Below are 72,089 nucleotides of genomic sequence, written 5' to 3' on the forward strand. Positions count from 1 at the left end.
GTGAGCAGGTGCGACTACAACCATTACTTTGCGCACCTGTACCCTCACCTGGGAAAACTCGAACGCCTGAGCAAGGACATGAAGACGAAATACGGAGGACACAGGCACTTCGAGAGCATAGCCAACATGGTCTTCGACATCCTCGCGAAGCGCCGTTCCTCGCACGCCGACGCGCTGTACGCGGGGCTCCGGGACCTGATGGGAGAAGGGATGCTCAACTCGCGCCTGTCTCTCGGCCGCGCTCTCCCCGACATACACGAGGAGCTGTGCCTGGAGTTCCCGGCTGAGGACTACTACGACGACTACGCCGAGGACCCGCGCTCGCTGAACCCGGTGAAGGTCTACGACCACGCGCTGGTGCGCTACATGTTCTCTGACAGCCTCCAGGTGGGCAGGCTATTTCAGGCCTCCACCACCTTCAACTACGTGGTGACCAACACCGCGCCCAGGTACACGATCGAACGGATCATGCTGTTCAACGTCACCGGGCCCGGGGAGGGCAAGAGCTACGCCAACAACGTGCTGAACTGCCAGTTCAGGCAGGTGAAGGGCTGCATAGAGACGCTCACGTCCTTCACCCCGCAAGCTTTCAAGTACAAGCAACAGAGGAAAGCTTGCGTGGTGATGATAGACGACGCTCACATCACCCACGAGAAAAACCTAAAGGCCCTGGACAAGGAGTCCAGCGTGATACCCAACACGTTCAAGAACCTGCTGGACACCAGCGTCTTGGAGAGCGACGTGGTGGGCAAGGACGCGTGCAGCGGAAAGGTGGACACCGTGAGGTATCACGCGGTGCACAACTGCGGGTTCGTGTGGAACACCAACACCCTGGGGTTCGTGAGCGACGCCTGGGCCGACCGCTGCGTGATCATGGAATCCGAGTTCTCGGCGCACGTGACTCGGACGCGCAGCTCGAAACAGCTGCAGGACACAGTGGAGAAGCGATCCATGGACAAGGTGGCTGCCGTCTGCCTGTACAGGCAGAACCTGGTGCAGTCGGCCACCATGATCGCCGAGTCCGAGATCATGCAGTTCGACAGGAGGTTCGACGCGGCCAGAGACGCCTGCGTCGAGGCCATGTACGCCAGTCACGTCGTGTGCGCGGGAGCCTTGAGCAGACGGGTGTCCTTCTGCATAAACCAGCTGGTCTTCGCCGAGGCCATGAAACTGGCCTGCCACTTTGTGTTCGACGTGTGGGTCCCTCCGTGGACGGAGGTGCCAGACGAGGGGAGCTTCCCGGACCTCCGCGGCTTCTGGACGCAGCTGAACAGGAACAGACTGAGGGCCCTGGACAGGCTGTCTTTCGGACAGATCTGCCTGGAGACCAACGCGGCGTTCAAGCTCTGCGCGGCCGCCTGCCTGCCGGACATTTGCCCCCGCGTGCTGGACGCGCAGGGACGCTTCGCGTGCAAGGCGCTGGGCCGCCTTCTTTGTCAGGTGCGGGAAAAGGGCCTGAAGACCGCCGTCAAGGACGGTCAGATGTGCATTTCGGGCGTCGATTCTTTGAGTTTTTCGGGCCCCGAATTTAGAGGCGGCAACGACGCCGCTCACGAAATGCTCCAGCTTTGCTCGAACTGCACGTTTCCCGAACGTGGCGGGACGGGTCCCAGGAGCCGCAGGCTCTGCTCGTACAAATGCGCCCCCTCTCAGAACACGCAGCAGGGCAGGCGTGGACACGCTCGGCCCAAAAAGGTGAGCTCCGTCACCCTTTCTCTCGAAGCGGTCTACGACATGCTGGCTCTGTACGCGCCCGAGGCGCACCGGGGCTTCTGGGACCAGCTGGGCGAAGCGATGATGGACGCCTATGACAACGAAACGGTCGAAAAGACCAACGCGTTCGGGACCGCACAGGCCGACGGGGACGAGGAGATGGATCGGAGCGCTAGACTGGTGTTTTCCCTGGACTTCGGCGACGACCCGGTTCGCTCCCTGATACTCGAGGCGACGGCGGGAGTGGATCCTCTGAACGAGCTCTCGTTCAACAAATGCGCCATCGGGGGACAGCTCTTTCGCTGCACTGCGCCCTTGTACTACGGAGGGCTGGTGGCGAGAGCCTTCAGGCTCAGGGGAGACGACCCGCCGCGGGGATCTCTGGACCCTCTGCACGAGAGGGAGTCCGAGAGAGGCCCGGCGGACACTTTTCACGGGCCTCGCTTGAGCGTCTACTCGCCGGAGTACTCGGGCCTGCCGGTGAAAAACCTGAGCTCCTTCTGCGCCACGCGAACCGTGTACCACCAGGAGCGAATTCTGCTGAGGGAGGAAGACGGCACCCGCCGGCCCGTCGTCGAGCTGGAACCGGATTGGGAGTGGCTGGAAGCCTGCGAGGTGTTCAACAGACTGCACGGTCATGATGCGTTCACCGTCGAAAGCCTGAAACGGGACTACGCCGTGGCCATGACTGTGGTCAAGGGGGAGGACGCGTCCAGGGCGCCTATGAGATCGCGAAGGTTGGCCCGCGCGGTGAGCGTCTTGCGCAAGGCCGACGGTCGCGCCGCTCTGGAGATGAGAACGTGGCCTTCGACCCAGTCTCGCGCAGGTGAAACTCGGCACGAAGTGAGGACTTCTGGACTGAGAGGGATGGGCCGTTCGCGCAAACGGCTGACCTCCAGGTCAGTCTGCTCTGAGAGCCTTGACAAGCGACGGAGACGTTGACTAGGAACATCTGAGCGATTCGCTGGACAAATCTTTTGTATTTTTCCATTTTATTGTCTATGAGAGCGTCTCCAAGTCATGCTGTAATAAAAAAAAATCACCACGCAAAACCAATTCTGGGTGTCTTTGTGGCTTTTTTATTCGTTTTGTTATTGTTTTATTCCACAGCCAGTGAAAACCACACACAATGTTTGCAATAGCTTCTGAACCTATTGCTCGAACGCCAACCCTCTCCTCTCGTGACGGAGTTCTGGGCCCTTTTGGTTTCCAGCCTGGGTCAGCCCTAAATGTAAATCCCGAGGCTCTTCCCCTGACTGTTCGAGCGTGGGATTTACTCGTGGGGCAGCGTGCCGTAGTGAGGGGCGGCGGTATTTCCCTCTCAAATGCGTGGCTGGGGACAGCGAGGACTCCGATGGGCAGACTCTGAAACAGAATGAAGAGTGCAGTATCTAACAGCAGCACCGAAAGTGTTTCGCACGACTACCAGTCGCCTTTCTAAGCACCGTTTTTTTTTTAAAAAAAAAAAGCACAGCTTCTTTTGCTTTTCATTTCTTTTTATCACTCTCCAAAGCTCGGCGGGGTCTCTGAGCCTGCTCTGAAGCATCTCTGTTCCCCGTTGTATGCCCACAAGAACAAAACAAAAATCTGGGTTCTTCTCAGAAGAGTCACACTCCACTGAGCTCTGCGGGCTGCAATTGCTTCAGGTGTGGGGCTGGAAAGCCAACTCTTTCTCCATTTCGCTGAGCTATCCCTGGGTTGAAATAAAAAAGTCATACCAAAACAAACAATTTCTGTGTTCGTTTGGATTTTCTGTCCCGTTTGATTTTTTTTTCTTTTATTTCACACCCATCGCAAACCTCACAGAACATTCAGAATAGCTTTAAATTTGTTGCTTGAAGGCCAACTCTTTCTCTTCGTTCTGCTGAGCTCTGGACCGTTTCGGTTCACTCCCCGATCTGGCCCCGCATGTAATTCTGGCCGCTCGAGAGAGAAAAAACCTTTCCAAAAACGACCCATACGCCAGGCAGCCCTGCGTCTGTCAGGAGAGGCAGACTCAGGGGCAGGCTGCAACCTTTGGTCGAGACGAGTCACACGCCACGGAGCTGTGCGTCCTGTCGAGGGGAGCCCGCTCAGAGGCGGGCTGGAGCCTTTAGCAACCAGAGCCGCACAGCCTCGGAGCTCTTCTTCTGTCAGGAGAAGCCCGCTCAGGAGGCAGACGGGAGACTTCCTCTCAGACGAGTCACACGCCACAGAGCTCTGTGTCAGGGAGGGGCGACTCAGAGGCAGGAGGCAGGCTGGAGAAGTCATACAAAAACAAACAATTTCTGTTTTCATTTGGATTTTCTGTCCTGTTTGTTTTTTTTTTTTTTTTTTTTATTTCACACTCATTGAAAACCTCAAAGAACATTCCCAATAGCTTCAGGCGGAGAGCTCTAAGACCGACATTCTATTCAGTCTGCTGAGCTCTGGGCCATTTCTGTTCCCTCTCCGGGCTGCCTCGGGATGTAATTCTGACAGCCGGATTGAGAAAACCCTTTCCGAACACAAGCGTTCTGACTTTGAAGCAACTTCACGGGAGCTGCAGCGCAGCCCGCAGGCTGACCCTGTCCCCTCCGTCAGCACATGAAGCTTGACGGAAAGGCTCGGTTTGTGTGAAGCAAAAATCACGAGCGGCTCTGTGTGGAGTAAAGACACGGAGGCTCGTGTCCAGGGGGGGCCAACGCAGAGGAAGGCTGGAGCCTTTTGCGTCTGAGGCACACGAGCCTGCAGGGGAGGGAATGAGAGGCAGGCTGGATCGTGCAGGGGAGCGACTGAAGGCAGGCTGGATCGTGCTTTGTCTGAGAGCGGCCCGCAGGCAGGCTCTGTGTGGAGTAAAGACACGGGGGGGCCAACGCAGAGGAAGGCTGGAGCCTTTTGCGTCTGAGGCACACGAGCCTGCAGGGGAGGGAATGAGAGGCAGGCTGGATCGTGCAGGGGAGCGACTGAAGGCAGGCTGGATCGTGCTTTGACTGAGAGCGGCCCGCAGGCAGGCTCTGTGTGGAGTAAAGACACGGGGGGGCCAACGCAGAGGAAGGCTGGAGCCTTTTGCGTCTGAGGCACACGAGCCTGCAGGGGAGGGAATGAGAGGCAGGCTGGATCGTGCAGGGGAGCGACTGAAGGCAGGCTGGATCGTGCTTTGTCTGAGAGCGGCCCGCAGGCAGGCTCTGTGTGGAGTAGAGACACGGAGGCTCGTGTCAAGGGGGGGCCAACGCAGAGGAAGGCTGGAGCCTTTTGCGTCTGAGGCACACGAGCCTGCAGGGGAGGGAATGAGAGGCAGGCTGGATCGTGCAGGGGAGCGACTGAAGGCAGGCTGGATCGTGCTTTGTCTGAGAGCGGCCCGCAGGCAGGCCGTTGAGCTGTGGCCCGTTTCTGTTCCCTCTTCGGGCTGGCTCCGCTTGTATCTCTGACAGCTCGAGTGAGAAAAACTCTTTCTGAATGCAACTCTTTCTGGCCAACGCGATGAGCCTTTTGCATCAGGAGGCATCCCCGAGTCACAACAAAGAAAATCATCATGCAAAAAATAAAAAATAAAACAATTACAATAATTTTTGGGTTCTTTTGGATTTTTTGCTCTGTTTTTTTTATTTTACATCTAGTGAAAACCTCACACGACATTCACAGTAGCATGAGGTGGAGAGCTCATTTGCAAAAACAATAAGAGATTTAGTGCTAGAAGGCCAACTCTTTCTCCATTCCGCTGAGCTTTTGGCTGTCTCGGTTCCCTCCCCAAGCTGGCTCCAGGGGAGGGAATGAGAGGCAGGCTGGATCGTGCAGGGGAGCGACTGAAGGCAGGCTGGAACGTGCTTTGTCTGAGAGCGGCCCGCAGGCAGGCTCTGTGTGGAGTAAAGACACGGAGGCTCGTGTCAAGGGGGGGCCAACGCAGAGGAAGGCTGGAGCCTTTTGCGTCTGAGGCACACGAGCCTGCAGGGGAGGGAATGAGAGGCAGGCTGGATCGTGCAGGGGAGCGACTGAAGGCAGGCTGGAACGTGCTTTGTCTGAGAGCGGCCCGCAGGCAGGCTCTGTGTGGAGTAGAGACACGGAGGCTCGTGTCAAGGGGGGGCCCAACGCAGAGGAAGGCTGGAGCCTTTTGCGTCTGAGGCACACACGCCTGCAGGGGAGGGAATGAGAGACAGGCTGGATTTGTGCAGGGGAGCGACTGAAGGCAGGCTGGATCGTGCTTTGTCTGAGAGCCGCCCGCAGGCAGACCGTTGAGCTGTGGCCCGTTTCTGTTCCCTCTTCAGGCTGGCTCCGCTTGTATCTCTGACAGCTCGAGTGAGAAAAACTCTTTCTGAATTCAACTCTTTCTGGCCAACGCGATGAGCCTTTTGCATCAGAAGGCATCCCCGAGTCTCAACAAAGAAAATCATCATGCAAAAAATAAAAAATAAAACAATTACAATAATTTTTGGGTTCTTTTGGATTTTTTGCTCTGTTTTTTATTTTACATCTAGTGAAAACCTCACACGACATTCACAGTAGCATGAGTTGGAGAGCTCATTTGCAAAAACAATGAGAGATTTAGTGCTAGAAGGCCAACTCTTTCTCCATTCCGCTGAGCTTTTGGCTGTCTCGGTTCCCTCCCCAAGCTGGCTCCAGGGGAGGGAATGAGAGGCAGGCTGGATCGTGCAGGGGAGCGACTGAAGGCAGGCTGGAACGTGCTTTGTCTGAGAGCGGCCCGCAGGCAGGCTCTGTGTGGAGTAAAGACACGGAGGCTCGTGTCAAGGGGGGGCCAACGCAGAGGAAGGCTGGAGCCTTTTGCGTCTGAGGCACACGAGCCTGCAGGGGAGGGAATGAGAGGCAGGCTGGATCGTGCAGGGGAGCGACTGAAGGCAGGCTGGAACGTGCTTTGTCTGAGAGCGGCCCGCAGGCAGGCTCTGTGTGGAGTAGAGACACGGAGGCTCGTGTCAAGGGGGGGCCCAACGCAGAGGAAGGCTGGAGCCTTTTGCGTCTGAGGCACACACGCCTGCAGGGGAGGGAATGAGAGACAGGCTGGATTTGTGCAGGGGAGCGACTGAAGGCAGGCTGGATCGTGCTTTGTCTGAGAGCCGCCCGCAGGCAGACCGTTGAGCTGTGGCCCGTTTCTGTTCCCTCTTCAGGCTGGCTCCGCTTGTATCTCTGACAGCTCGAGTGAGAAAAACTCTTTCTGAATTCAACTCTTTCTGGCCAACGCGATGAGCCTTTTGCATCAGAAGGCATCCCCGAGTCTCAACAAAGAAAATCATCATGCAAAAAATAAAAAATAAAACAATTACAATAATTTTTGGGTTCTTTTGGATTTTTTGCTCTGTTTTTTATTTTACATCTAGTGAAAACCTCACACGACATTCACAGTAGCATGAGTTGGAGAGCTCATTTGCAAAAACAATGAGAGATTTAGTGCTAGAAGGCCAACTCTTTCTCCATTCCGCTGAGCTTTTGGCTGTCTCGGTTCCCTCCCCAAGCTGGCTCCAGGGGAGGGAATGAGAGGCAGGCTGGATCGTGCAGGGGAGCGACTGAAGGCAGGCTGGAACGTGCTTTGTCTGAGAGCGGCCCGCAGGCAGGCTCTGTGTGGAGTAAAGACACGGAGGCTCGTGTCAAGGGGGGGCCAACGCAGAGGAAGGCTGGAGCCTTTTGCGTCTGAGGCACACGAGCCTGCAGGGGAGGGAATGAGAGGCAGGCTGGATCGTGCAGGGGAGCGACTGAAGGCAGGCTGGAACGTGCTTTGTCTGAGAGCGGCCCGCAGGCAGGCTCTGTGTGGAGTAGAGACACGGAGGCTCGTGTCAAGGGGGGGCCCAACGCAGAGGAAGGCTGGAGCCTTTTGCGTCTGAGGCACACACGCCTGCAGGGGAGGGAATGAGAGACAGGCTGGATTTGTGCAGGGGAGCGACTGAAGGCAGGCTGGATCGTGCTTTGTCTGAGAGCCGCCCGCAGGCAGACCGTTGAGCTGTGGCCCGTTTCTGTTCCCTCTTCAGGCTGGCTCCGCTTGTATCTCTGACAGCTCGAGTGAGAAAAACTCTTTCTGAATTCAACTCTTTCTGGCCAACGCGATGAGCCTTTTGCATCAGAAGGCATCCCCGAGTCTCAACAAAGAAAATCATCATGCAAAAAATAAAAAATAAAACAATTACAATAATTTTTGGGTTCTTTTGGATTTTTTGCTCTGTTTTTTATTTTACATCTAGTGAAAACCTCACACGACATTCACAGTAGCATGAGTTGGAGAGCTCATTTGCAAAAACAATGAGAGATTTAGTGCTAGAAGGCCAACTCTTTCTCCATTCCGCGAGGCTCGTGTCAAGGGGGGGCCCAACGCAGAGGAAGGCTGGAGCCTTTTGCGTCTGAGGCACACACGCCTGCAGGGGAGGGAATGAGAGGCAGGCTGGATTTGTGCAGGGGAGCGACTGAAGGCAGGCTGGATCGTGCTTTGTCTGAGAGCCGCCCGCAGGCAGGCTCCGTGTGGAGTAAAGACACTGAAGCTCGTGTCAAGGGGGGGCCCAACGCAGAGGAAGGCTGGAGCCTTTTGCGTCTGAGGCACACACGCCTGCAGGGGAGGGAATGAGAGGCAGGCTGGATTTGTGCAGGGGAGCGACTGAAGGCAGGCTGGATCGTGCTTTGTCTGAGAGCCGCCCGCAGGCAGGCTCCGTGTGGAGTAAAGACACTGAAGCTCGTGTCAAGGGGGGGCCCAACGCAGAGGAAGGCTGGAGCCTTTTGCGTCTGAGGCACACACGCCTGCAGGGGAGGGAATGAGAGACAGGCTGGATTTGTGCAGGGGAGCGACTGAAGGCAGGCTGGATCGTGCTTTGTCTGAGAGCCGCCCGCAGGCAGACCGTTGAGCTGTGGCCCGTTTCTGTTCCCTCTTCAGGCTGGCTCCGCTTGTATCTCTGACAGCTCGAGTGAGAAAAACTCTTTCTGAATTCAACTCTTTCTGGCCAACGCGATGAGCCTTTTGCATCAGAAGGCATCCCCGAGTCTCAACAAAGAAAATCATCATGCAAAAAATAAAAAATAAAACAATTACAATAATTTTTGGGTTCTTTTGGATTTTTTGCTCTGTTTTTTATTTTACATCTAGTGAAAACCTCACACGACATTCACAGTAGCATGAGTTGGAGAGCTCATTTGCAAAAACAATGAGAGATTTAGTGCTAGAAGGCCAACTCTTTCTCCATTCCGCTGAGCTTTTGGCTGTCGCGGTTCCCTCCCCAAGCTGGCTCCACATGTAATTCTGAAAGCTCGAGAGGGAAAAAAAAAAAAAACCTTTCCTCAGGCCGCACCCTCAGAGGCAGGCCGGAGCCTTTCGCGTCTGAGAAACACAGGCAGCCCCCGCCCGCGAGTGAGCCGAGCGAGAGACAGGCTGGATGCCACGAGTCACACGGCAGAGCTGTGTGTCAGGCAGGGTTGGCTGAGCTGCGGACCGTTTCTGTTCCACCCCTGGGTTCGATACCCAGCTCGTGTTGTAATAAAAAAAGTCATCACACAAAATAAATTTTCTGTGTTCTTTTGGGTTTTCTGTCCCGTTTTTACTTCGTTTTCATTTTTATTTCACAGCCAGCAAAAACCTCACAGAACACTCTAGACAGCAACGGGCAAAGAGCTCGGTGGCAAACTTTCTCTTCACTCTGCTGAGCTCCGGGCCCGTTCGGTTCACTCCCAGAGCTGGCCCTGCACTTAATTCTGACCGCTCGAGTGAGAAAACAAATCTTTCCCAACACCAGCCACGCTCCGCAGAAATCCGTGTCAAGCAAGCTGCAGAAGCAGAAGCAGGCTGCGGTCTTTCGAAACAGATGTCACAAGGCACAGGGCTCCGCTTCTGTCGGGAAGTCCCCACTCGCAGGCAGGCTCTCTACGGAGGCTCTCTGCAGAGGCTCAGGGTGCACTCTCAGAGGCAGGCCGGAGCCTTTCGCGTCTGAGAAACACACGCAGCCCCTCCCGGGGGGAAATTCGTTTGGATTTTCTGTTCTGTTTTTTTCTAATTTTTATTTTACAGCCAGTGAAAACCTCACGGAACATTTGCGATAGATTCAGGCGTAGAGCTCTAAGAAGGACATTCTCTTCAGTCTGTTCAGCTCTGGGCCATTTCTGTTCCCTCTCCAGGGTGGCTCAGGATGTAATTCTGACAGCCGGAGTGAGAAAACCCTTTCCGAACACAAGCGTTCTAACTTTGAAGCAACCTCAAGGAAGCCGAGCTGCAGCGCAGCCCGCAGTCAGAGCCTGTCCCCTCTGACAGCACATGAAGCTCGACGGAAAGGCTTGGGGTGTGTGTAGGGAAAAATCCTGAGCGGCTCTGCGTGAAGTAAAGCCACTGAGCGCTGTTTCAAGGGGGGCCGAGGCAGAGGAAGGCTGGAGCCTTTCCTGTCTGAGGCACACACGCAGCCCGCGCCTGCAGGGGAGGAGAATGAGAGGAAGGCTGGACCGCGCAGGGGCAGGCTAGATCGTGCATTGGCTGAGAGCAGCCCGCATGCAGACCCTCTCCCCTCTGACAGCACATGAAGCTCCGTGGAGAGGCTCAGGTTTGGGTGAAGGGAACCGCACGAGCGGCTCTGCGTGGCTCAGGATGTAATTCTGACCGCTCGAGTGAGAAAACCCTTTCAGAACACAATCCACACACCACAGAGCTCTGTGTCGGGGGGCAGGGGGGCATCCTCAGAGACAGGCTGGGGCCTTTCGCGTCTGAAAAACACACGCAGCCTGCGCCTGAGAGTGAGCTGACTGAGAGACAGGCTGGATGCCACGAGTCACACCGCAGCGCTCTGTGTCAGGGAGGGCCGACTTTCTCCATTCCGCTGAGCTCTGACCGTTTCGGTTCCACCCTGGGTTGGATACCCAGGTCATGTTGTAATAAAAAAGTCTTACAAAATAAAAACAATTTCTGTGTTCGTTTGGATTTTCTGTCCTGTTTTTTATTTTTATTTTACAGACAGTGAAAACCTCACGGAATATTCGCGATAGCTTCAGGCGGAGTGCTCAAAGACCAACATTCTCTCCTTTCCGTTGAGCTGTGGTCCGTTTCTGTTCCCTCTCCGGGCTGGCTCCGCTTGTATCTCCAAATGTTCCAAATGTGAAGCAACCCCAAGGGGAGCCCAGCCCCAGAGCAGGCCGATCGCCTCCACTCTGACAGCACATGAAGCTCTATGGGAAGGGTTTGATGTGTGGCTCTGCGAGTCACATCACAGCGCGCTGTGTCAGGGAAGCCGAATCAGAGGCAAACTGAAGCGTGTCGTTGATGAGAGGAGCTCGCAGGCCAATCCTATCCCAGAACGAGCAGCCGTGTGGCAGCTCGGCTACCCTCGCAAACCCACACTGCTCGTTTCCAGGGCGCAGACCAGATCGCGAAGGCTGGCCAGCGCTACGAGCCTTTTGCATCAGAAGACATCCCCGAATCACACAAAAAAAAAAACTATAATGTTTGGGTTCTTTTCGATTATTTGTTCTGTTTTTATTTTATTTTACACCCAGTGAAAATCTCACACAACATTCACAGTAGGTTTAGGTGGAGAGCTCATAGGATTCATAAGAGATTTGGTGCTACAAGGCCAACTCATTTTTTTCCCCTTCCGCTGAGCTCTCGGCTGTTGCGGTTCCCTCCCCAAACTGGCTCCACATGTAATTCTGACAGCTCGAGTGGGAAGAAAAAAAAAATCTTTCCGGACTCAAGCATTCTGAATGTGAAGATACCTCCAGAACGCCAAGCCTCAGAGCTTGCAGGCCAATTCTCTCCCCATAAAGCTTAGAATCCCTGCTGACTCTGTTTATCCACTCGAACGAGGACAGAGTTGGCCTGTGGGCGCTGAGAGGCTTTGCGAGCTCAAACCAGCCCTGTTTGTAGGCCTTTCTTTGTGAATCGAACACGTTGGATCGAAATATCCGTACCTTCGCGTAGACCCCTCAAACCCTTTCAACAGTTTTGCTTCTCGAATGTTCACACAGACACACGCGCACACAGACACCTTTGTACGACAGCAGTTCTCAGTTTTATTTTCAGAGGACATACAGGGCGGCACAGAGGACAGACTCGCTGATATCAAAACAGAACAGATTTTCAGTTACTCGAGTGGGAAACGAGGCATCAGGTCGCGCTACCAGACAGCTCGATCCCTTTCACTGGGACGCGTCTGTGTCGCCGTCCCTTCCCTGGCGCTCGGAGCAAAGGGGGCAAAAGGGGACAGTGCAGCCTCTGCAGATGCTCTTTCCGCAGCTCTTGCAGGAGATCAGCGTCTTTGTGTCCTTGGAGCGCGGGCATATCTGACATCGTTTTCTTTTGCCCTCGCTGCGCGCGCTCGTCCCGCCGGCTTCTTGCATGCTGACCATTAGATCGTAGGCCGGCCTTGCGCGAGGAACACGCTTCCTGCGAAGTACGAGCGGTCTGACGAGATCTTTGCCCAGCTGCTCGAGGAAGATTCTCCTTCGGTTGCGGTTCCACGGCATCCAGTCCGGGTGCATTTCCCTCCATATCACGTAAGCGTTGTACGCCGACATGTCGATCATGTTGTGGAACATGGCCAAGGGCCAGCGCTTGGTCATTCTCCTGCAGCTGTACGTGGCCAGCAGTTTGTCCAGGTTGTCCACGCCGCCCTTGGTTTTATTGTAATCCAAGATCATCTCTGGTTTTTTGTCCCTGCGTTCGTGGCATATTTTGACCCTCGAATGCTTCGTGCTAAGGAGCAGGACGTTTTTGTTCTTTTTGGGCACGTAGGAAACGGCCGCGGCACAGTCCGTAAAGGCGAACCTGGAGGAGAGTGCTTCTCGTCCGCGGGCCGATGCGAGCTCCGGAGGCAGTTCGGGTTTGTTGCTTTTGATCGTACCGAGCAGGGTGATGTTCCGTTTCAGGAGCTCGGTGGCGAGCGCGTACGAAGTGAAGAAATTGTCGCACGTGACGTTACGGTGCTCCAGTCCCCGGGTGAGATCCGAAACCACTCGGGACGCAAGGTTTGTCTCTCGAGCACCCGAAGCCAGCTTGCCCATGTACGGTTGGACCCTCCAAGCGTAGCTCGTCCTTGCGTCGCAAGCGACCCATAGTTTGAGGCCGTACTTGGTAGGCTTGCTGGGAATGTACTGTCTGAAAGAACAACGTCCTGCGTAGAGAAAGAAAAACAAAAGGAAGAGTTAAGACAGACGCAAATACGTCAAGGATACCCTGAGAACAGTAAAAAGGGAGGCTGAAACCGCACCTTTGAAAGGAACCATTCGTTCGTCCACAGTCACCTCGGGTCCGATGTCGTAAAGCCTGGGCAGCCGATAGCACCACTCTTCCCACACCTCTCTGACTGCGGCCAATCTGTCCGAAGCGCTCCTAGAGGCTCTCGTGCTTCGATCGTCGAACCTGAGCGTCGCAGAGCGCTGGTAAAAGCTTCTAAGGGACATGGTTGCCCCGAAGATCGGTCGTCCGCACTCGGGCTCCCACAGGCTCACCAACGCTTCGCCTCGAGACCTGTACACCCCGGCCAAGATCAGCAGTCCCACGTAGGCCCTCAGTTCAATCTCGTCCATGGGTTTCGGAGTCTTTAATTCGTGGGCCTTATCGGCGCTATGGCGGTTGGTAGCTATCAAAATCAGTCTTTCTACATTTGGAGTGAAAAACAAAAGAAAAGAAGACAGGATGTCTCGAGCCCCCTCCCTCGCCTCAGTGGTAGGCCCTGAGGCCTGGTGAGGAGGGGACGCCCGGACGCTCGACCGATCACGCTCGTTCGCTGACCACTTTATTTCACCGTTCTTGGAGGAAAATGTATCCGGGTACACGCTCGCGCTCTCTGCGGCTGGTTCTTCCTCTATGTCTTCCTCGGCGTCTTCCTCAACGGCTTCCTCGACGTCTTCCTCGCCCGATGACCTGGGGCCCCGGTGCTGTTCTTCCGTTTCACTTTGAGAACCATCGAGCTCGTCCACGTCCGTTTCACACTCGTACAAATCCCAATCGGAGGGTTCGTCGCCTCTGCCCTGCCCTTCCAATTCATGCTGAGGACCCCCGGGCTCGACCGCTCCATCGTCAGGCATGTGGGCCTCGTCCCGCGGCGGATCGGATCGCCTGTCCTCGAGAGTTTCACGGCCGACCTGACCGCGGCCCCATCTGTCTCCGTCTCCCCCGCCCTGCCCTTCCGAGTCGTGCCGAGGACCCTCGGGCTCGACCGCTGCCGCATCAGGCTCGAGGGCTTCGTCCCGCGGCGGATCGGATCGCCTGTCCTCGAGAGTTTCACGGCCGACCTGACCGCGGCCCCCTCTGTCTCCGTCTCCCCCGCCCTGCCCTTCAGAGTCGTGCCGAGGACCCTCGGGCTCGACCGCTGCCGCATCAGGCTCGAGGGCTTCGTCCCGCGGCGGACCGTGGCCCCCTCCGTCTCCCCCGTCTGAGTCCGAATCCCAGTCGTAGGGTTCGTAGCGGCCCGGCTTCGGGGCCCCGCGCTGCCCTTCCGAGTCGTGCCGAGGACCCACGGGCTCCAACGCTGCCGCATCAGGCTCACGGGCTTTGTCCCCCGGCGGATGGGATCGCCGGCCCGCGCGAGTTTTGCGGCTGACTCGACCGTGACCCCCTCCGTCTCCGTGTCCCCCGTCTGAGTCCGAATCCCAGTCGTAGGGTTCGTAGCGGCCCGGCTTCGGCCCCCCGCGCTGCCCTTGCGAGTCGGGCCGAGGATCCTCTGGCTCGACCGCTCTTGTTCCCCGCTTGTGGGCCAGGGGCCTCGACCTGCTTCTTAGTGTTCTTTTGCGGCCTTTGTTCATCCTTAGCGCCGCCTATGACCTTAATGTACATGGATGAGCAAGCTCGAGTACGCCAATCATCCTTTCGGTTGACACACGACGAACTCCAGCGGTAATTTAGAGATGGCTTCGAGAGTTGAAATCGACATTGTGTGGTGTAAATACAGACGTGCCCGAATGAAATAAAACTCTGAAAACTGCACTGGTGTGTTTGAATTTACTTTTATTGTTTCCATCGTGTTTGTTCGCTTATTTTTTTTTTCTTCTTCATTTTTTACACAGAAATTGGAATTGAAATGAAATACATCTCGCCCCTGTATCAACTTTCAAGACACAGACTCTGGGTCATCCTCTTATTGTGTTTGTTCGCTCGTTTTTTTTCTTCTTCATTTTTTACACAGAAAATGAAATGAAATACATCTCGCCCCTGTATCAACTCTCAAGACACAGACTCTGGGTCTTCCTCTTCTATGAAACGCACGACTCCGTCGTGCACATGAAACCCATAATGGGGACCGATCCGGGGACCCTTCAGGGTCCACAGGTCGCACACGTATTTGAGCGTCCTGCACATGATTTCAAACTTTTTTCCAGTCCAATGCTTTGAGCTCGTAGACTTGGGGACTCCTGTGAGGCTGGCCAACTGTTCGCCCATGGCGCGAAACTCAAGGGACCTTTCGCTCCCTCCGCCATCCTCTCCGTCCCGGGACCACAGCGCGGTCACGAGCTTGGCGCACCAAGAGCTGAACTTCTCTCGGTTGCGTATCGCGCCACTCAGCAACCTTTTGATTCCCAGCCCCACTGGAGTGAAGCTGTAGTCTGTTCCGCAGAGGGCCATGAACAGCAAGTGTTTGGATCGGACGCTCTGGTCCTCCTGCGCTCTGGCTTTGGCTCTCAGGAACAGGTGCCTTCCGGAGCGAGCCAGTCTGAGGTAACGGGCGTGAGTGGACTCCGGAATTGCTCCGTCCGCGTAGGCTTTGGCCGTGCGCTTGAGCCCAGCCGTGATCTTTACCTTGGTCTTCTGGGGGTCGGATCCGATCTCTTGTTCTGCTTCGCCCTCACGGTCGACCTCTGGCTCGCGGGGGCGCTTAGATCCCCGCTCGACCGAGCGTGCTGCGTTACCGAAAAGTTGCGACGAGGGCGCGTTCCCCGCGCCTAAGACTTTCGGGTCATCCGCGCCGCACAGGACCGTGAAGGCGAAGCGTAACGTGTTTGCGCTGCGTGTGCCGGGGGGGTACGTTTTCTGGCTCTCCAGTGCCAGTTCACTCAGTTTGCTCCTCGCGTCAGACTCGAAGAACGCGCTCAGGAAAGCGACGTAAACCGAGCCTCGAACACCGCCCCGGTACAAGAACTCGTACACTGAGAGTTTGAACGCCTCGCCCCCGTGGCTCTCCAGAAGGCGACCCAGATCGGCATGTCTTTCCGCCGCGCCGTTGGGCAACAGGTGGTGCTCTGCGGAGCCCAGGTCGCACAGTGCGCTCAGCCAGTCGTCTGTGGCACCCGGCGCTCTGTTGGCGGTCCGTCGGACCGCTGGCTCGACAAGGAGCTCGCCGAAGGGCGATTCGTGCATGGCTCTGTCCTCAGTGTAGCTTTTGTTGTCCAACCTCAGTGTCAGGCCGGGCCGTCCGCTCGCAGCGAGCACGGCTATCAGATCTGTGTCCCCTGTGCACACTGTCACTGAGCCCGTCAGGGCGTTGGCCAACTCCACCATCAGCGTGTCGGCCTCCGTTTCTCGACACTCGACGCAAGCCTTTAGCAAGCCCTGGAGCCGCTCGTCTTCCGGGCTCCCGAAAGCTGTCAAGAAAACTCCAGGCGTCCCCTCAGGCCTGTAGGTCTTGCCGTCGCAGTAGCTCAGATCCACGACGGGAAAATGGAGGGTCTCGATTTTGAAGTGGTCTGGCTCCGTGAGTGGACTGGCCCCCTCTCCCCCGCGCTCCTCGCGCTCGTTGTGGAACGAGACCAGGTTGCTGGCGCGCTCGCCGGCGGTCTCGGCCCAGCGCGACTCGCCTACCGCCCCCGTGACTAAGAAAAAGCTGTCTCTCATGCCCACGTCGGCCAACAGTTTCATCGTGCCGTACTCTATCTCGGCCAGGTGAGCCTTACAGAACTTCAAGTGACCAGGGACCGTCCTGTTGGCCCTTTCTTCCCTCACGCTAGGCTTCTGCGCCCCCGGACCGTCTTTTACGAGCACGACGCATCGGCCGTGGGCCCTCTCTCTGACGTACCGGGATGCGAAATAGCTCGCCATCCTCGCGACCGACATCTCCGGTTCGCTCTCCGTGTAATCGCTTTCTCTGACTGTGTGTATGACCATGAGATGGTCTATCAGGATCCAGTCCTGCTGTTCGCTGGGTTTCTCGATGACTTTGAAAGGGGACACGTCTGGGTTGGCCAGCATGCCGTGGAGCGCTTGGTGCCTCAGACCCATGTCAGTTCTAGTTGTCCGTCAGTTTCCATCCAGCGCTCGAACATGCGAGGCTTTTCATTGAGTGTCATGCCTGCGCGGGAGCCGTTTTTGGCTCCGACATGATGCGGACCCAGGACCCCTGGGGGCCCCGCTCGTCTCGGAGGAGGAGGGTATTGGGTGCGGTGGACGGCCTTGCGATCCCTCATCGGGGTAACGTCTCTGACGCACTCTGGCCTTTTCTCGGTTGAACATGACGTTCCTGTAACAGAGGTCCTTTGGGTCGATGCTCGCCCTGCCGCCAGAGCCTGGCTTCGGATAGGCCTGCACTCTCACGTTGACACAGGTCGGCGTGAGGCAGTTGAGCACCTGCGGACAAAGGCAGTTTATCCAGGGGAACTTGGTGCGCAGCGTCTTGGTCACGGAGGGCCTCAGACAGCTCCTTATGGTGACTGTGTTCGTGCCTGGCCTCACGATCACCAGGTAAGCGTTTGAGCGCTCCGCCACGCTCGGGTACGTGAGCGAGAACATCGTCCAGGTCAGCCACAGCTGGGCGTTGTACCGCCACAGGGTAGGGGCATCCAAGACGTCGCTGTTTCGGGTCTTGAGCTCTAGGAGGGCCACGGTGTCGGTCGTTGCATCGTGAGCCAGCAGGTCGACTTCCGTGTAGAAGGTGTTCCGTCCAGGCAGTGGCCCGCAGCCCCGGGTGCAGCCGTTGTGGTACGTGCTGCCGCCTCGGTCGGGCGTGGGCACGCCGGCCACTTTGAGGCCCGCGCAGATCGGCTTGAGGCGCAGGGCCTCGAGCTGGGCGAGCAGGAGGCGAGACACGGGCCCGGTCTCTGAAGCAGCCTTCTTTCCGTTGAACACGTCCTTGCACTGAGCGTCTACTGCGTTTCCTATGCCCCTGGACATGCGGCTCCTGTCCCAGGCGCGCCTGCACGACTCAAAGTTGAGAGAGCCGTATGCCAGCAGGCGTCTCAACTCGCCCTCAAACTTACGGGCTGGGTCATCAGGCGCGTTCAGGATGGCCAAGTGATGAGACAACCAGCCGAGCGGGTTTCGTCGGTCACGGACGAGGTGGCTAAAAAACCTAGCGTATAGGTCCACACATATCATGTTGTGAGATCGGACGCCTCTCCTGCGGCGCGCGATCGAATCCAAGGTCCTTGTGATGCCGCGGACCCTGTACCACCGGTCCTGCGTCACGGCCTTCGCCTGGAGGTCTCTTCTCGACCCTCTGAACTCGATCACGGGCCTCCCGAGCTTCATCGTATTAAATGTCTCGGGGTGGACCAAGACGCTGTGCGGCAGTAACCGTTAAAGGGGGGTAGGTAACCTATGCTGGCTCGGCCCTCTCGTGCGCAGGACGCGACCCCGTCTGCCCACCTCTGCTGGGCGGGATGCAGCGGACCAGGTCCGGCCTCGTCGGAGGCTTCGATTCTTTGATTTCGTCCGGAAAAGAGATGTTGATGGGGAGGAAGTCCAACCCCGTACTGAGCGTTGCCAGGTTCAGGGGAAAGTTGGGGGCCGCCATCGCGGTCATCACCTCTCTCATTGTCGGGTTCCTCGCCTTGCCCAACAACATCCTCTACCTGATAGATAGCAGTCACGCCGTGAGGGGGAGCGCTCGGGACGTCTCCTTCGGCTCCTCTACGGCTCAGGAGAGGAGTAGCTACGATCACGCTTACATACACGGCGGCATAGCTGTGATAACCATGGGCTGTCTGGCGATGGTCGTGAGCGTGGTGCTGAGCTTTTTCGCGGCCAAGAGCAAGCGCAAGATGGACGACGCCGAGGAAGGAACCAGAAGGCTCAACAAAAGCACCCGGACGGTGCTGGCCTGTCTGATCATGATGAATCTGGAGCTGTTCATGGCAGTCGTCTCTGGTTGCATGGAGCTCTTGTACAGGCCGCTGATTCGTGACGAACACAGGATGCACAACGTGGAGTGCGCCATAGCAGTGTTCAACATTCTCATATACGCCATGTACGTGATCACCATGGTGCTCACCTCCACAGTGCTCAAAGAGAGGCAAGGCGACGGGAGAAATACAGACGCCTTCATGTCACACAACGCTCATCGAGACGGTCTTAATGCTGCCAAAACATACGGGGATGGCGACTACTATTCACAGTCCAGCCTGTTCCTGTGAAATGCGCTAGCAGTGAAAGGACTCTGTGCTGGCAGACGCTTTGAGTGTGTGAAATATAGTTTTTTTTTTAGTTTTAAAAATGCTTTTGCTTTTTTTTTTACTGTTGCTTGTGCTACAGTAAACTTGCCTGTGAAACTCAATAAAAACAATGACGGGGTTGATGTGTTTTGTTTGTTGTTTTTGTTTCTTTCTTTCAACTATGTTTTCACTCCAGCAAGGCATGAGTCAAGTAAACTTTATTTATAAAGCGCTTTTGTGACAGCAGAGGCTGACCAAAGTGCTTAATGATGAAAGATAAAACAAGACAACGATCCAAAATGAACAACATAATACAAAAGTAATAAAAATCAGTACAATCACCAACTCAAACTAAGTTAAAAGCCAGTGAGAAAAACTGAGTTTTCAACTTGGATTTAAAATCATTCGAAGAATTGGCCTGCCTAACCTGCATGAGCAGTGCATCCCACAAGCTGAGGCCAGCAAAGGAAAATGCCCCATACACTCTGAGTTTCCCCTGTGTCCTTGGCACATCCAGCAGCAGCTGGTCAGCTGATCTAAGAGGAATGCAGCTGTAGCAGCTCAGAGAGACAGGGCAGAGCCAGACTGTTTAAAGATTTAGAAACAAATAAAAGAATTTTAAAATGAACAGTCAGCCAGTGTAGAGAAGTCAGAACTTGAGTAATATGCTCTCTGTTCCACATGCCAGTTAACAAACATACAGCAGCGATCTTTGCCAGTTTGAGACAGGATAAGGACGAGTGAGAGATGGAAAGAGAGTTACACTGATCCAGTCGAATAGAAATAAAGGCGCGGATTACTGTGTCAAAGTGCTTTATTGATAAAAACAATTTGACTTTAACCCTTCCGCTCCCTTAGGTTGGCATGTGCTTTGGGGTCTGCATGACCCCCCTCCAAAAAAATATAACTCCCTCCGCTGTTTTACAGGGCATAAGTGACCCCACGAGGCATTTCTCGGTGGCCAGCACGAAACCCATTCCCTCCGCTGTTTTACAGGGCATAAGTGACCCCACGAGACAATACATTATTTATTTTTTTTTTCCCCTCCATCCTCTCCGCTGTTTTACAGGGCATAAGTGACCCCACGAAGCATTTCTCGGATGCCAGCACGAAACCCATTACTCAAACACCGGCAAAGCTACCGAGATTTAGCGGCCTGACTCCTCTTGAGCCTTTCCTTGCCCAAGTGGATTTAGCTGCCTTGCATGATGGATGGAGCAGCAGGGAGACGGCTATCCACCTGGCCCTTGCTCTGGAGGGTCCAGCACTTCAGGTTTTAGTAGACTTGTCTGCAGACGAACATAGTGACCTACAAGCCATTACTGGGGCCCTAAACAGAAGGTTTGGCCAAAGAGTGTCCAGTGAGCAGAGCAGAGAGCAGCTGATCAGACGACAACGACGTAGTGGAGAGAGTCTGGGAGCCTATGCCGCTGACATTCAACTACACATACGACATGGCTACCCTAACTTTCCAAGTTCTGCCAGGGAAGAGCTAAGCCTTCATGCATTTCTGCGGGGTCTGACACCTGAACCTCTGCGCCAACACGTGTGTCTCTCCTTTCCCACCAGCCTGGGGGAGGCGCTGAAAGGAGCTGAACAGGCGGAGGACGTTTTGTGTGCTGGGTCAACTGAGAGATCCCCACTGGTGAGGGCTGCTGACCATGAGTTGGAGGACTCTGCGCAGGACGAGCTCAGTCAAGCTCAAGCTGTTCGAACCCAACGGCGCCGGATGCCGCCCAATTGCTGCCACCGCTGTGGAGAACCAGGACATTTTGCCAGAGACTGTCCAGCACCCAGTCCCAGAGCCAGACCTCAGGCCCTTCAGGGGAAACACCAGCGGGGTGAGGCAGTAAGGGGATCCTCACCCCAAACCACAACCCCCCTTGGAACCATCACTCCAATGGTAGATCACTGTGGCCCAACACATGGATTATATTTGGACTGTTCCATTGGTGGCCAGCCCTGCAGTGCATTGGTGGACACAGGGTCCACCAATGCCAATGCAGGGTCCAGTGACATCAGGCTCTCTCCCAGAGAGTTGGATTCATACTGAGACTGCACTGCTCACAGTGACAGGTGAGCGAACCATCATGCCAGGGAAGAAATTGTTATCGGTGGCAGTTGGGGCTATTAAGTCTAAACATGAGTTTTGGCTGGCTGACATCCAAGATGACTGCATTAGAGGGCTTGACCTCCTTTGTCGCTGGCGGGCATGCGTTAATGTCCCACAATCCTCACAGCAAACCTGCACAAAAACCGCGTCAGAGAATGGTGGAAGCAGACTCAGGGCTGGGCCTGGTCATGGTGACACACCAAAGAGAATACCAGTGCGTGTTCGCCACCAGCCTGTTAACTTACAAGATTTTGAAATTGATGACATTTAAGGGTTGTGAGGACACTTAACCCTCTAAGAGGGGGGGCTGTGTAGTGATCCTGTCGATGTGGCTATCCTGCCCATGGCAGGAATGCAGTATGGGAGTTTTCTGTTTGCTTTGTTGAAACCATGAGTGAGTTGGGTATCTCCAGTAAAGACATTTTCAATGTTGGTCTGTTCTGTTTAGTTCTGAAAAGGCCTAATAAATGGTTAATCTGAGGACATTGGACTCTGTCATTTCATTTGTGCCTCCTAAAACAACAGCTGCCTGGGGTCATGCGGCACGGGTCAGCTCACTTTTCAGCCTGCTAAAACAGTTTAGGTGACAGGCATTAGCACCTTGCTATTTAGCATAGCTGCATTCTGCTCCATCCTGACCTACGTGAGAGAGCAGCCGCCACAGTATGTTTCTTTTTAAAAAATGACAGACACATGCCTAGTATCTTGGCGGTTTATTTCTGAACAAACACATTAAATCTAGACAAATTTGTATCTACTTTTATGCATTATAAATCAGACATGTTTGTCATTATCAGAGCACAGCAGATTCGTAAATAGTCTTCGTAAAATGTTCATATTTATTCATTTATTTTTTATTTTGGAAAATCAGCGTTAAGATAGTAGTTTGCCTCCACACCAGGCGGTGGCGGTAATGCACCATTCTGTTTTCTTCTCGAGCTGCAGGAACCGACAGCGGAAGCTGTGAGGACTGTGTCCGAATTACCGCCCTAACCCCTAACTACTAAAACCCTATATAGTGCGGCACTATATAGTTCTCTATATAGTTCTTTGAATTTTCAAAGCAATTCGGACACCCGTGCTCACTAGTTTTCTCTTTCGGGTGTTTTCAAATGGCGCTTGGCACGGAAACAAAGTGGCGCATTACCGCCACCACCTGGTCTGGAGGGGAACTACTTCTATTTAACGCGGAGAATGACACCCATTTGTCAAATTAAAAATATAATAAATATGAACATTTTATGAAGACTATTGATGCATCTGCTGTGTTCTGATCATGGAAAACGTGGCTGATTTATAAATAATAAAATTACAAACACATTGGTGGTGATTTTATGTATTTGTTGATAAATAAACCCCTATGTTATTACTCCATGGCAATATTTATTTTTGTGCCGCTGAACGATTTACAGGCTCTTGCGAGGAGGCATTTTTTTCTGTAGTTTTCTCTTCTACCTTACTGAAAATAGCTTTATATATGAATCTGTCCGTGTTCCTGGCAATAATTCAACCGTTTTTCATGGGATCAAACCAAAAACGAGCAGATATGCAGCATCACAGGACGGCAAGGAGAAGCAGACGTCTCAGAAGATTTCATCTGGATGCCCCTGACCAGACATAAACCATCTGTAAGTTAAACTTAAAGTTTTTTTATTAGTTCAATTTAAGCATTTGTCACTAATTGTGCTCAAGATTACACAGTCTGCTGGGTAAGAGTTTAAAATTATTTTTCAACACTGGACTATGAACTGTATAGTCTAACTACATGAAACACTTGTGAGTTCAAAGTTTAGTATTTTTTATTCAGAGTCAAACCATATCACTTGTTTTAAACAAAAATACTTTAATTTTTAAATATTTATATAAAAATCCAAAAACCCAGCCAAAAAAAAAAAACACGAGATTTTCCAGCATTAATAAATACGTCATAAACTAAAATGTAAGACATCAGAATAAAATGAAACATTCAAAAAAATCAGATTTAATTTTCTCAATGAAATAATTATTTTTCTATTTTACAAGTTCTTCCACGTCTCTACTGCTTTGCAATGAAACATTCAAAAAAATCAGATTTAATTTTCTCAATGAAATAATTATTTTTCTATTTTACAAGTTCTTCCACGTCTCTACTGCTTTGCAAACATAAAGGTGTCTGTCGTGGCCCTTCACGCTGACGCTCAGTCCGACACAAAACCAGACCGGCAGACCTGCAGGTCGGTTGACCCGCAGGACCATTGAGCATCTGGTGGAGCAGCTTCCGGTTCCTCACACTCTGGGGGGGGGGCACAGGAGACTGAGGTCCTGGTGTTTCTTTTCTGGCTGGCATGTGGCACATCATACAGTGTGGTAGCCAGGGCCTTTGACATGCCACGGTCCACTGTAAGTGACATTGTCCACAGGACGGCAGACCGCATCCTCCAGCTGATAAGCAGGGTCATCCAGCATCCAGTGGGAATGAACTGCCATTAGTCACCTCTGGTTTTTTAGCAGCTTGCTTGGTCTTCCACCTTCCAAAAGGTCGTGGGGAGCATTGATGGCTGCCACTGAAGAATAAAGGCCCTAAAAGAAAATGCAGCTTGTTATTTTAACAGGAAGCTTTTTTATTCCATTCAACTGCAGGCTGTATGTGACTCCAAGCCAAATATAGAGATATTTTTGTTGGGAATCAAGGATCAGTCCACAGTTCACAGGTTCTACGTAAAAGCCCAATTTATGTAAATCAAACAAACCCACCTGAAGGATCCTTTTGGGTGATGGTGGGTATCCCTGCATTGCTCATCCCATCACGCTGCTGACACCCTACAGGGAACCCATGAGGAATGCGGTTCAGGCCCGTTACAACCAGCACCACACCAAGGCACGCTCTGTGGTGGAGAGAGAGCATTTGGCAAATGAGCAGGAGAGCAATATTTCTGGGGGCACTGGAAGTAAAACCAACCTTTGCGATGAAAATCATTGCCTGCAGTTCAGTTCTGCACGATCTGTGCATCAGCGAAGGGGACTGCTGGGAGCCACAGATGTTGAGCCACAGCAGGAACCAGTAGGACGGGTAAAGTGGCGTCCGTCTGCGAGGACAGATCTCTGCTTTCCTTTTAGCTCCAACTGTGACACACATGACTCTAGAAGACCAGGATTATTGTTAAGATGTATAAAATAAATGTTAACATATAAAACGAAAATGTAAATATGTACATTTGATATTTATATGAAAATCCTTTTGAGATTGTTAAAAATGGATCAGATTTAAATAATACATGTAAATAATTCATTTTTGTTCATGCATTTATTAAACAAATTGCAAAAACAACGACGATGTTACATTTTGTCAACAATATTTTAAACTCAGGTAAGCTTAACAGACTCTCCTGTCACTCTTTGTCCCTTCTTGCTCTCTCCTCCTCTCCTCTCCCCTTTTAACAACAACCTTTACCCCAACATGACAACGATTACAGTTTAATGATAAATAAATACAAATCTGATCAAGTGTCTCTCACTCCCATCCGGCACGAGCTTGCCTGATAACAAACAGGCTATCTTTCTCCATCCACAGATGGATCAGATTTTCCTCATCCTCGTCTGTCCCTACATATATAAACACATTTTAAAAATGTGTTAATAACTTATGACTATGGTTAGAACTCACTGCTTTTTGATGTACTATTTTCTTTAAACTTTATTAACAAATATTGCACATACAAAATACCAAAAACAAAACTCCACACTGTGCAAAATACAATATTCACGTTTGCCAGGAGAATGAACAAAAAACAAAAACCATAATAATAACTATGTAAAACTGGTTATGCAAAAATAAAACAAAAATAATAAAGGCATAGGAATTTGTTAAAGTTTCAGGAGAGACCAAGCTTCAACTGTTCTGACAGCTTTTTTGTTAGTGGAGGATTTTATACTGTTCACATACAACACCATTTCTTTCTGAAAAACATAAAACACTGGTTTCTTGTTGGAATATTTACACTTATGTATAAAGTGTTTAGCCATAATTATGAGTAAATTAACTACATATAATTTATCTGCATTAAGTTTTTCTTGTGTAAAATATCCAAAAATAATATGCTCATAAAATAATCTATAATCTACACATAGATGAGTTCTTATAAAATGTATCAAATCTTTCCAAAATAGTTGAGTAAAGGAGCAATACCAAAAAAGATGAGGCACAGTTTCTGGTGAGGAATGACAGAATGAACAGTTTATGTCCAGATCTTTTTTGAATTTGGTAAAGAAGTGTTTCACTGGATAAAATTTATGAAGAATTTTGAAAGAAATTTCTCTGATTTTGTTGGTGATGAAATACTTTTGGGGCAGGGTCCAAACCTTTTCCCACTGAATTCTAAATCCAAAGCTGTTCCAGTATGAGATAACATACGGTTTTGTGGCAATCTCATTTTGAAACAGAAAACGGATAATTCGATTATTCCTGCTAGTTGAAAAACAAATCTTTCCACACCACAAATCTGTTAATTTGGGAGGAGAACATGGAGTATTTGAAGGAGTACTGCTACACAGAAGTCTAACACCACCTGGGATGGCCCCAGTAACCAATGCAAACTCTGCAGGTGAAACATGCAGACCATAGGTGGACAGAAACTCATCGTATGACATCAGGTTACCATGTGGATTAATCAGCTGTGTTACAAGAGAAATGTTCTTTTCAAACCAATTTTCAAGTAAAATACTCTTGTTTTTGTGTAGAATATCTGCGTTATTCCAAATATAGTAGCGACGAGGAGAAAAATTATGTTTGTAGATCAAAGTCCATGTTAATAAAACCTGCTTATGAAAATTAGACTGTTTTAAGGGAATTTTCTCTATTTTTTGATGTACTATCAACAGCGTTTGTTTTTAGCCTTCAATGCTAATTCGCGCTAGCGTTAGCTTTAGCATTACCGAAATTGATGAGCTTCAAAACAATGTAGATAAATATTAACATATTAAACAAGTCACCTTACGTATTTACAAATATATTTTACAACATATACAAGATACTTTTAAATATACTTACATTTTTAAGTCCTCTTTCTAGCGCAACCGTCTGCCATCTTCGAATAATTCAAACAGTACGGTTTTAATAGACCTTTTTCACACTTCCGCATTTTTCGACCGGAAATACGTCAATGACAACTTCCTGTTAGCACAGCAGCACATATGAAGAATGGCAGAGTCGAAGAGTTGAAGTTTCTGTTGTGTTCCAGGCTGTTCGTCTTCCAACCAAAAACAGCCCGGCCTTTCATTTCATTATTTTCCTGTGGATCCAAACCTGAAACCCGAATGGATACAGGCGATCCGAAGAGAGGAAGGGCATAGTTTTAATGTAAACACAGTTAGCATCGTCTGATGCCGGCACTTCGCTCCGGATTGTGATGCGGCTGCGTCGTTCGTCGCCTGAAGAGTGGACCGCGGTCAAGTGAGCCGACATCTGTGGAAGTGCGGTCTCGCTAGCCGTCACCGACTTTTTGCATGCGCGTTTACATCATAGTTTACGGTACACACGGCCAGCGAGCTGAAAAGACGTATAAAACGCTACTATAACCCATCATATCACAGTTACCTATGATCAAATAACATGTACTGTGCTCTGACATCTATGAGAGCTATTGCAAGCCCTATATTGTTATTTGATGTACAGATTTATTCATTTAGATTGCATGTCTGACCATTCTATAATAAACTACCATAAATAAAGTGTTTTGTTTGAAATATAATCAATCAGACAGATTCTAAAAGTGTGTTTGAACACTAACAAGAGTGTTTTGTGTGTTGTTGAGCATGGCATGGAATGGAACGAAACAGAAATAAAGATTCTCCACGTAAAAGGGCACATCTGGTCCTGTCATGTCAATTCATTCTAAAGTGGCTTCTGTCTAAGATTACACAAAAATTTCAATGGATTATTGTTGTCAACGATGTTCATGATCATCTCAGCAAGTTTTACTGGAGAAAATTAGAGAAAATTAGAGAAATTAAAGTTTTAGTTCTCCTAAGCATACTGCCTTTATAGGTAACATAGAACATTTGATCCACCCAAAATGCAACTTTATTAAAAGATTACACAAAAATTTCAATGGATTATTGTTGGTAATGATCTTCCCTAATATCTCAGTAAGTTTGAAGAAGATTTACTGTAGAAAATTAGAGAAATTGCCATTATAGTCTCATTCAGGCAGGGTTATCCATGGTCAGCATATAACATGGAAACCATCCAAAATGCCACTTTATTAAAAGATTACACAAAAATTTCAATGGATTATTGTTGGTAATGATCTTCCCTAATATCTCAGTAAGTTTGAAGAAGATTTACTGTAGAAAATTAGAGAAATTGCCATTATAGTCTCATGCAGGCAGTCTCATTCATAGTCAGCATATAACATAGAAACCATTCAAAATGCCACTTTATTAAAAGATTACACTAAAATTTCAATGGATTATTGTTAGTAATGATGTTCATGATCATCACAGCAAGTTTGAAGAAGATTTACTGTAGAAAAATAGAGAAATTAAAGTTTTAGTTCTCCTAAGCATACTGCCTTTATAGGTAACATAGGACATTTGATCCACCCAAAATGCAACTTGACTAAAAGATTACACAAAAATTTCAATGGATTATTGTTGGTGATGATGTTCATGATCATCTCAGCAAGTTTGAAGAAGATTTACTGGAGAAAATTAGAGAAATTACCATTATAGTTCTCCTAAGCATACTGCTTTATAGTTAAAGTATATGCTGACCATGGATAACCCTGCCTGAATGAGACTATAATGGTAATTTCTCTAATTTTCTCCAGTATATCTTTTTCAAACTTGCTGAGATATTAGGGAAGATCCTTACCAACAATAATCCATTGAAATTTTTGTGTAATCTTTTAATAAAGTGGCATTTTGGGTGGATCAAATGTCCTATGTTACCTATAAAGGCAGTATGCTTAGGAGAACTAAAACTTTAATTTCTCTAATTTTCTCCAGTAAATCTTATTCAAACTTGCTTAGATATTAGTGAAGATCATTACCAACAATAATCCATTGAAATTTTTGCGTAATCTTTTAATAGTTGCATTTTGGGTGGACCAAATGTTTTACTTTAACTATAAAGGCAGTATGCTTAGGAGAACTATAATGGTAATTTCTGTAATTTTCTCCAGTAAATCTTCTTCAAACTTGCTTAGATATTAGTGAAGATCATTACCAACAATAATCCATTGAAATTTTTGCGTAATCTTTTAATAGTTGCATTTTGGGTGGATCAAATGTTTTACTTTAACTATAAAGGCAGTATGCTTAGGAGAACTATAATGGTAATTTCTCTAATTTTCTCCAGTAAATCTTCTTCAAACTTACTGTGATGATCATGAACATCATCACCAACAATAATCCATTGAAATTTTTGTGTAATCTTTTAATAAAGTTGCATTTTGGGCAGTGGGAATCAGATCTGGATAAACTTCCGCGTTTTGGCAAATGATCATGGACTTTTTGTTTTGAAGAGTGAATTAATGTTTGGTATTTTAAAAATGTATAATGTGCAAATAGTATGGAAAAATTTCGTGTTCTCACATATTCTTAAAATCTAATTAAATATAATTGTTATATTCTTAATATTTTTCTGTTGAAAGGTGACTTTGACTTCACAAAAAATTAGATGAACAAATAAAACAATTTTGGTCAAAATTGTGCCTCATTTAATATTTTGGTAACAACAACAACAACAACTGATTAATCACAACACAAATGATATCAAACATTTACAATAAAAAATAACATTTCAGATCATCAACAGTAAGACAGAAGGCTTAACTGATTGTTAAAGACAAGATAAGTGCAATTTAAGGTATGCATTCATGTATTTGCCATAATAATACATATCCAGGTTCTCTTTCATTCCATCTCAGAAACCCATCCAACACAGCCACGAGAGGTTGGGGCTGCACTTGGCATAATCTGCTTCCAGATGTCATCATATATGGATCTGGCTGTGGTCCTACACAAGAGAAACACAACACACAAAAGTTAGACATGAGTTCATAACTACATTTAAATTTTATTCATTATATCTGCTGTAACCATAATTTGGTTAGTCATAAGATTAGAAAAAAAAAACCCAACTTAACTTGCTGTCACAAAGCAACACAAAGTTAAATTAATCACCTGTATATGCCTTGAACAGTGTGGAGCTCAGACCGTCCCTGCCAACTGTTTTGGGCTTTTGCACCACCAGCTCACTAACCGGTTCAGGATGGATTCCCTTAGAAGTAAAAGGCAAAAAGCAATATTTATTCATTTATTTTTTATTTTGGAAAATCAGCGTTAAGATAGTAGTTTGCCTCCACACCAGGCGGTGGCGGTAATGCACCATTCTGTTTTCTTCTCGAGCTACAGGAACCGACAGCGGAAGCTGTGAGTACTGACAGCCACGGTTTTAATTGCTTTTTAAAACCCAGAATTTTACATAGTGCAGCACTACATGGTGTTAAAGTATGTAGAGATTAAGGAGGACATTTGGACAGAGCCTTTAAGGACTTTCGGGACCGTGAGAGTTAATGTTTACAAGCTTCACGTGTTTACATGGCTTTGTTTGTTACACGCGGTGAGTTTTCCCGTTCACATGGGGTTGTTGCTTTTACAAAACACTGTCATTTGTGTGTCCAGACAGTTATTACATATGCGTGGTGTGGACTTGAAAAAAAATGGCCAGACGTGGAATGATTATTCGTCCCTTGTGTTCTGTTCTCTTCGTATCCGCCTGATGGCGCACATAAGCCGTGTTCTAAATACGCATTCTCAATGACAATTTTATTGAAGAGAAAAAAAAAACAGGAATTATCATCATTAATGGAACTGCATCTGATGCAACAAGAATGATTTTATGGATTTTAATCTAAAACGATCTTTAATGTAACATTCTTACGTTCAGATTCTTATAGGAATGTAAAAGGGGGACGTTATTCTTTTATATATAATAAAAGGATGCTGACAATGTGTCTGAACACATAATGAACATCAGGTGAATTCAAACCGATCTAGGTCACAGATTCTTTATTGTAATACAGTATAATCATAATCATGGATACATTTCTTGAAAATATGCAGTCAGATTAAATCAAATAAAAACGAATGTACGACTCCACGTACCACAGATACATCAAACAAATTTCAGAATCAATAGTTCTTGATAGTGTAATTACTCACAATTATAAACAATTACCTTAAATGATATCTATGAAGTACACTCATGCCATATTAAGCTAAGTAATATAAGGAACCACTTACCAGATATATCAAAAAATATTGATTAAAACATTTCTTGAAATATAAAGACAACTCAAAGGTGATGATAAAAAAATTCTACATTTTCTTAGGTGATGCACTTTACCTTAACACACGTGTGGAACTACATTGGTTACATATATTGATTACAATAAATGATTGCCATTACTTTTATAAAGAGCTTCTTTTGTTGCTTGAAAAGTAACCTGAAGATAACATGTCATTCTAGGGGGGAGCAGTGGTCCACGTCACCTTCATCTCCATAGCTGTCATCCTCATCAGAAGAACTGCCAATATAAATGACTCCAACATAACTGTAAGGTACCATATATGTGTCATGGGTTTCCATCTGTAAAAGATATAATGATGTTAGGGAAATTTCACGTGTAATTACATTAATTATTCATTAAAGAATAATTAATTAAAATTGCTTGAAAAGTAAAAAAAAAAAGACTAGCGTCTCTGAACTTCATTGTTTTGTTCACTTGTTCCACAGTCTGACACCGGTTTCTTTAGTAAGCTACACAGCTAAAGATGAGCTTCAGCTGGTATTTTTGTTAGAACTGAGCAACTTTATCAGCAAAATTCAGAAAAAGGATTTGAAGACTTACTTGGTCAGACTGATGACATGTGATTAAGAATCCAAGAAGGATTGGTGGAGACAGTTAAAGGAACGGGACTTTTTCTAAAACAGCTGAAGCTACAGCTAAATCGGGGTACCGTTATTCTTATCAAAATGTCTTTAAATAAACACAAAGAGCTTTCATAATCCTAATTTCTTAGTGTTTTGTTTTTCAGCGCCTGTAAGGATGAACAAAGAGCTGATATCCTGGAGATGGAAATCTTTTTACATCAGTTAATGAGGGTGATTTCCCACAGCACACTTGACCATCTCCCACTGGTTGAAAAACACTGATTTAAATGCTAAAAATGAAACTGGACTGAGTCAATCCACAATGAAAAAACAAAAATTCAGGAACTCGACCCTCTTCGATTGCGGGAGGGTGTACGGGGTGTACCTGTCTGGGGTCAATACCAAAGGGGGGTATGCGTTTTTAAAATGACCCCCCCTCCTTATCTTTTTTTTTAATCCATGCTTTTCTTTTCCCCTAAGACAGCACAAGGGTTATCAATCTTACCTGTGATAAGCATGTAAAAAGGTATTGGTTTGTCAATATAACCCTTCCGCTCGCTTAGGTTGGCATGTGCTTTGGGGTCTGCATGACCCCCCTGCAAAAAATGTAACTCCTTCCGCTGTGTTACAGGGCATAAGTGACCCCACGATGCATTTCTCGGTGGCCAGCACGAAACCCATTCCCTCCGCTGTTTAAACGGGCATAAGTGACCCCACGAGACAATACTTTATTTTTTTTTTTCTCTTTCCATCCTCTCCGCTGTGTTACAGGGCATAAGTGACCCCACGATGCATTTCTCGGTGGCTAGCACGAAACCCATTCCCTCCGCTGTTTTAACGGGCATAAGTGACCCCACGAGACAATACTTTATTTTTTTTTTCTCTTTCCATCCTCTCTTCATTTTCCTTACACCCCAAGACCACCAGGGGGTGGAGAGGGAGGGGGGGGGGGGTATCAATTTTTTTTTAAATTTATTTTCATACCCCTCGCGCTGTGGAGTTTGCGACTACTATTCGCAGTCCAGCCTGTTCCTGTGACGCTTTGAGTGTGTGAAATATTGTTGTTTCTTTTGTAAAAAAAAAATGCTTTTGTCTTTTCACTGTTGCTTGTGTTACTTGACTTGCCTGTGAAACTCAATAAAACAATGGAGTTGATATGTTTTTTTCCTTGTTGTTTTTTTTTTTTTCTTTCAACCATTTTTCACTCCAGCAAGGCATGAGTCAAGGTAAGTAAACTTTACAGCGACTTTTTCTTTTTAGCTGGGACTTTTGATTATGTTTTATGTCTTTCTTTTTTTTAAAAAAAAAAACCTGTTGCAACTGTAAGACTTTAGATTATTATTAAATACCTTTTATTTATTTATTGCTTTCTTTTTTTGTTGTTTGTTTTTGCTTTCAAAAAATAAAAAGTTGTGTCTCAGCTCGCTTTTTGGAAAATCAGTTTTAACAGGAGCAGTTGGTGCAATACCTCCACACCAGGTGGTGGCAGTATTGCACCATTCTGTTTTTCTTGTCAAGCTGCAGGAACCGGAAATCAGAAGCTATCCGGTCTACCACGCACGCATTTAATTGCTTTTAAAAACTATAAACACTAAATTGTGCAGCACTGTATGCCGTTATAGTTATCGATTAGGGAGGGAATTCGGACACAGATTTTCAGGACTTTTGTAACCTTGAGATTTAATGTTTACAAGCTTCACGTGTTTACATGGCTTTGTTACAAAACGGTGAGTTTTCCCGGTCATATGTGGGCTTGTTGCTTTTACTAAACACTGTCATTTGCGTAATCAGTGTTCTAAATTTTATTGAAGAGAAAAAAAAAACCAACAGGAATTACCATCTTTAATAGAATTTGCATCTGATGCAGCAAGAATGATTTTATGGATTTTAATATAAAATGATCTTTTAGGTAACATTCTTTCGTTCAGATTCTTAAAAGAATGTAAAATTGTGAACGCTATTAAATAATAACAGGATGCAGACAATGAGTCCGAACACACAAAAAACCCAGGTGAACTCAAACCGATCTAGGTCACAGATTTTTTATTGTAATACAGTATAATCATAATCAAGGATACATTTCTTGAAAATATGCAGTGTCAGATTAAATCAAATTAAAAACGAATGTACGACTCCAAGTACCACAGATACATCAAACAAATTTCAGAAGCAATAGTTCTTGATAGTGTAATTACTCACAAATATAGACATTTTACCTTGAAGAATATCTATGAAGTACACTCGTGTCACATTTAGCTAAGTGATATAAGGAGCCACTTACCAGATATATCAAAAATAGAGATTAAAACTTTTCTTAAAATGTAAAGACAACTCAAAGATGATGATATAATATTTTTCTACATTTTCTTATGCGATGCACACGTGTCGAACTACGTTGGTTACATATATATTGATTACAATTAATGATTGCTATTACTTTTATAAAGAGCTTATATGTGGCTTGAAAAGTAACGAAAATAACATGTCATTCTGGGGGGGAGGTCCGGTCCACATCAGCGCCATCTTCCTTCATGTCATCGTCGTCCTCATCAGAAGAACTGCCGATATAAATGACTCCAACATGACTGTAAGGTACCGCATGTTCCCCATAGATTTCCATCTGTAAAAGATGTTAGGGAAATTTCATGTGTAATTGCATTAATTATTCATTAAAGAATAATGAATCAAAATTGCTTGAAAAGTAAAAAAAAAACAATACATTACCTGGTTGGGTTGCATGTTATGGTTTATTGAAAGTGGTCTCTGGTTTTTTGTCTTCAAAGTGAATTTTTCCTCACTTTCTGTCTGCACGCCTTTGTCAATCTTCGCAGGTTTGTCTGCTGTTGGAGTGCCTTCAGTTGAAGATGTGACATCTTCTATCATCTTTTCATCTTGGAAACTGGTTAGGTTTCTATTGATGCCTTCACAGCACAGGTATTGTCCTCCACAGAGGCAAAAACACCTCTTCCCTGAGCCAGGTTCAGGTGAACCAAAACCTTGGAGGTCCTTAAGATCTGCAGAAAAAAATGAAGGGGTAAAAGTTGTCCCGTCTAAATTTCTTTCGTGAATAATGGTAAGATCTTCCATCTTGTGCTCCAATCTGTTGTCCTGGGGAAAGCCTGAAGTAGAATGGGGAGGCCTTTATTTAAATCCTCTGTCTGGAGTCTGACTTCCTAATAAGGTTGAGGAGCAAATCAAAAGTTCCCAAGTTTATGGTTGCTCCTTTACCATAAACACATACATTTTAACTCAAGGATCAGAATTAGCTATTCTATCATTGTGCCATGTCATGTCAGACACCTCAGAACCCACACAGATTTAAATCTATGGAGGTTTTTAATACTAAACTCTGTGACATAACATAACAAAGATATATCTGGACTTTTTAAACAAAATTTTCTGAATCTTTACCAACAAACAGACAAACAATTTAAGCGTCTAGGTAATGTACCCATCTCATTAGCTGGTCGTGTAAATATAGTTAGAATGAACGTATTGCCAAAATATTTATTCCTTTTCCAATGCATCCCTATTATAATTCATTAAAAGTTTTTTAAAAAAAAATCGATTCTCTTGTCTCATCATTTATTTGGAATAAAAAAACACCCAGAATTAAAAAAGTTTTTTTGCAAAGACCAAAATTCCTGGGAGGATTAGGACTGCCTAGGTTTAGTCTGTATTATTGGTCATGTAATATTTGATGTATGTCCTTCTGGGACGGAAAAACCAGACCTGACTGGGAACGGTTGGAAAATCGAGCTTTCTTCCCAAACACAGCAAAGTCACTGCTATATTGTACATCAGATCTTTCTAAATTTAAATGCCAGAACCCAGTTGTATCTCAGTCCCTAAAAATTTGGTCCCATATAAGAAAACATTTTAAATGGAATTTTTGTTCAGTACAAATGCCGTTGACCAACAATCAAGCTTATAAATTACTATCACATGATACATTTAAACAATGGGGCTCTAAAGGGATCCACTTAGTAGCAGATTTGTTCATAAATAAGACTTTCTCTACATTTGACCTTTGAAAAATCTCAAGAGTTGAGCTTAAATGTAAGTGCGGACGAGCCAATTTATTCGCCCAAAACAGAAAAGAAATACAACCTTTTTGGTAAAGTTACATTTGTGATTAAGACGAAAGAAAACCGATAATTCAAATAATTCAATCTCTTGAGTGGCTGTGATTGTGTAAAAAACAACCCTGCAGCTTTTGCACATTTCATCCACAAGGTGACAGCATTCTCCACAACAAAATCCACTGCCAACCTGTTTGGAAAGTCTTTATCGGTCTGAAAAGGACCTCTTTGCACCAAATCCATTCTTACTGGATCAGAGAGTGTGGTTGGTCATTCAGCTGGATCAACTGGATTTAAGTTTGGGCGAATTTTGGATCCAGTCTGTTCCTCTTCCATACAGAGCTACAATAAAAGCAAACAGTTAAAAGAAAACAGTCAAATGTTTCCCTTTCAACAGTAGATGTGGTGACAGAAGTTTCTTCTGCAGATAAAAAACAAGAATTATTATTGTACAATAATCAATGATAAAGCCAATAAAATATCTATAGCAGAATAATAATATATTGGCTCGTTTAAAATCTGTGTGCAGGTTTTTCACAATTTCATGATCTTTTTATATATTTATGAGAGATTTATTGTTTGATTGTATATTTGCATAAGGTCATATTTCATTATGCAGACACTGTTTTTTTTTTATTACTCCAATACTTTTTAATACTTTTTGAGAGCAGAAGAAACTGTCGGCTGAGATGGAACTGTGCAAAACATCATCATTATGTAAACTAAAACTGCAAAATATAAATGAGAAATAAATGTACCTATTTATAAATAATAAAATGTGAACACTAATTTGAGAATAAGTGGAAATATAAGCCTTTAATACACTTCTTTTTGTATTATTTTGTATGTTCATAATTTTAAAATTAGTACATTTATTTTGTTTGTCATTTATAGATGAGAACCTTTATTTCCTGACACACTCGTTGTAAAACTCAGACTACCTGACTGTCTATAACAGATAAACAGCAGTTTTTATGCTGTAATAAACCGAAAAATGCAGAACGCACTAAATATGTGTTACCAAAACAATGAAACAAAACGATAACGTGAGTTAATTGCGCAGCTGCACAGAACTGCTGGATAATGTAAAAATAAAGCCCCAACATCCTCCAAACTTACCTGGTGACTGATGTGGAGTTGATCAGTGACAAAATGTGTTGGTTCGTTGATTTGTTGTTAGGAACCCATCTTGAAACGGAAGGCATCAACCTAAGGGCTGTGTAAACATTACCTGGTGACTGATGTTGAAGTTTCTTTTATCCCTTTTAGGTCCTGTCAGATAAAGTCTCTGAGGAATTAAGTGTTTCTTGTCGAGTTGATCACTGACAAAATGTGCTGGTTCGTTGATTTGATGTTAAGGGACCCACCTTGAAACCATCCACCTAAGGGCTGTGTAAACATTAAGGTTAACGTTTTTTTAGGTTTCATGCTTTTCTATTCCCGTTTTTGCTTGTTCCTTTAGCATAAATCCTTTTAAATTTGATTCTGTCAGGTTAGGTTATGTGGACAGTGTTTAAGTCCAAAATACATTTAAAAAATAAATAAAAATACAGATCGGGAGAGGTGCAGGAGGGATAGACCAGCATTTTATGTATGTATGTATGTATGAATGTATGTGTGTGTGTTGAAGGCCGATAATCATTTTATTACCATTTAGCTTATAATCTTGTTTATGTTTACGCTGAACACTTTTATTGAAACTGCTGAAACTTTTATATAACTTTTGCATTATCTTAAAGTAGATGTGGATTTTACTTAAATGTGTTTGCTAGATCTGTTTTTTTTTTTTAAGGAGGGGCGTGATGGTGACCTCAGGCCTTGTCTACAGAATCAATGTATTTTCTCTTTATTTTATCGCAAAGCCCTTTTCGCACCTTCAAGGAGTTGTAAAGTGCTATATGTATGAACAAAGTGTCATTCGTTCAGGTTCCCTTAAATGAAATAATTGTTTCTGACAGAGGCAAAACGACGGGGGAAAATAGTGTATGAGGATTCATACCTGCAGATCGTTCCCGACATTCCACAAAGCGTTCGTATCGCCAGAAGAGCGTTCAACTCCGTGTGCGCGCACCTCATCGAGAGGAATATACGCTTCCAGATGGCTTATCCAGCAACACTGTCCTTCACAATCAACGGACCTGAAAAGACTTTCAGAGACTCGAAAGAGGCTGAACTATTTCTAAAAATTGCCCACAAATGAGGTACTGTTCTTCTATTCCAACCTCAATAATAATCTGGTGAGTAAACGTCGCAGTAATGAATGACTAATGTTTGTTAAGGGTATTGAATGAATTGCACTCCTCGGGAGAGAGAAATTTGACTTGAGTTTACTTTAATGACTATGGTAATCTTTATGTTTCTTAAATTTTTACTTATTGCAAACAAAATCATTTTACTACACAACTGAAGGTTGCATCTGGAGATCGAAAAAAAAAAAAGTCTTGGAGGGTGTTAAATGACATTCTCAGCCGCAGAACAAAAACTACAGTCATCCCTGATGCCTTAGAGCAGTGGTTCCCAAACTTTTTCTGCAGGGCCCCCCTTTCTAAAGATTAGAATATTTTCGAGCCCCCCCACACTGACACAAACATACAAATCCTTTGTTTCTAAACTCCACTGCGCCTTATAACATGTGGTTAATGAGAAATCTCTCTCTGAACGGTAGAATTCTGTTATCTGAAGCTGAAGGAATCTCTAGATCTGTCTATGTGTCTCTGTCTTTAGAAATGCCAAAACACATCTGTAACCTATTAAACAAAACATTATTTGATTTTGGAGGAAAAAATGTCATTACTTAAGGAAAAATATTTGTGTAACAGCAGAAAACATTGGGGCATGGATGTATTAACCTTTGAAACTTTAAACAACTCTTTTAAAATAAAGTGGTTAAGTAATTTATTGAAAGGGGAAGACAATATCTGGAATGCATTTCCCAAATATATATTTGACACAATGGGAGGCATTCAATTCTTGCTAAAATGTAATTGTAAAAATGAAAAATTACCCACAAAACTTTCAAACTTTTACAATGAAGCCCTGCTGGCCTGGAAACTCCTTTATAAACATAATTTTTCTCCAACAACTTGTTTTATTTGGAATAACAGTAATGTACAATACTAGAATAAATCACTTTTTTTCCTAGATGGTATGATAATGATATTGTTTTAATCAGACAACTTTTCAATTCTCATGGACATCTTCTGACGAATGAAGAATTTCTTTTAAAATTCGGTATTCCTGTTCCACCCAGAGAATATGCAATAGTGTTAGATGCCATTCCAACCAGTCTACTTCAACTGTTTAAAGGGATTTATAACATAAGTCAATTAAGAACCCAGACAATTTTTTTGGACAATGTGGATATGTGTGTTAATTCAGTTTCCAATAAACAAATAAGAAATCTTTTACAGACCACAACCTTACCTGCTGGGAGGTTTTACTGGGAATCCAAATTTGTGGACATAAAATGGGCTTATGCTTGGACTATTAGTAATAAATACTGTCTAAATAACAAAATAAAAGAGGTGTCCTTCAAAATATTGCATTGTATATATCCTACCAAAACTTTGAGTAGATTTGTTGTGGACATGGACCTGTTTTGTTCATTCTGTGGAACTCAGGAGGAAACTATTTATAATCTGTTTGTGGACTGCAGACATACTAATATGTTTTGGATTGAAGTGGGAAACTATATTGGAAATATAACTAAACTAACTGTTACATTTTTAGATAAAGACATTATTCTGGGTTACCTTAATGTCAAAGTAGACAAAGATTGTATCTTCATTACACAATTGTTTTTATTATTGGCAAAATTCCATATCCATAAAGCCAAACGGTCAAACTCCAAACCTAAATTCCAGCAGTTTCTGAGTGAAATCAATCAGTACTGTACCATTATCAAACATCTGCAAAACAAAAAAGCAATCCAACTAATTTAATTTTTGAAAGATTTAAAATTTATTAAACCCCAAAGATTTTTGAAGGAATTATTCTTTTTTCTCTTATGTTGTATATGTATATGTATATAGTTTTTGTTTTATTTCCTATATTTTTCTGCAATATGTACACATTTCAATTCCCCCTGAGACATTCACATTGTTATTGTATTATGTTGTTTGTCAATAAAGTATGAAAAAAAAAAACTCCACCGCGCCCCCCCTGCAATACCTCCGCGATACCTCCTCTGTGATTTTTAGTATCATTTTTGTCCCCAGACTTATATATGGGTATTATTTGAGCTATTTTAGTAATTTTTGGGACTTTGCCATGTGTTAATGAAAGATTAATGGTGTAAGCGAGAGGTTCTGCAATTTCATTTACTATAGCTTTGATGATGTTACTACTTATGTTATCAGCACCAACTGTGTAGGACGATCTTAGCTTGTTTATAATATTCACCACTTCTGTTTTACAGGTTGGTTTTAGAAAGAATGAATTTGGGTAATTTCCCTGAAGATAAACATTGTAATTAGCACCACCTGGTGGATGAATGTTTTGAGAGAGACTTTTCCCAACTGAACAGAAATAATTGTTAAAAATATCAGGTAAACTGAGATTGTTTGATTGACATTGCTCTAAGGCACAGTGGCGCCTCCAGAAATTTTTCATGGGGGTGGCCAGTGGGGGGCCACATTAAATCTTGGGGTGGCACACAAAAACCATGAGCTATATTTTTAAAATTCATTCTACCAAACGTAGTAAAACAACCTTTAGAAAACCAACAGAAAGATAAATGCCTACTGATATTTTGTAGAACATGAACTTATAGTAGATACTACTAGTATAATAACTAATAGATACTAGTAGATACCATTAGTAGATACTACTACTGATATATATATATATATTTTTTTGTTTATATTTAATGCTTTGGTGTGTCTGCTTGGGGTGTTCGGCTCTTGACTGAGAGATATCTATAATGAACAAAAAATGAAATCTGTTGTTCTGAAATAATAATAAAAATATCCTCCTAATTATTAATTATATCTGTAGACATTTCTATTCAGACTAATAATCATGAAACATTTTTATTATTAGGGTAACATAATTCTAACTTCACCTGTTGGTCCAGGAACAGGTGGAGCACCTGCTTATGCTGAGTTCTGCCTTGTTTCTCTGACCAATGATGCTGACTGATGCTGAGAGTCTCATCTTTGTCTTCCTCATTCTCTTCTGTCATTCATGCTGCTCTGTCTCATCTTCCTCCTCCTCCTCACTACTCCTCTGTTGCTCCCCTTCCATCTCTTTCACTCCTTCTGCTGCACTTTTATTCTTAAAATAAGAATATATGTTGAATTTCTCTTCATTCTCTGAAAATGGACAGACACAAGCATCAACTAATGACTATAGGTAACTCTGTGGAAACAAAAACACATCAAAATGTTGCGGTAACACAACAACCAGTGCTTAAATAGTTCCATAAAAATGAGTGGCGCGTGTGACAGGGACATCCTTTGTTTACTTATTAATAAAAAGTAATGACACATCCACCGCCGCTGATGATGTGGCGTATTTGCACCAAGTATTTGCACACTGGGTTTACATGTTTTGCAGACCGCATGTTTTTTACACCTTTGCAGCTGTGTTTATTTAATATTTATTTCTTTATTTAATAAGAATCTAATTTTTCATAATTTTTCATAATTTTCTGTGATATTTTTAATTATTTAATATAAATGTCATTATTGATGTCCTTTATTGATGTTATATTATATAGATTATTTCTGAATGTCGTGTTGCTGCCACAGATAAATGAAATTTCCAAGTTATCTATCTATCTATCTATCTATCTATCTATCTATCTATCTATCTATCTATCTATCTATCTATCTATCTATCTATCTATCTATCTATCCAGATCTAAAGTACAGTAAACAGATTGTTAAAGACCCACGGAAAATATTTAACAGGAAAAGAAACTTAGCATTTTGGGATGTGTCATTGTGTGTGCGTGCGTGCGCTCTCGCGCGCACGCGTGTGTGTGCGTGCTGAAACCGGTGCTCGCGCGATGCAGGAAGAGAGGGGGGAGAGCGCGTGTGAGGCTGTGGAGCGCATACACGCGCGGTCAGTCGCCGTTTTGGACTTAAGGAAAAAGTAATAAAGAAAGTTCATCTTTAGTGACTGAGACTGGTTCTTTTGTCTGACCGGCCCAGAGGATCTGGGGGTTCGAACGCGGAAGTGAACCACGCGTCTTATTCATTCTTATTCTTATTCTTATTCATTCTTCAATTATTCTTTTTTCTCTTATGTTGTATATGTATATGTATATAGTTTTTGTTTTATTTCCTATATTTTTCTGCAATATGTACACATTTCAATTCCCCCTGAGACATTCACATTGTTATTGTATTATGTTGTTTGTCAATAAAGTATGAAAAAAAAAACTCCACCGCGCCCCCCCTGCAATACCTCCCCGCCCCCCCTAGGGGGCGCGCCCCCCAGTTTGGGAACCTCTGCCTTAGCAGTGGCGCCACCAGGGGGTGGCCAGGGGTGGCCATGGCCACCCCTCTCCGACACCTGGCCACCCCAGTGGCCACCCCACTGGCCACTATAAGCTGTGGTAGCATCAGTTGTGCGTTTCATCCCAAATGCACAGCCAGCAAGCGGGCAAGTCGCTCTGATCACCTAAACCGGCCCTCACCCCCTCCCCTCCCTGCTGCCTTTGAGTGCGCAGACATCTACAGAGGAGCCGCTGGACGCAGAATGAATAAGACGCGTGGTTCACTTCCGCGTTCGAACCCCCAGATCCTCTGGGCCGGTCAGACAAAAGAACCAGTCTCAGTCACTAAAGATGAACTTTCTTTATTACTTTTTCCTTAAGTCCAAAACGGCGACTGACCGCGCGTGTATGCGCTCCACAGCCTCACACGCGCTCTCCCCCCTCTCTTCCTGCATCGCGCGAGCACCGGTTTCAGCACGCACACACACGCGTGCGCGCGAGAGCGCACGCACGCACACACAATGACACATCCCAAAATGCTAAGTTTCTTTTCCTGTTAAATATTTTCCGTGGGTCTTTAACAATCTGTTTACTGTACTTTAGATCTGGATAGATAGATAGATAGATAGATAGATAGATAGATAGATAGATAGATAGATAGATAGATAGATAGATAGATAGATAGATAGATAGATAGATAGATAGATAACTTGGAAATTTCATTTATCTGTGGCAGCAACACGACATTCAGAAATAATCTATATAATATAACATCAATAAAGGACATCAATAATGACATTTATATTAAATAATTAAAAATATCACAGAAAATTATGAAAAATTATGAAAAATTAGATTCTTATTAAATAAAGAAATAAATATTAAATAAACACAGCTGCAAAGGTGTAAAAAACATGCGGTCTGCAAAACATGTAAACCCAGTGTGCAAATACTTGGTGCAAATACGCCACATCATCAGCGGCGGTGGATGTGTCATTACTTTTTATTAATAAGTAAACAAAGGATGTCCCTGTCACACGCGCCACTCATTTTTATGGAACTATTTAAGCACTGGTTGTTGTGTTACCGCAACATTTTGATGTGTTTTTGTTTCCACAGAGTTACCTATAGTCATTAGTTGATGCTTGTGTCTGTCCATTTTCAGAGAATGAAGAGAAATTCAACATATATTCTTATTTTAAGAATAAAAGTGCAGCAGAAGGAGTGAAAGAGATGGAAGGGGAGCAACAGAGGAGTAGTGAGGAGGAGGAGGAAGATGAGACAGAGCAGCATGAATGACAGAAGAGAATGAGGAAGACAAAGATGAGACTCTCAGCATCAGTCAGCATCATTGGTCAGAGAAACAAGGCAGAACTCAGCATAAGCAGGTGCTCCACCTGTTCCTGGACCAACAGGTGAAGTTAGAATTATGTTACCCTAATAATAAAAATGTTTCATGATTATTAGTCTGAATAGAAATGTCTACAGATATAATTAATAATTAGGAGGATATTTTTATTATTATTTCAGAACAACAGATTTCATTTTTTGTTCATTATAGATATCTCTCAGTCAAGAGCCGAACACCCCAAGCAGACACACCAAAGCATTAAATATAAACAAAAAAATATATATATATATATCAGTAGTAGTATCTACTAATGGTATCTACTAGTATCTATTAGTTATTATACTAGTAGTATCTACTATAAGTTCATGTTCTACAAAATATCAGTAGGCATTTATCTTTCTGTTGGTTTTCTAAAGGTTGTTTTACTACGTTTGGTAGAATGAATTTTAAAAATATAGCTCATGGTTTTTGTGTGCCACCCCAAGATTTAATGTGGCCCCCCACTGGCCACCCCCATGAAAAATTTCTGGAGGCGCCACTGTGCCTTAGAGCAATGTCAATCAAACAATCTCAGTTTACCTGATATTTTTAACAATTATTTCTGTTCAGTTGGGAAAAGTCTCTCTCAAAACATTCATCCACCAGGTGGTGCTAATTACAATGTTTATCTTCAGGGAAATTACCCAAATTCATTCTTTCTAAAACCAACCTGTAAAACAGAAGTGGTGAATATTATAAACAAGCTAAGATCGTCCTACACAGTTGGTGCTGATAACATAAGTAGTAACATCATCAAAGCTATAGTAAATGAAATTGCAGAACCTCTCGCTTACACCATTAATCTTTCATTAACACATGGCAAAGTCCCAAAAATTACTAAAATAGCTCAAATAATACCCATATATAAGTCTGGGGACAAAAATGATACTAAAAATCACAGAGGAGGTATCGCGGAGGTATTGCAGGGGGGGCGCGGTGGAGTTTTTTTTTTTCATACTTTATTGACAAACAACATAATACAATAACAATGTGAATGTCTCAGGGGGAATTGAAATGTGTACATATTGCAGAAAAATATAGGAAATAAAACAAAAACTATATACATATACATATACAACATAAGAGAAAAAAGAATAATTCCTTCAAAAATCTTTGGGGTTTAATAAATTTTAAATCTTTCAAAAATTAAATTAGTTGGATTGCTTTTTTGTTTTGCAGATGTTTGATAATGGTACAGTACTGATTGATTTCACTCAGAAACTGCTGGAATTTAGGTTTGGAGTTTGACCGTTTGGCTTTATGGATATGGAATTTTGCCAATAATAAAAACAATTGTGTAATGAAGATACAATCTTTGTCTACTTTGACATTAAGGTAACCCAGAATAATGTCTTTATCTAAAAATGTAACAGTTAGTTTAGTTATATTTCCAATATAGTTTCCCACTTCAATCCAAAACATATTAGTATGTCTGCAGTCCACAAACAGATTATAAATAGTTTCCTCCTGAGTTCCACAGAATGAACAAAACAGGTCCATGTCCACAACAAATCTACTCAAAGTTTTGGTAGGATATATACAATGCAATATTTTGAAGGACACCTCTTTTATTTTGTTATTTAGACAGTATTTATTACTAATAGTCCAAGCATAAGCCCATTTTATGTCCACAAATTTGGATTCCCAGTAAAACCTCCCAGCAGGTAAGGTTGTGGTCTGTAAAAGATTTCTTATTTGTTTATTGGAAACTGAATTAACACACATATCCACATTGTCCAAAAAAATTGTCTGGGTTCTTAATTGACTTATGTTATAAATCCCTTTAAACAGTTGAAGTAGACTGGTTGGAATGGCATCTAACACTATTGCATATTCTCTGGGTGGAACAGGAATACCGAATTTTAAAAGAAATTCTTCATTCGTCAGAAGATGTCCATGAGAATTGAAAAGTTGTCTGATTAAAACAATATCATTATCATACCATCTAGGAAAAAAAGTGATTTATTCTAGTATTGTACATTACTGTTATTCCAAATAAAACAAGTTGTTGGAGAAAAATTATGTTTATAAAGGAGTTTCCAGGCCAGCAGGGCTTCATTGTAAAAGTTTGAAAGTTTTGTGGGTAATTTTTCATTTTTACAATTACATTTTAGCAAGAATTGAATGCCTCCCATTGTGTCAAATATATATTTGGGAAATGCATTCCAGATATTGTCTTCCCCTTTCAATAAATTACTTAACCACTTTATTTTAAAAGAGTTGTTTAAAGTTTCAAAGGTTAATACATCCATGCCCCAATGTTTTCTGCTGTTACACAAATATTTTTCCTTAAGTAATGACATTTTTTCCTCCAAAATCAAATAATGTTTTGTTTAATAGGTTACAGATGTGTTTTGGCATTTCTAAAGACAGAGACACATAGACAGATCTAGAGATTCCTTCAGCTTCAGATAACAGAATTCTACCGTTCAGAGAGAGATTTCTCATTAACCACATGTTATAAGGCGCAGTGGAGTTTAGAAACAAAGGATTTGTATGTTTGTGTCAGTGTGGGGGGGCTCGAAAATATTCTAATCTTTAGAAAGGGGGGCCCTGCAGAAAAAGTTTGGGAACCACTGCTCTAAGGCATCAGGGATGACTGTAGTTTTTGTTCTGCGGCTGAGAATGTCATTTAACACCCTCCAAGACTTTTTTTTTTTTCGATCTCCAGATGCAACCTTCAGTTGTGTAGTAAAATGATTTTGTTTGCAATAAGTAAAAATTTAAGAAACATAAAGATTACCATAGTCATTAAAGTAAACTCAAGTCAAATTTCTCTCTCCCGAGGAGTGCAATTCATTCAATACCCTTAACAAACATTAGTCATTCATTACTGCGACGTTTACTCACCAGATTATTATTGAGGTTGGAATAGAAGAACAGTACCTCATTTGTGGGCAATTTTTAGAAATAGTTCAGCCTCTTTCGAGTCTCTGAAAGTCTTTTCAGGTCCGTTGATTGTGAAGGACAGTGTTGCTGGATAAGCCATCTGGAAGCGTATATTCCTCTCGATGAGGTGCGCGCACACGGAGTTGAACGCTCTTCTGGCGATACGAACGCTTTGTGGAATGTCGGGAACGATCTGCAGGTATGAATCCTCATACACTATTTTCCCCCGTCGTTTTGCCTCTGTCAGAAACAATTATTTCATTTAAGGGAACCTGAACGAATGACACTTTGTTCATACATATAGCACTTTACAACTCCTTGAAGGTGCGAAAAGGGCTTTGCGATAAAATAAAGAGAAAATACATTGATTCTGTAGACAAGGCCTGAGGTCACCATCACGCCCCTCCTTAAAAAAAAAAAACAGATCTAGCAAACACATTTAAGTAAAATCCACATCTACTTTAAGATAATGCAAAAGTTATATAAAAGTTTCAGCAGTTTCAATAAAAGTGTTCAGCGTAAACATAAACAAGATTATAAGCTAAATGGTAATAAAATGATTATCGGCCTTCAACACACACACATACATTCATACATACATACATACATAAAATGCTGGTCTATCCCTCCTGCACCTCTCCCGATCTGTATTTTTATTTATTTTTTAAATGTATTTTGGACTTAAACACTGTCCACATAACCTAACCTGACAGAATCAAATTTAAAAGGATTTATGCTAAAGGAACAAGCAAAAACGGGAATAGAAAAGCATGAAACCTAAAAAAACGTTAACCTTAATGTTTACACAGCCCTTAGGTGGATGGTTTCAAGGTGGGTCCCTTAACATCAAATCAACGAACCAGCACATTTTGTCAGTGATCAACTCGACAAGAAACACTTAATTCCTCAGAGACTTTATCTGACAGGACCTAAAAGGGATAAAAGAAACTTCAACATCAGTCACCAGGTAATGTTTACACAGCCCTTAGGTTGATGCCTTCCGTTTCAAGATGGGTTCCTAACAACAAATCAACGAACCAACACATTTTGTCACTGATCAACTCCACATCAGTCACCAGGTAAGTTTGGAGGATGTTGGGGCTTTATTTTTACATTATCCAGCAGTTCTGTGCAGCTGCGCAATTAACTCACGTTATCGTTTTGTTTCATTGTTTTGGTAACACATATTTAGTGCGTTCTGCATTTTTCGGTTTATTACAGCATAAAAACTGCTGTTTATCTGTTATAGACAGTCAGGTAGTCTGAGTTTTACAACGAGTGTGTCAGGAAATAAAGGTTCTCATCTATAAATGACAAACAAAATAAATGTACTAATTTTAAAATTATGAACATACAAAATAATACAAAAAGAAGTGTATTAAAGGCTTATATTTCCACTTATTCTCAAATTAGTGTTCACATTTTATTATTTATAAATAGGTACATTTATTTCTCATTTATATTTTGCAGTTTTAGTTTACATAATGATGATGTTTTGCACAGTTCCATCTCAGCCGACAGTTTCTTCTGCTCTCAAAAAGTATTAAAAAGTATTGGAGTAATAAAAAAAAAACAGTGTCTGCATAATGAAATATGACCTTATGCAAATATACAATCAAACAATAAATCTCTCATAAATATATAAAAAGATCATGAAATTGTGAAAAACCTGCACACAGATTTTAAACGAGCCAATATATTATTATTCTGCTATAGATATTTTATTGGCTTTATCATTGATTATTGTACAATAATAATTCTTGTTTTTTATCTGCAGAAGAAACTTCTGTCACCACATCTACTGTTGAAAGGGAAACATTTGACTGTTTTCTTTTAACTGTTTGCTTTTATTGTAGCTCTGTATGGAAGAGGAACAGACTGGATCCAAAATTCGCCCAAACTTAAATCCAGTTGATCCAGCTGAATGACCAACCACACTCTCTGATCCAGTAAGAATGGATTTGGTGCAAAGAGGTCCTTTTCAGACCGATAAAGACTTTCCAAACAGGTTGGCAGTGGATTTTGTTGTGGAGAATGCTGTCACCTTGTGGATGAAATGTGCAAAAGCTGCAGGGTTGTTTTTTACACAATCACAGCCACTCAAGAGATTGAATTATTTGAATTATCGGTTTTCTTTCGTCTTAATCACAAATGTAACTTTACCAAAAAGGTTGTATTTCTTTTCTGTTTTGGGCGAATAAATTGGCTCGTCCGCACTTACATTTAAGCTCAACTCTTGAGATTTTTCAAAGGTCAAATGTAGAGAAAGTCTTATTTATGAACAAATCTGCTACTAAGTGGATCCCTTTAGAGCCCCATTGTTTAAATGTATCATGTGATAGTAATTTATAAGCTTGATTGTTGGTCAACGGCATTTGTACTGAACAAAAATTCCATTTAAAATGTTTTCTTATATGGGACCAAATTTTTAGGGACTGAGATACAACTGGGTTCTGGCATTTAAATTTAGAAAGATCTGATGTACAATATAGCAGTGACTTTGCTGTGTTTGGGAAGAAAGCTCGATTTTCCAACCGTTCCCAGTCAGGTCTGGTTTTTCCGTCCCAGAAGGACATACATCAAATATTACATGACCAATAATACAGACTAAACCTAGGCAGTCCTAATCCTCCCAGGAATTTTGGTCTTTGCAAAAAAACTTTTTTAATTCTGGGTGTTTTTTTATTCCAAATAAATGATGAGACAAGAGAATCGATTTTTTTTTAAAAAACTTTTAATGAATTATAATAGGGATGCATTGGAAAAGGAATAAATATTTTGGCAATACGTTCATTCTAACTATATTTACACGACCAGCTAATGAGATGGGTACATTACCTAGACGCTTAAATTGTTTGTCTGTTTGTTGGTAAAGATTCAGAAAATTTTGTTTAAAAAGTCCAGATATATCTTTGTTATGTTATGTCACAGAGTTTAGTATTAAAAACCTCCATAGATTTAAATCTGTGTGGGTTCTGAGGTGTCTGACATGACATGGCACAATGATAGAATAGCTAATTCTGATCCTTGAGTTAAAATGTATGTGTTTATGGTAAAGGAGCAACCATAAACTTGGGAACTTTTGATTTGCTCCTCAACCTTATTAGGAAGTCAGACTCCAGACAGAGGATTTAAATAAAGGCCTCCCCATTCTACTTCAGGCTTTCCCCAGGACAACAGATTGGAGCACAAGATGGAAGATCTTACCATTATTCACGAAAGAAATTTAGACGGGACAACTTTTACCCCTTCATTTTTTTCTGCAGATCTTAAGGACCTCCAAGGTTTTGGTTCACCTGAACCTGGCTCAGGGAAGAGGTGTTTTTGCCTCTGTGGAGGACAATACCTGTGCTGTGAAGGCATCAATAGAAACCTAACCAGTTTCCAAGATGAAAAGATGATAGAAGATGTCACATCTTCAACTGAAGGCACTCCAACAGCAGACAAACCTGCGAAGATTGACAAAGGCGTGCAGACAGAAAGTGAGGAAAAATTCACTTTGAAGACAAAAAACCAGAGACCACTTTCAATAAACCATAACATGCAACCCAACCAGGTAATGTATTGTTTTTTTTTTACTTTTCAAGCAATTTTGATTCATTATTCTTTAATGAATAATTAATGCAATTACACATGAAATTTCCCTAACATCTTTTACAGATGGAAATCTATGGGGAACATGCGGTACCTTACAGTCATGTTGGAGTCATTTATATCGGCAGTTCTTCTGATGAGGACGACGATGACATGAAGGAAGATGGCGCTGATGTGGACCGGACCTCCCCCCCAGAATGACATGTTATTTTCGTTACTTTTCAAGCCACATATAAGCTCTTTATAAAAGTAATAGCAATCATTAATTGTAATCAATATATATGTAACCAACGTAGTTCGACACGTGTGCATCGCATAAGAAAATGTAGAAAAATATTATATCATCATCTTTGAGTTGTCTTTACATTTTAAGAAAAGTTTTAATCTCTATTTTTGATATATCTGGTAAGTGGCTCCTTATATCACTTAGCTAAATGTGACACGAGTGTACTTCATAGATATTCTTCAAGGTAAAATGTCTATATTTGTGAGTAATTACACTATCAAGAACTATTGCTTCTGAAATTTGTTTGATGTATCTGTGGTACTTGGAGTCGTACATTCGTTTTTAATTTGATTTAATCTGACACTGCATATTTTCAAGAAATGTATCCTTGATTATGATTATACTGTATTACAATAAAAAATCTGTGACCTAGATCGGTTTGAGTTCACCTGGGTTTTTTGTGTGTTCGGACTCATTGTCTGCATCCTGTTATTATTTAATAGCGTTCACAATTTTACATTCTTTTAAGAATCTGAACGAAAGAATGTTACCTAAAAGATCATTTTATATTAAAATCCATAAAATCATTCTTGCTGCATCAGATGCAAATTCTATTAAAGATGGTAATTCCTGTTGGTTTTTTTTTTCTCTTCAATAAAATTTAGAACACTGATTACGCAAATGACAGTGTTTAGTAAAAGCAACAAGCCCACATATGACCGGGAAAACTCACCGTTTTGTAACAAAGCCATGTAAACACGTGAAGCTTGTAAACATTAAATCTCAAGGTTACAAAAGTCCTGAAAATCTGTGTCCGAATTCCCTCCCTAATCGATAACTATAACGGCATACAGTGCTGCACAATTTAGTGTTTATAGTTTTTAAAAGCAATTAAATGCGTGCGTGGTAGACCGGATAGCTTCTGATTTCCGGTTCCTGCAGCTTGACAAGAAAAACAGAATGGTGCAATACTGCCACCACCTGGTGTGGAGGTATTGCACCAACTGCTCCTGTTAAAACTGATTTTCCAAAAAGCGAGCTGAGACACAACTTTTTATTTTTTGAAAGCAAAAACAAACAACAAAAAAAGAAAGCAATAAATAAATAAAAGGTATTTAATAATAATCTAAAGTCTTACAGTTGCAACAGGTTTTTTTTTTTAAAAAAAAGAAAGACATAAAACATAATCAAAAGTCCCAGCTAAAAAGAAAAAGTCGCTGTAAAGTTTACTTACCTTGACTCATGCCTTGCTGGAGTGAAAAATGGTTGAAAGAAAAAAAAAAAAACAACAAGGAAAAAAACATATCAACTCCATTGTTTTATTGAGTTTCACAGGCAAGTCAAGTAACACAAGCAACAGTGAAAAGACAAAAGCATTTTTTTTTTACAAAAGAAACAACAATATTTCACACACTCAAAGCGTCACAGGAACAGGCTGGACTGCGAATAGTAGTCGCAAACTCCACAGCGCGAGGGGTATGAAAATAAATTTAAAAAAAAATTGATACCCCCCCCCCCCCCCCTCCCTCTCCACCCCCTGGTGGTCTTGGGGTGTAAGGAAAATGAAGAGAGGATGGAAAGAGAAAAAAAAAATAAAGTATTGTCTCGTGGGGTCACTTATGCCCGTTAAAACAGCGGAGGGAATGGGTTTCGTGCTAGCCACCGAGAAATGCATCGTGGGGTCACTTATGCCCTGTAACACAGCGGAGAGGATGGAAAGAGAAAAAAAAAAATAAAGTATTGTCTCGTGGGGTCACTTATGCCCGTTTAAACAGCGGAGGGAATGGGTTTCGTGCTGGCCACCGAGAAATGCATCGTGGGGTCACTTATGCCCTGTAACACAGCGGAAGGAGTTACATTTTTTGCAGGGGGGTCATGCAGACCCCAAAGCACATGCCAACCTAAGCGAGCGGAAGGGTTATATTATTTATTTGCTTTTACTTTCTTGATATTATATTTGGCCTTGATTCATCTTTAAGCCTTGACAATATTACAAAGAAATACACCTAGATCATTTCAAATATTCATTGAGGAGTTCCTTAGCCAATGTTTAACTTTTGTAAGCCCACATTTCATTAATGCGCATAAATATATTTCAATACAGAATTAGATAGCTAATGTTGTTAATTTTATTTGAAATTCTTATTTCTACAACAGCTAGGTTTCAAAATGAGGGATGGCAATATTTCCGTGGAAGTCTTTATTACGTCTCTACAACCACTGCAAACTGGCAGGCCAGTAGAAACTACTGTACTTCTAAGGGAGCAGACCTGGTGGTCATCAATGACGCTGCTGAAAACGTGAGAACATGAATGTTTCAGTTAGAACTCTGCTAACCATTAACCTCTGATATATATGGAAATACATGATGACAACATTCATTTAATAAATGATAGAAAACGAGATCCAACAAAAATAAAGATTTTATTTTGAAACACTGAAATTGAAACAACTCTAAATCTTTATTCCTAAACTAATAACTCAAATGTCTTCATAAAAAAGAATTTCGCCAGAGGATTTAAACGCAAGGCCTGGATTGGACTGTACAAATCAGGATCCACATGGAAATGGGTGGATGGACGTATCCTGACATCTAGGTATAAGCAGTTTGATTATTTAAAATTGTTCCTTAAATAAGAGAAATGAGTGTTTAAAAGAATATCATTCTGTTTTTGACTGTGTTTTCAGTGTCAGCTATTGGGGTCCAACAGAACCTAACAATCTTAGAAACCGTGAAGATCGTGTGGAAATAGGGATCTACAACAGCTTCAACAGCTGGAATGATGAACCAGGGACCACTATTAACTACTGGATCTGTGAAAAGAAAGTTGTTTAGTGAAAACACTGAGAACTTTCTGATGCTTCAGTAACATTAGCTTGATATTTGTTGAGGTTAAAACCTTGATGCAGATCATCTGCTGTCCTTTCTGCTTCACTTTTCAGACATAATGAAAACATTAATCTGTGGGTATAATGGGGTTGATTAAGGAATTTAATCTTTTACTGCTACTGCATACTATTCTGTGGCTCAATAAAGCATCGCAAAATGAATTCAGTGTGTTTCATTACTTCAGTAGCAGTTTTACTTTTCACAGACTGAGGCAGTAGATTGGTCTGTTGGACTTAGACTACAGTGGTCCTTGTCTGTCGCAGGAGTTACATTATAAAAATGACCTGTGATAGGTGAAATCTGCAAGGTAGATTCCAGATGTCCTAAGGCTGTAAAACTAATCACTACATACTTCATACACTTTTCTCAGACTGAATCGAACATTTTTATAATCTTGTTTAAAAACTCCCAAAGTTCAAAACTTCATAGAAAATTAAGTCAACAGTCATGAATACAATGGGTAACTGCAAAACTTAACTGAACAAACTATGTTAAACTGGACATTGCTGCCCCTAGACCTTTTTTTTAATTTTTTTTAAAGCTTTTCTTGTTATTAAAGAGACTGTTTCATAATCCTGAGTAGATAGTCTGTTTGTTCTCATAGAGTGACAGAAATACCTTGTGACCCAGTTCCCCTCCATGTCACTTCTTTAGCGGCACATTCAAGTCAAATTCACAGTCTTTGTTCTCATGGTTGGAGACACTGTTTCCATGGGCTATTACACAGAGCAGTTCTAGAACCAGTTGAAACTGTTTCTCAAAGCAATAAATAAATACTAAAAAATAAAAGCAGACATTTTCAATTTTCAAATATCCTCTCTCTCTCTCTCCATTTTGCTCTCTGGATCTAACACCTCAACTCACTTCACCTGTACGTTTGTCTTTTTAAACCTCTTCTGTTGTAGACCAGGGGTCCCTAACGCAGTACCCGCAGGTGCAGGGCGGCCCACAAGGCATGCCCTACAGCTATCACAGATCACAATGGAATTCAATATAATTTTAAAACGTTTAATTCATGTTGGGGACAAATAAGGAGTACAGCGGTTCACGACGGATCCTTGTGCGCATCTTGAGTGTGCATCTCGTGTGTGCATCAAAGAATGCAAAGAATGTTACAGTAGATTGTGGGTCATGATAGATAAATCAACAAAGAATAAAAATATAATTTAAAGAAACATCCGTCTGTGAATCATCATCCTCAGCGTCCGTCCCCCCCCGGACCCCCCTGTATAAATTATAACAGTGGATGAAGTGTATTTTCACCCTCTAACACTCTGTTTGCAGTTGGTTAAAAAATCTGTAATCCAATTGCACAGTGTGGTGTTAAGTCCAAGATGGTGTAGCTTGGCTCGAAGCTTGAACGGCCGAATAATATTAAAGGCTGAACTGTAGTCCACAAAAATAAATTGTTCATAGGTGCTCTTATGCTCCAGATGCACCAGCAACCAATGGGGCACAATGGCAATGGCATCCTCAGTTGCACTGTTCCTTAATGTAAATTGATGTGTGTCAAGTGATGGTGGTATTGCAGCTTTGATGTGTGTGATAACCAGTTTTTTTAGGCACTTGATGGGATGGAAGTGAGTGCCACTCTGGTCTGTAGTCATTTAGACACATTTAGACATTTGATTGCTTAGGAATGGGACTATGGTAGCATGGTGGGGACCCATGCTACATGTTGAAGATAGTGGTGAAAATGTCAGTCAGCTCCACTTCACACTCCTTCAGCACCCGGCCCAGTACGCCATCTGGCACGCCTGCCTTCCTGGCGTTGATATTTTCCAGAACACAGCTCACCTTATGTGTGCTCAGGTATATGGGCAGTGAAATCATTCAGACTCTCCCAGTGAGGAGCAGCAGGTGGACCCGACTGTGGCAGGAGAAAGCCGTTGCTTCTCTGTACCCCTTGTGCTATCATAGGCACTTTAACGTTGGGTGTTGGGTCATCTAGACCCACTAGAGTCTAGTGGGTCTCAAACTCAATTTACCTGGGGTTTGGGTTAGGGTATGCTTCGCGAAACTCGAGCCCAGCTATGTCAGCCTTGCGGCCTTGTGACATAGAAGGGGGGGGGCACTCTCACTTCTGTTCAGTCGAGACAACGGACATCATACAGGTACCATGTGGATGAGGATGGCGTTTACTAAGTGTGGTGTGGTCTAAGGTCCTAGGGTAGTCCCAACTGTGAGAAGATAGTGGTATACGTTCCTTAAAAGACCTGGGTCAGAACTAGGATACATAGCAGGATGAGGAGTCTACTAAGGGTAGTTAGGGGAAAATATAGAAGGGGGGGGGAGGGGGAGAGAAAGAGTAATGTTTTGAAATGAGAAATGGAAGAGCAGTTTGGTATACTATCAAAATACGGCGCAAAGGGATAAACCCTGTGAGTCTGGTAGACTAAACACAGTGTGGTGTTAAAAGATAGATTCTGTAAGTATATAGTATGGATGCCGTGGAACGGACCAGTCCGATCCAGTTTTTTGTGTGTGGTGTGGTGTGGGGTGTGGAGGAGATTTTGTAAACCTAAAAAGTGAAATGCAAAGGGACACCTAACCCTAGCTGAGGGAGGGCCGCAACTTCAACGCACACACACACAACTTGTGAGTGTCTGAGAGCCAGTAAATTTGTATGGAACATGTACTATACTATTAACTATACTCTATTATTAACTGTTTTTATGCACAAAATGTACTCATAAAACTCAAATAAAATACGTAAACAAAAAAATCAATAAGTAAAGAAATCAGTAATAAATTTCTGTTTAATTAGTCTTCTATATCTACTGTTTTCTAATTTAAATGTCCCTATTAACACAGTTCAGTTAACACTGTTGAATTATAACTAACACTAAAGAAGACTCTAATTCTACAGTTCTGTAAATCCATCAATGGTTCTTCTGAACACGGTTCTCTTGTCTTCTTACTGATGGACACTTGGCAGCACTTCCTCTCAAACAGCTGAGACCCTCGGTGTGGATGAAGATGACTGTCAATAAATCTGGACTGAACTTGGACTGATTGAAATTTAAGGTGGAGACGTCAGAGAGGATGTGCTCCCAATTTTGAATCTGTGTTGATTTTTTTTTTTTAAGTTTACTTTTTAAAACACAAATTAGTAAAGGAGAAACAAAATTCAGTAACCATTTTTGGATTTTCTTTCTTATGACTTTTTGCACATTTAAACTCCACAAGTTATTGTAGACCAGCCGGTCAGCCACTCCTATATTTTTATAAAAAACAGATGGAAATTCATCTTGGCAACACCAAATACTAGGTGCAGCCAAGATGCACAATGAGCGTGTTTAAAATCACCCAGGTGGATGAAACGCTGCACAGGTCACCCGGTGAGAGACGTATGATTTTGCTCCAACATCACCTGTCAATCATCACAAAAATATCACCAGAAAGGGGCGGGATCAAGGCCCCAACCTGAGCAAACGCAGCTGGATACTTCGTACTCCACTAACTGCAAACTGCAATGACTACAAAACAATGCATTATGGGAAATGTCTCTTGACGGTTTTTGTAGTCGAGTGATCAATTAAAATAATTTAAAATAGATATTGATTAATAAAAGGCTACACACATTACAAAATATTAAAATAATTCTAAAAGATAACACAGATAATACTAAGGGGGAGAGGCACATTAAAACTAAATTAAATGTTAACGACAACTCCAACTTCCTGTTCTCCTTCAGTCTCGCTGCAGCTTCGCCTCAGTTTCATCCCCCCCCGCAAGGGGGGAGATGAAACTCAAGCAGATAAACACTCAAGCAGATAAACATAAATACATAAATAAATTAATGCTTCATGTTTATACATGTTTTTCTTTGTCATTACTGTTGTGTAAATCATTGATTATAATTACGTAAAATAATTATGGCCCGCAGCAGCAGTCACTGACTGCAAGGACCATATTGTTTTCGCAGTTGGAGCGACGACTTCGCCGCCTTTCAGCGAGAATTTGAACCCCGCCGCATGCTCGAAAAGTCACCAAAATGTGCACACACCAGGGATAAATTGCAAATGAATTTTCCACAAAGTCAACGTCACCCCCCCGAAGACGATGACATCACGGCCAGCGATCCCGTCAAAAAAATGAATAGGCCGAAAATCGCATATGGGGCCGAACAAAATGTACTTCAAAATACAGCCGCGAAACCAAGACACACGTGTCGGGGATATCCCAAAGATGTTTTGAAATCATTATGGGACGGCCACACGACCTACGGCTTGGCGGCCATTTTGTGGCGAACTCTGAGAATTGGCGATTTTCGTGTTTTCCCACAATATGGGGAAAAGACACTTTTGTTTGAACGATTTTCACGCAATTGCACACACTTGCTGCCAGCTCCAGTCTACAAACACCCCAGAAGTGTCGTTGACCTTTGACCTTGGGAAAAGGCCGCCATCTGGAATTTTCTCAAAAAAGCACCTTTAGCACCAGATACAAACGAAAACTCGTCGTTGGAATTTTCATCAATCGTCTCGTAACTTTTCGGGCACCAACGGCCAGCTACTCTGGACAAAATGTTGGAATTAGAAGTTGTAGATTTTTAACGGCGTGCGCGTGGCGAGCTAGCAAATTGGCGCACTGTTATAACTCCTATGTTTTTCAATGGACTACTGTGAAATTTGAATGCATGCAATAATGCCTGAAACTGCATACATTGAAAAACACTGGATATGGTCATATAAGGAATGTGGGCGTGGTTAGCATAAAACCACTGTTGCAAAGGACGACAAAAAGTTTACTTTTACTGATTTGTCCGAAACTGACGTCAATCTGTTCGTCCTCCCGAGGGGACCAAAATATAAAATGGTTGCTATGGAGATAAAATCAACAGAAAAGCCGCCATTTTGGAAAAACAGCGTTTTTTATCAACTTATGACATATAGCTCTCACCAATGGAGGAATGTGTTTTTCTGAGTCAGTTGATGATGCTGATCCCTATGCTAGCACTTTTAGCCACATTAGCTTAGTTAGCATAATTAGCATTTTAGGTAATGTGTTTTTCTGAGTCAGTTGATGATGCTGATCGCTATGCTAGCACTTTTAGCCACATTAGCATAGCTAGCATAGTTAGCATTATTAGCAAATGCCGATTTGACTAGCCTTTATCAAAAGTGGGCAGTGAGGGCGGTGAGGGCGGCTGTGGTGCGTAGAGTTGGGCTCGGAAGGCGGGTTGCGTCTGCGGGCCATACAACGCCGCTTGCGGCTTTAATTACTATTAATATTTGAGCAATCAATTCATGGTGTAAAAATAACTACTCCTTTTGTCTTTTGGGAAATTTGCAGTGAACAGGTCCTGTGTAGCCCTTCGCACTACTCAGACCCATCCAGTGTATTCGCTCCATTGTAAAGCTTCTTAAAGCCTTACTTGCTCCTATAGGACATCTACTGGACGCACACATTTTAATCAGTAGGAATTTGACGTATCTGGTATTTTGCAGAAAGCCTGGTAATATTGCAGTGTTCTTTGTATGTTACTGGCAAAATGTTGACCATTTACAATAAGGTTAGATGGGGTATAGATAATGATTATATTTTTGTAACATTGAGATATACCAGTGATTATTCTTTAGGGAGGTGGTCCTCAATTTCTTTTAGGCCATGAACTGGTTTAATGTCAGACAATATTTTCACAGACCACTCTGAGGCTGAAGTCGGCGTCTTATTTGAATTTATATAGGCATCCAGATTCTCTGAAATTTTGTGGGGAAGGTTTATCTTTGTCATTTCTCGTCATTTTTATCTTGTGTCCTAAGTTGTGCACTTTTGGTCTATGTCTGTCACCTGTGTTGTCTCTTGTTGCACTTCCTGTTTTATTTAGAAACATTAACTATCCTCTTGTTTCAGACCTGTTCCTTCCTGCCCTTCTGTTCCCCTACAGGTGTGACTGTGTAATCTTCCCTGATTGTTTCCACCTGTGTTTCCCTTCCTCGTGTCTTAAATAGTCTGAGTCTCCCCTTGTCCTGGCGCCAGGTTGTTTGTTTAAATTCACGAGCCATAGCTAAAGCCCTGTGTTCTATCCTGACAATCTTCATCCTTTTTAAAATATCTGCAGCTGATGTGAATTGTACTGGGGGAGTCTAAAGCAGGTAAAACGCAAGAAAACACACTCAGGCGTATAAGTAAACAAACAAATAAAAGTGACCACAATTAAAATTCAGCTAAAAGCTCTCCTAAATAAAAATGTCTTAACTTGAGTTTTAAAACACCCGACTGAGTCCGTCTGGCGTAGAGACAGTGGGAGGTCATTCCAATGTCGAGGAGCGACTGCCTGACAGGCGAGGTCTCCCCTAGTTTTAAAACGAGTATTTGGAACACATAAAAGATTCTTATCAGTGTTAGGGTTAGGATAGTTTGGGTTTTGTCTGTGCAAGGCTCTAAAAACTAAAATCCAGAGTCTTAAAATATTGTCTAAATATAACAGAATGCCAATGTAGCAATAAAAGCAGAGGGGTGGCATGACCTTGCTTATTACCAATTGGAGATGTGAGACTTATTGTTAAAACAGGTAAAAAGAGACTTGCAGCAGACTAAACGAGAAGAGATAAAAACATGGATGATCGGCTCAAAATCAGCCTTAGATAAAACAGCCTTCAGTTTAGCCACGTTCCTCAGGTGATAAAAAAGGTTTTTAACTAGGAGAAATAGATTAGTCAAACCAGACCAATGGGATGCATTTGGACGCGTTGGGTCACATAGTTCGGGAGCTATTGAAAAAAATGGCCAGAATTCACATAAGAGCCTCTGACAAATTAAAGTTAAATGTTCATTATCCATAATTGCAAAACACAGTGGTGTGTCTGATGTTTTAATGTCAGTGTCACTATTCGGGATGCATTTGGGCTCGTTGGGTTAATTATTGAAAAAAAAAATGGCCAGAATTCAAATGGATACCTCTGACAATTTAATATAAAAATTCATTTAAAAGATTCAGCAAAAGAAATTGCAAGATAGAGTGCTGTGTCTTACGTTGGGATGACAGTGTCACAATTCAGCATACTTTTCATCTCTTTGGGTCACATGGGAGCCTTTGAAAAAATTCTAGAATTTATATGCAGAACAATGAAATGTTAGTATAAAAATTCACATAGAACTTGTATCATGTATGATGGCAAAATAAAAGGATCGGGCGCCAGTGACACTTTTCGGCACACATTTTCTACTGTTTGTTCACGTGGTTGGGTAGCTATTGAAAAAAATTGCCAGAATTTATCTGACAATTTAATATAAAAATTATAATAATAATATTCATTATCTATAATTGCAAACCACAGTGGTGGGTCTGTTGTTGGTATGTCTGCGATACAAATCTGCATATATTTGGAATCCTAAGGTCACATGGTTTGGGAAGTATTGAAGGGAATCCAGTATATTAACTTCAAACCATTTTTTTAATAAACACATGGCAAAATGTATTAGATCCTCTGAACACTACCTGATCAAAAGTTATTTTTGTGTAATCCATTACTTTTTGCAAAGAAGTTAGTCCACCGCCATATCATGCATTTGTTCATTTATTGACAGTCTCTAAGAGACACCGCCATGCTGAATGTACATTGTATATCCAACTTGAAACTAACTTCACTGTGGCCCCACGGTTCCTCATCCTCCCCTGTGCTAAACACGAACCCTTTTAAATCTCTCCCACTTTCTGACCCATTTTTCAAGTTTTCCTGCTCTTAAGTCTCTCTCTTATAGGCTGTCTGTCCTAAACCATCCACATTTAGCTTTTAGCTCACGATTTGCTCTCTTGTTTTTTTCCCATTTTAGTATGAATAGTCACCGCTTTTTGCCAAACCTTCACAAATTTCTCACTCTCTCCAAACTTTCTTTATGCTTCTCGATAACCATTTTCTGTGGCATATTTGCAGTTTGTCATATGTAGAATATAATGTTCCTTTGGGGATATTTTTGTCTGGTCCTTCTATAATATTCTTTTTAATTTACTGGTAATGTTTAAAATGTAACATTTTCAGTGGAATAGCAGTAGCAAATACTCATACACACACCTACAGTGCCCTCTAGTGGCTATTAGTGGGTTGTTGTCATGGTTCTATTGAAAAAGCAGCAAATAATAAATAACACTAGAAATGCACTTAACCCTTGTGCTATCCTAGGCACTTTAACATTGGAAGTTGGGTCATCTAGACCCCACGAAACAGTGCGCTGAACCTTTTTTCTTCAATGATTTGTTATTTTCAGTGGTTTCCACATGAAATCCTCTTCACCTTTATCCACCTTTGTAGGGAGAACACATCAATGTAAGGGTGGGGTCATAGAATATAGCACAAGGGTTAAAATATATATAAAAAAAACAAGTATCCAGGGGCTATGTGGTATTGTAGAATAGTTGCTAATGGGAGGAAAGATCTGTGAAAGCGCTCTTTGAGGGTCTTTCAGTTTCTGACTGAAGGGACTGCTCAGTGCACACACAACTAGCAGAGAATGACGATGAAGAGTTAGTTGACCCTCTTCCTGCTCCAGTCATTGCATGTCGCACACATGCCTGCAGACCTTCAGACATTCTCCACATTTATTTCACAGTTGGAAAATATCCTATCAGTCAACCACTTGACTGTTGGGAAGAAACAAAACAGTTTACCTCCACTTTTATGACAAATAGTTGCTAACTATAACTACAGACTGTTTGTTGCTTGTATTTGTTGTGTTTCATGACAGAAGTGCAGTAAGAGATGTTGTTGTGTTAACTCAATGAACCATGGGAAATGTAGTGATTTCTAAACTTTCTTTCAGTATCCCAGACAAGTGTATTACGTTAATTAAATGTAATATTTTTTTCCAGCTGCAAAGGTCCTTGCAGTCAGTGACTTCAAGGACCATAATAATACTCTGTGTTTCAGCTGAAAAAGGTTACATGACTGATCTGTTTAAACCAAAACAGCCTGATTTAAAAAAGTAGAATTAAATACTTGTTAAAATAGTAAATTAACACAGGCTTTTTTTAAACTCCTTATGCCATTGAAAGTTTGAAACTTCATAAAAGGGGAAAGGGGTTTTGCCTATTCTAACCTTTTTAATGACAGGTACATTTAATTCTTTATGTTGTCAAAATTGCACACACATTTTAACTACTAAAAAAAAAAATCAGATGATAATTTTTAAGCAATAATAATCATATTATTAATTATGATAATACAATTACTAAATGCTGATGGAGTTTTGAAAAAGTGGAAAGCAACATGTTTATTACTACTATGCAACACAAGGTGGTTATATTTGGTTTTTAAACGTAATGAAAAGTGATATTTTTACAGTTCAACTCATTCAGAGATGAACTTAAACTTAAAGTAGGTAAAGTTTAAATAATTGAATTTGTTTTCAACATTAAAAATCAATGAGAAAGCTACTACAGAACATTTAAAGGTATAAAAACTACATTTATTTAACAAAAAAGCATAAATACAAAAGACACCAAAAAGAGTCAATTTATATAACAAAACATTAACTTGTTGATAAATGAATTATTTGGAGAATTGCGTTTACTGGATTTTAAAGAACAAACTATGGGCAGCGAGGTTTTTCCTGAGTGGATAACACGTAGTAAAGTCAATAAAAACTTGTGTAATATGAAACTGTCATGTCACACAAGTAACAAGATCATTTCTACACACAAACATCCTGATTTCTGAGTTTCCTCACAGTTGTTTCCTGATGACTGTGCTGCAAGCTCGGGAGCAAATTCGGTACATGTTTGCACTCTTCCTAGGTGCTTCGACTGGAATGTTGTCGGGTTCAGCAGAGTTTTTCTTTTTTTTTTTTTAACTTGTCCTGTCCAACAGCTAGGCAGACAGATGAGAGCTGAGGGCCTCTTGGGTTGGACATATTTTACTTTAACAAGAGGGGTTATTAATCTTCAGACAAACCAAAGGTATGTCTGAATAAACCCCTTTTGTAATTGAGGCCAAACTTTATTAATTTCAAACATGTCTGAAAATCTTTGGTGTTGGACCGGACGGAAAAGGAAAGAGGGGAATAAGAGAGAGGGACGTTAGAGAGAGGGGGGGTAGGGGGTGATAATAGGAGGGGAAGGGGGATAAGACCATGAAGCAGCATAAAGCAACAAGTTTATTGGTTGTTAATCATTATGGTAAGGTTTAAATGTAAAAAAAAAAAAAAAAAAAAAAAAAAAGGGCCTGTCCACACACACACTCAAATGTTATAAACACACCTGTTAGTTGCAAAAATGTCCACCTGTCGACATGTACACAAAACAGATAGTGTTCACACGCATACTTATGCCTTAAAACCAACTAGTGTGAAATATTTCAGTCATTCAGTCTGTTGAGCTAACACCTGTGCTCAGGTGAGTGTTTATGTTCTTCTAAAATGGATGGTGGAACGTGAAAAGAAGGAGGGAGAGTGCCCAGCCATCCCCACCCCAAGACCCCCACCGCAGCAGCAGCGGCAGCCGGAATCCCCCCAACGCCACACGGGAACCGGCAGGGAACAACCGCCGCCCGGGCGACCAAGCCCGCCACCCATGCCAGGGCCAGCAGGGCCGCCGCAAGGCCCCCAGAGCCAGAGAGCAGGGAGGCACGGAGGGAAAGAGGGCGCCGCCCCAGCCCAACCAGGAGAGCAGCCCCCCCGCCGCGCCGGGAGAACCCAACGCAGGGCCCCACCGGAGAAGGACGCCCACAGCCCCAGACGAGCACCCCACCACCACCCAGGAGTTCCGGGCATCCCCCCGCCCCAACCCCAGGCCCACCCAGCCCCGGGGCCCCACCCCCGGAGGCGCAGACACCCCAGGCCCAGCACCACCACCCCCACACAGAGAGAGGGGAGCCAGAAAGCACCGGCCCCCCCCGGAGCAAGCCCAGGCCCCCACCCCCAAACGCCGGCCCTAGAAGAGCTCTGGTCAGGCCTCGACGGGACCGAGGCAGCCAACCGGCCGGGGAAACCGCCGATGGCCTCAGCGGAGACCCCGACCCGTCAACCCCCCCTGCCCCGTACCAATAGTGCCCCCCCCCTCCCCCAGAATGCCCCCCCACAGGACAGGGCCAACAAGACCCCCACCCCACCCCACCCCCAGACCCCGCAGCCGAAGCGGATGACACCCAGAGCGACCGGGGGCCCCAAGAGGGTTGTCCCGTCCCAACCCAGAGCCAGGGAAGGGCCGATCCCAGCCCCAGGTGTAGACGGGAAGCCCATCCAGCGCCGCTGGGCCCCCCCCCCCCCCGAGCAGCGCCCCCCGCCAACCCCCCCCAGCACAGGCAAAGGGACCACCCCCCCAAGCCAAGCCAGACCACCACCCCACCCCCCCACCACGCACCCCCACACCCAAGCCCAGAGGACCACGCAGCGCCCCAGGCCGCCCCACCCAGGCACCGGAGGCCCCGACCCCCACCCCGGCCCACGGCAGAAGGGCAAGGAGCAGCGACGACCATGCCCCCCCCACCCCCTAAGTCACGGAGTTAGCTATGGGAGACCAGAGAGACCGAATTCTTTCAAAGTTACTTGAACTTTGGGCTGACATTTTTTCCAAGCTGATATGATCAAGCAGCAGATTTCTGTGTTGACTTATATTTATATTTTTTTTGCTTTTCCAATTTATTAAAATAGTTTTTTTAGCAATGCAAAGAGTTATGAAAATGACAGAGCCTAATCCTCCTTCTACATCGATGGCACTCATGTCACCAAGCACACAAAGTGACGGTGAAGCTGTGATTGAAACCTTAAGCCAGACTGATAGATCGGCACATACCTGCTGCCAGAGAGCCCGGACAGGCGTGCAGAACCATAGTGCATGCATGTAATTGTCGGGTAGATTACTGTCACAGTGCTGACAAATGTCTGAGTTACTGAGACCCATCTTGAACATCCTCTGTCCAGTGTAGTAAATTCTGTGAAGAGTTTTGAAATGGATTAGCTGCAGATTTGGATTTTTTGTCATTTTAAAGGTGTTTAGACAAAGTTCTGACCAAAAACTTTCATCTGTGCTGATGCTCAAATCCGCATCCCATTTTGTTGTCGGAAGTGAAATATTGTTATCTAAATTACATAAAAGTTTGTATATTTTGGAGAGAGTTTTATTCATTGAGAAATTGATCAGAGTGGTAAGTACATCTGGTAGCTTTAAATCGTTGTCTCTGTATTTAAACTTTTTAGTAATAATTGATTTAAGTTGCTGATATTCCAAGAAGTTATATATTCCATGTTTGTCTTGAAGTTCCTGGGGAGTTATGAATCTTCTATTAATAATTATGTGCTCTAGTTGTTTTATGCCCCCTGCTTGCCAAGCTGGGAAGTGGATAATTTTTTTGTTTATGAGGATGTCTGGGTTGTTCCAGATGGGTGTCATTTTGCACGGTTGAATTGATGATTTTGATATTTTGAGAAATTCCCACCAGGCTGTTAAAGTGGCATTTATATTAATACTTTTGAAACAATCCTGTTTTTTAACTATTTGACTAATAAATGGAAGATCTGACAGGTTGATCTTTCCACATAACGCCTGTTCCAAGTCTAACCATGAGTTGGTTTCTGGATTATTTTTTAACCATTTTAAGATGTATTGTAATCTATTTGCAAGAAAGTAATTGTGGAAGTTAGGTAATTCTAATCCTCCACAGCTTTTTGCAGATTTTAAAGTTTTTAGACTAATTCTTGCAGGTTTATTGTTCCATAGAAAGCTTGATATGGATGAGTCTAATGTTTTGAACCATTTTAATGGCGGTTGTGTGGGAATCATTGAGAAGAGATAATTAACTTTGGGTAAGATTTTCATTTTAACCGTGGCTACCTTGCCCATAAGGGACAAAGGCAGGTTGGTCCAGCGTGTTAGATCGTCCTGTATGTTTTTCAGTAATGGGGTGTAGTTTAGCTGCACCAGTTCTGATATTTTGGGGGAAAAATAAATACCTAGATATTTTATATTGCCTGATTTAACTGGTATTGTGAGTCCTTGCTCCGCATTACTGTTCAGTGGTAATAAAACAGATTTATTCCAATTAATGGAATAGTCTGATATAGAAGAGAATTCATTAATGATTGTTGCCGTTTCATTTACAGAATGTATATTACTTAAAAACAGTAATATGTCATCTGCATAGAGACTAATTTTATGATGGCTGTGTTTGGTTTTAATTCCTTTAATACTCTCATTCTGTCTTATTGCTGCAGCTAGAGGCTCGATAAATATTGCAAAAAGAGAGGGGGAGAGTGGGCAACCCTGTCTAGTTCCTCTTCCAAGAAAAAACCTGTTGGAAGTCTGTTTATTAGTTCTAACTGATGCATTGGGGTTGTGATATAATATTTTGATCCAATTGATGAATGATTCTCCAAACCCAAACTTATGGAGGGCAGCAATGAGGAACTTCCAATTTACTCTATCAAAGGCTTTTTCAGCATCCAGTGATAGTATAGTCATTTCCTGGTTTTTGATGGTGGCAAAGTCTATTATGTTAATGAGTCTGCGGACATTGTCATCCGAGTGTCTGCCTTTGATGAATCCAGTTTGATCAAAGTCAATAATGTGAGGAGTGACTTTTTCTATTCTCTGTGCTAGTGCTTTGCAGATAATTTTTACATCTGCATTAATTAAAGAAATGGGGCGATAGCTTGAAGGACTCGTGGGGTCTTTGTCTGGTTTTAGAAGAAGGATAATGTTGGCAGAGTTCATGTTAGGTGGTAGAGATTGGCTTTCATTGATAAATTTTACCGTTTTATAAAACGTTGGTGCCAGTTGTTCCCAGAATTCCTTATAAAACTCTGCAGGAAAGCCGTCAGGCCCTGGTGCTTTACCATTAGGCATAAGTAACAGAGCTTCATGAAGCTCAGACAACGAGAGCGGAGAGTCTAAATTTGTGATTTGATCTTCGTTTAACTTGGGCAGGTTTATATTGTTGAGAAATGAGTTGATGCTTTGTTCTGATGGATTGATCTGTGGAGTGTATAAGTTTTGATAAAAGTCTTTAAACGCATTATTAATTTTTACCGGGTCATGGGTGACATTCCCTGTTTGGTCCATAATCGAAGTGATTGTTGATTTTTCTTTATTAATTTTAAGCTGATTAGCTAGAAATTTGCCAGATTTATTTGAGTTTTCATATCTTTCCAGTCGAAGCCTTTGTATCTGGAATTGTGTTTGTTTATTGATGATGTCATTTAACTGCAGCTTTAAATTTTTCAGGTCCCCCAGTATGTGTTCCTGTGCAGAAGCAGCATAAGCAGTCTCCAGAGTTTTTATTTTATTTCCTAATTCTAATAAATCTGCTTTCTCCTTGCGTTTTTTATGCGTTGAATAAGAGATGATTTTCCCTCTCATGACTGCTTTTGCTGCTTCCCAAAGAATACTTGGTGATATTTCAGAAGTATCGTTGAATTCTAAGAAGGTTGCCCACTCTTTTTTAAAGAATTCAATAAATTCCTGGTCTTTTAACAGAGACGTATTAAACCTCCAGGTTGAACCCGAGGGTCTGGGTACTTCCCTTGAAATAGTAACAGAAACTGGTGCATGGTCACTGATAATAATTGGATGAATGTTGGAACTTTTAATTTCTTTCAAAAGGGAGTTACTGACTAATAAATAATCTAAACAAGATTGTGAATGGTGAACTGGAGAAAAAAAGGTGAACCCCTTAGTGCTTGGATGACATGAGCGCCACGCGTCGCAGAGACCCAGATCATTCATGTACTGCTTTAGAATACTTGCAGACTGCCATGTACGCTGGTTTGCTGCTGTGCTGAGTCTGTCAAGTTCAGGGTCCAAAACAAGGTTGACGTCTCCTCCTATAATGATTGTGGAGTCAGAGTGAACTGAGAGTGAGGTGAAGAATCTGTGAAAGAAGGAAGAGTCGTCAAAATTAGGACCGTATACACTCGCTATACAAAAGTCCTTGTTCTGAATGGATATATTAATGATTACAAATCTGCCTTCTGGGTCAGTAACTGTATCCTTATGAGTAAATGTAACATTTTTATTAATCAAAACTGCAACCCCTCTTTGTTTGGAGTTGAAACTGGCAGAATACATAGCTGGATACTGGGAACAGCACAGGAGATGACCAGCTGATAAAGATAAATGGGTCTCCTGCAGCAGAGCTATATCTGCTTTAAGATCATTCAGGTGATTTAACACTTTCAATCTCTTTGGCCCAGAACCAAGTCCACGCACATTCCAGCTAACGGTGTTAAGACTGTTCATAGCTGTTCTAACCGGGAGAGTGCAAGGCTAAATAGTGCGTGTGCCCGTCCATGTGCGCGTGCCCGCTGTGCGTACCTGCTACACTGACAAGCGCTATGCGTTGTGGGTGAACGTGTCTTGGCTATGAGCTGCATGTTGCGTGCGTCCTGTGTGAGCCTAAGTGAGGTTTTTGCAGTTTATTAACGTGTGTGTGCGGGATCGCGTGTGCATGCTCTTATGCGCGCTAGTATGCGCGCGCGCCCGTTCCGTGCATAAATAAATACTCACCGTGGTTGCGTTGACTTTACCTGATTCACATATGAGGACATGGGAAGGGGGGGGGGGGACAAGAGAAAAGAGAGAGGGAAAGAGAAAGAACAAAAAACAAAAACAACGAAACAACAACAGAAACATGAATGTGAGAGAAAGAAAAAACACTTTTCCTGAGAGGTGTGGATTATTGATGATCCGATTATTTCCTAGTTAAATAAGTTTGCGGGTTTCTTCTGGGCAGCGCAGATGTCAGTGCGCCTCTGAAAGCCTTCAGCACAGCCAGGGTGTTACCTCTGGGTCCCGGAACAGCTTGCCATTCACAAAAAGTTTATCAACGGCAACCACCGCGCGGGCTCCAGCAGACAGGTGCTTCCTCCTCAGCGGGAAGAGGATTTTCCGCCGGCGGAGGATCTCGCCTGGAAACTGATCATTCACGCTGTAATGTGTGTCTTTCAGCTCTCGCCCTCTGCTTTTTACCTGCTCCTTTTGTTTATAATGTTCAAATTTAGCAACAATAGGACGGGGACGCTGATTGATTTTTCCTCCGAGCCGGTGAACCCTGTGGAAGGAGATCTTCTGGACTTCTTCCTTGGGGAGTTTCAGGTGGACCTCTATAAAGGACTTAACAATGTTCTCCGGGACTTCCCCTGCCTCTTCTGGAATCCCTGCGAACACTAGATTGTCCCTCATGCTCCTCGCCTGAAGATCCAGGAGGGTTTCTTTGATGGATCGGTTTTCCTCAGAGAGACGGGCGGTGTCGTGGCCCAAGGTCTTGACGGTCTCTCTGAGGGCCTGGTTCTCCGCTGCGAGCTCCTGCACCTGCTGTTGGCTGAACTCCAGAGACTCTCGCAGACCTTGGAATTCCTTATGGAGGATCTCCAGCAGATTTAAACGGCAATCAAGGCTGGAGAGCCTTTTATCAATTGAATCCAGGATATCACTCATGTTGCTGCCTGGGGAGGAGGCAGCCCCCGGGGAGTCTTCGGGACGGTTGCGTTTGGTGGACGGAGTGGCGGTGTTGGATTTTTTCATGAGGCAGGTATTGAAACACTCGTCGATGTAATTCTCCAGATCCTCCAGGTCCTCCAGGTCATCCAGGCTGGCAAATGCTTGACAAACTTTTTCAGATTTCTATTTTTTAAACTTTCTGGATTATTTAAATATGGCGGTGTAATTAAATAAATCAAAAATGTTTGTTCACAACTTACGCGCCGCCAAGTAAACTCACCACACTCCTCTCGTCGGCTCTCGCGATACTACAGCATCACGTGCTCTCCAGCAAGTGCTCTCCCCTCAGCTCTTCAGCAGAGTTTTTCAGCAGTTGGTGATTGCCTGGATATTCTGCCACATGGCGCGAGTCTCTGCTGTTGTGGAAGTCGATTCTCAGATGACTTTGCTTCTCTGATAGCTTGGGACAGTTTGTCTGCTGTCTTTAATGCTACGGTCACGTGAACAACTTCGCCGTGTGATGGGGAGGCATTATCAGAATCTTCAAGCTTAGCTGTTCACGGCCATCAGTCATGTGGGGATGACGCAATTACAAAATTGGGCCAAGGCTAGGCGACCACAGGGCAGGGCAGCCGGATTGCTGGTGAACAGCAGCTCTGACCGGACGGCGTATACATGTCTTTGGACGGCGGCCATCCATTGAACTGTGGTGTGCCCCAGGGATTAATCCTGGGATCAACCCTGGGACCCCTTTTTTTCAACCTCTACATGCTGCCATTACGTCAGTTAATTTGCAGTAATAACAATCTTATCACAACTATGCAGACGATACTCAGATCTATGTGTCAGCAGGTGATGTTATTGCATCCAACAGATCAGTGCTTGGAGGAAAAACAACAATCACGTCAGTAAAATCAGTAACATCAGCAACATTTTACCATCTAAAAACATTGCCAAAATGAAAAACAGTGTCAAAACCAGACCTGGAGATAATTATTCATGCATTTATTCTTTAGTAGTTTAGATTACTGTAACGGCCTGCTCACTGGCCTCACCCAACGAGTTCTAAAACAGCTTCAGTACATCCAGAACACTGCTGCTCGAGTCCTGACTTGAACCAGGAACTACCATCACATCAGTCATGTGCACAGAACTCTGCACTGGCTTCCTATAGCTCAAATAGATTTTAAAGCAGCTCTGCTTGTTTACAAATCTCTATGGCCTTGCACCAAAGTGCATCTCTGACATGTTAGCGCCATATGAACCATCTCAGACTCTGAGGACCTCAGGGACTGGCCTTGTGCATGTGCCCTAAGCAAGGGGAATCAGAGTTTCAGCCTTTTGCAGCTAAAAGCTGGAACAGTCTCCCTGAGGTTGTGAGAAAGGACTCAACTGTGCTAAGGTTCAAATTCAGACTCAAATCAATCTATGGTGATTTTAATGCATTTTCCTGTTCTGAAGCACCTTGAATGAATTTGTGTACAAATTGTGCTATACAAATAAACTTGCCTTGCCATATCAAGTGTCACCCCCGACCGGTAGCTGCCCGATAGCCCCGGAACAATGTTACCCACGCACTTGCACATTCTCATTGCAGCACACAAAACAAAATTACATGCTACTTCTACACACCATCATACTACATACATATGTCGCCAGGCCTTTTGGTGTGTACATGTGTGTGTGTGCTTTTCAGAAGCCTCCACCGCACCACCTGACTTCACCTCCTGCAGGAGATGATTGCAGCCTCCTTCCCTCCTCCAGTTATTAGGCTGGGCGGGAAGAGTGCAAGCCTCAAGCATCCCTTGTTCCAGTGGCAGCTGAATATCTGGGAGGAATCCATTTTGTCACCTTGCCCGTGCTGTTTGACTTGGCATTAGAAGCCTGTGAAAACTGCCTGGTTTTCCTTCTTGCGTGTGATCTTTTTTTTTTGGTTATGTTTAGTGTCTTGGTGATGTCCTGCTAGTTTAAAGTCCCACTTTGGTTTTGTTATTTATTGCATTAGTGCCTGAGCGTTAAAGTTTGTTACCTTCTTTTCACTTTGCAGCTGTCACTTTAATAAACGGTTGCACTTGTAGCGCTTTCTTAGCTGGCTCTTACCATTAAAAGATTTGTTCGACTCATGGAGACCAGAGTGTGTGGATAGAAGACGCAACACAGGGATAAAGCAATCAATTGACTGTATTAAAACAAAGAAAGCAAAAAACAAAACAATAAGTTGAGACAGTGGAGAAAGGAGTGTCCAGGGATCCACAAGGATATTTTTCAGTCTTTGGTTTTCAAAGTTCTTTTCCTTTGGGTATGGAGTCTTTTGCAAAGTTCCTTTTTCATAGGTTCTTAATTCAAGGTCTCATTGAGAGGTCGTGGGTAGCTCGCCATGCACCATTCCTGTATGGTGCAGATCAAAAAGTTGTTCCAATAGGGATAGAAGTGGGGGTGAAAAAAAAAACCTGACCTAAAGAAGGTCAAACAAATTATAGATTAGACACATTACAAGACATACTATTTACAAGACATTATTTACAACATATATTATTTACATCAAGTACAGTAGTCAACTGTATGCCATAATTGTAAGAAAAATAATAATCAAATAAGGTCCTAACAAAATTTGTAGAAACCTACTTTCAAATTCCAGGCCTATAAATCAATGGGTTGCAATGGGTTCCAATGTTTCAAAAATAAAGTGCACTTTTAATCATATTTAGCTTTAGCATTAATCAATTCAGTTTAGCATTAATCAAAGGAAGAAAACAATGAATGAAATTAATGAATAAATTAAAAACCAAAATGGCCAACCAGGCATAAACACAAAAACAAGTTGAAAAGTCCTAAAACGGACAGAAACTGAAAACAATTATTAACTGAAATATTTCCAATTTCAAGAGAGAGAAAAAAACTGATCAAAAATCTGTATGTAGCCACAATAGCATTGCATTTCTGTGAGGTAGAAAGCCTTTAAAATACTAATGTACTGCTATGTGTGTGACCCGATCGCATAAACTCACCGAAGAGTAGTTAGTTCAAGGTGTGGTTGTTCAAAGAACTAGTCCCGTAAGATGTTACAGAGGTTTGTTTAAAGCTTAGATAGCAGACAGCTATAGGAGATTCAGCCAGCCACAGCAGATCAGCAACAGCCAGAGCATGGATGACAGGAAGTGGCTATGTGACCCTGATGTTAATATAGGGAACTAGCCCCACCAAGATAAGAGCGCCAAGGTGTTCCAAATCTGGTAATG

General features: G+C 43.3%; 3 long non-coding RNA genes across 6 annotated transcripts; 2 read left to right on the forward strand and 1 right to left on the reverse strand.

The window, feature by feature from the left end:
• Positions 1-26,191: 26,191 nt before the first annotated feature.
• On the forward strand, positions 26,192-50,017 carry LOC144996302 (uncharacterized). The gene is made up of 9 exons (XR_013659326.1): positions 26,192-26,348; positions 29,321-29,458; positions 30,558-30,644; positions 31,127-32,188; positions 33,464-33,549; positions 33,794-33,896; positions 36,837-36,879; positions 37,003-49,321; positions 49,426-50,017. It is a non-coding gene; the product is annotated as an uncharacterized LOC144996302 (long non-coding RNA).
• LOC105358724 (uncharacterized) lies at positions 32,991-51,516 on the reverse strand. 4 transcript variants are annotated; one of them, XR_013659340.1, is made up of 5 exons: positions 50,319-51,516; positions 49,459-49,544; positions 49,112-49,214; positions 33,687-46,171; positions 32,991-33,582 (listed from the first exon to the last, which is right to left on the reverse strand). It is a non-coding gene; the product is annotated as an uncharacterized LOC105358724 (long non-coding RNA). The 4 variants fall into 4 exon arrangements; XR_013659346.1 differs by having other exon boundaries at positions 49,454-49,544; XR_002874277.2 differs by lacking the exons at positions 32,991-33,582; positions 33,687-46,171 and having other exon boundaries at positions 47,942-49,214.
• A 228-nt stretch (positions 51,517-51,744) lies between these two features.
• LOC105357370 (uncharacterized) lies at positions 51,745-52,636 on the forward strand. The gene is made up of 3 exons (XR_911327.4): positions 51,745-51,885; positions 52,088-52,182; positions 52,274-52,636. It is a non-coding gene; the product is annotated as an uncharacterized LOC105357370 (long non-coding RNA).
• The last annotated feature ends 19,453 nt before the right edge of the window (positions 52,637-72,089 follow it).

This window comes from Oryzias latipes, chromosome 1, assembly GCF_053564925.1.
Source record: "Oryzias latipes strain Hd-rR chromosome 1, Olatipes_Hd-rR_3.1".
Taxonomy (NCBI): Eukaryota; Metazoa; Chordata; class Actinopteri; order Beloniformes; family Adrianichthyidae; genus Oryzias; species Oryzias latipes.